This window comes from Eleutherodactylus coqui, chromosome 8 (genome assembly GCF_035609145.1).
Source record: "Eleutherodactylus coqui strain aEleCoq1 chromosome 8, aEleCoq1.hap1, whole genome shotgun sequence".
NCBI classification, from domain to species: domain Eukaryota; kingdom Metazoa; phylum Chordata; class Amphibia; order Anura; family Eleutherodactylidae; genus Eleutherodactylus; species Eleutherodactylus coqui.
The window spans coordinates 165,308,058-165,376,656 of record NC_089844.1 but is presented as its reverse complement, the minus strand read 5'-3'; the positions used below and the strand labels follow the sequence as shown (position 1 = coordinate 165,376,656).

General features: G+C 51.1%; 6 protein-coding genes across 8 annotated transcripts; 2 read left to right on the top strand and 4 right to left on the bottom strand.

Moving 5' to 3' along the window:
- Positions 1-3,239: 3,239 nt before the first annotated feature.
- On the bottom strand, positions 3,240-6,688 carry LOC136577122 (ADP-ribosylhydrolase ARH1-like). The gene is made up of 8 exons (XM_066576869.1): positions 6,634-6,688; positions 5,349-5,572; positions 5,171-5,269; positions 4,862-4,967; positions 4,688-4,767; positions 4,255-4,438; positions 3,614-3,828; positions 3,240-3,541 (listed from the first exon to the last, which is right to left on the bottom strand). The coding sequence occupies exons 1-8, from the start codon at positions 6,642-6,644 to the stop codon at positions 3,372-3,374; spliced, it is 1,089 nt and encodes a 362-aa protein (XP_066432966.1). The 5' UTR covers positions 6,645-6,688; the 3' UTR covers positions 3,240-3,371.
- Positions 6,689-10,154: 3,466 nt separating this feature from the next.
- Positions 10,155-19,585, bottom strand: LOC136577998 (hydroxyproline dehydrogenase-like). The gene is made up of 10 exons (XM_066577907.1): positions 19,367-19,585; positions 17,470-17,663; positions 14,315-14,435; positions 14,103-14,186; positions 13,846-13,926; positions 13,575-13,721; positions 13,271-13,437; positions 11,814-11,924; positions 10,542-10,630; positions 10,155-10,462 (listed from the first exon to the last, which is right to left on the bottom strand). Exons 1-10 carry the CDS (start codon positions 19,583-19,585, stop codon positions 10,293-10,295), a joined length of 1,383 nt encoding a protein of 460 aa, XP_066434004.1. The 3' UTR covers positions 10,155-10,292.
- Positions 19,586-31,800: 12,215 nt separating this feature from the next.
- CORO1A (coronin 1A) lies at positions 31,801-40,967 on the top strand. The gene is made up of 11 exons (XM_066576868.1): positions 31,801-31,906; positions 32,210-32,415; positions 35,293-35,415; positions 37,128-37,257; positions 37,331-37,512; positions 37,907-38,026; positions 39,300-39,404; positions 39,485-39,630; positions 39,706-39,763; positions 39,844-40,065; positions 40,222-40,967. Exons 2-11 carry the CDS (start codon positions 32,218-32,220, stop codon positions 40,324-40,326), a joined length of 1,389 nt encoding a protein of 462 aa, XP_066432965.1. The 5' UTR covers positions 31,801-31,906; positions 32,210-32,217; the 3' UTR covers positions 40,327-40,967.
- Positions 40,964-45,415, bottom strand: LOC136577123 (bolA-like protein 2). 2 transcript variants are annotated; one of them, XR_010786440.1, is made up of 4 exons: positions 45,271-45,415; positions 43,619-43,716; positions 41,434-41,841; positions 40,964-41,393 (listed from the first exon to the last, which is right to left on the bottom strand). XR_010786440.1 is itself a non-coding variant. In XM_066576870.1 (3 exons), the coding sequence occupies exons 1-3, from the start codon at positions 45,367-45,369 to the stop codon at positions 41,742-41,744; spliced, it is 297 nt and encodes a 98-aa protein (XP_066432967.1). In that variant the 5' UTR covers positions 45,370-45,415; the 3' UTR covers positions 40,964-41,741. The 2 variants fall into 2 exon arrangements, 1 of the variants encoding a protein (XP_066432967.1); XM_066576870.1 differs by having other exon boundaries at positions 40,964-41,841.
- A 328-nt stretch (positions 45,416-45,743) lies between these two features.
- LOC136577119 (structure-specific endonuclease subunit slx1-like) lies at positions 45,744-52,431 on the top strand. The gene is made up of 7 exons (XM_066576867.1): positions 45,744-45,803; positions 47,782-47,959; positions 49,212-49,263; positions 49,335-49,670; positions 50,052-50,179; positions 51,966-52,050; positions 52,126-52,431. The coding sequence occupies exons 2-7, from the start codon at positions 47,787-47,789 to the stop codon at positions 52,153-52,155; spliced, it is 804 nt and encodes a 267-aa protein (XP_066432964.1). The 5' UTR covers positions 45,744-45,803; positions 47,782-47,786; the 3' UTR covers positions 52,156-52,431.
- A 5,540-nt stretch (positions 52,432-57,971) lies between these two features.
- Positions 57,972-64,636, bottom strand: SGF29 (SAGA complex associated factor 29). 2 transcript variants are annotated; one of them, XM_066576866.1, is made up of 10 exons: positions 64,568-64,636; positions 63,942-64,035; positions 61,990-62,065; positions 61,365-61,437; positions 60,422-60,486; positions 60,129-60,258; positions 59,908-60,054; positions 59,799-59,834; positions 59,197-59,359; positions 57,972-58,231 (listed from the first exon to the last, which is right to left on the bottom strand). In XM_066576866.1, the coding sequence occupies exons 2-10, from the start codon at positions 64,014-64,016 to the stop codon at positions 58,115-58,117; spliced, it is 882 nt and encodes a 293-aa protein (XP_066432963.1). In that variant the 5' UTR covers positions 64,017-64,035; positions 64,568-64,636; the 3' UTR covers positions 57,972-58,114. The 2 variants fall into 2 exon arrangements, with proteins under 2 accessions (XP_066432963.1, XP_066432962.1); XM_066576865.1 differs by lacking the exon at positions 64,568-64,636 and adding an exon at positions 64,407-64,425.
- Between the last annotated feature and the right edge of the window lie 3,963 nt (positions 64,637-68,599).

The window sequence follows — 68,599 nt, the reverse complement described above, 5'->3', positions numbered from 1 at the left end:
CCCCAGCCATCCAGTTCAGCCTATTACCCCCCAAGGTTGATCCGGAGGAAGGAAAAATTCCTTCCCGACTCCAATCTGGCAATCAGAATAATCCCCGGATCCCCGACCCTCCTGGGGAATCCGTGATAGCATATGTAATATTGTATCACGCCAGAAAGGTGTCCAGGAACCTTTTGTACTCTTCTAGTGATTCCCCATTACCACGTCCTCAGGTAGAGAGTTCCATAGTCTCACTGCTCTTACAGTAAAGAACCCGCTTCTATGTTGATGTAGAAACCTTCTTTCCTCTAGACGTACGGAGCGCCCCCTTGTTACAGTCACAGTTCTGGGTATAAATAGATGGGAAAGATCTCTGTATTGACCCCTGATATATCTATACACAGTTATTAGGGCGCCCCCTTGTTACAGTCCTGAGTATAAATAGATGATGGAAGAGATCTCTGTATTGTCCCCTGATATATTATACATAGTTATTAGAGCGCCCCCTTGTTACAGTCCTGGGTATAAATAGATGATGGGAGAGATCTCTGTATTGTCCTCTGATATACTTATACATAGTTATTAACCCCTTAGTGACGGCCCTATCGTAAAACTACGTCCTGCTGTTGCAGGACGTGTATGGAGGGAAGTAGCGCCGCTATCTCCCTCCATACAGCGCGGGCGTCAGCTGTTTATTACAGCTGACACCCGCGTGCAATAGCCGCGCTTGGCCGTTCGCGGCTATTAACCCTTTAAATGCCGCTGTCAATTCTGACAGCGACATTTAAATCCCCCGAACGCTGTTTGGGGGTCCCGCACGCCCCCCCCCCCCCCCCGCGCTGAGATCGGGGGATCCGTGCAGGTGTCATGGCAGCCGGGGGCCTAATGAATGGCCCCAGGGCTGCCTTAGCAGACTGCCTATCAAGCTATCCACACAGGGTGGCTTGATAGACTGCCTGTAAAAAAGCAGTATGACGTAATGCTATAGCATTACGTCATACTACAGGAGCGATCAAAGCATCGCATGTTAAAGTCCCCCAGGGGGACTTCAAAGTAAAGTAAGAAAAGAGATCAATAAAGTTTTTTAAATTGTAAAAAAAAAAAGTTATAAAAGTTTAAATCACCCCCTTTTGCCATATCTATTATTAAAAAATCTAAATCATAAAATAAAAATATGTATTTGATATCGCCGCGTCCGTAAAAGTCCGATCTATTAAAGTAGCGCATTATTTTCCCGCACGGTGAACGTCGTCCGAAAAAAAAAAAATAAAGAATGCCAGAAATACACTTTTTTAGTTACCCTGTCTTCCAGAAAAAACGCAATAAAAAAAGCGATCAAAAAGTCGTATGTATTCCAAATTGATACTATGGAAACTACAGGACATCCCGCAAAAAATGAGCCCTTGCTCAACTACGTCGACGGAAAAATAAAAAAGTTATCGCGCGCACAAAATGACCGCAGAAAATAATTGAAAAAATTTAAATGTCTTTAAGAAAAAAATACAAGTACTACAGCAAAAAAAAACAAAACTATAAGTTTGGTATCATAGCAATCGTATTGACCCATAGAATAAAATTATCAGGTTATTTTTGTTGGTTTGTGCGCCGTAGAAACAGGACGCACCGAAAGATGGTGGAATGTCGTTTTTTTTTCCATTTCTCTCCGCTAAGAATTTTTAAAAAGTTTTTCAGTACATTATATGGTACAATAAATAGCACCATTGAAAAATACAACTGGTCCCGCAAAAAACAAGCCCTCATACAACGACGTCGATGGATAAATAAAGGAGCTACGATTTTTTAAAAGGGAGTAGGAAAAAACAAAAATGGAAAAAAGCAAAAAAGCTCAGTCACTAAGGGGTTAAAGCGCCCCATTGTTAAAGTCCTGGGTAGAAAATAAAATAAATCTTGGCATTTGTACAGCGCCAACTTATTCCGCAGCGCTTTCAGGTAATAATTACTTATTACCCCCCACCAAGTTGGGTTCTCATTTTACCGACCTCGGAAGGATGGAAGGCTGAGTCAACCTTGAGCCGGCTACCTGACGCATGCGGGAATCGAACTTGCAATATAATAGATGATGGGGGAGATCTCTGTATTGTCCCCTGATATATATATATACATAGTTATTAGGGCGCCCCCTTGTTACAGTCCTAGATATAATAGATGATGGGAGAGAGCTCTGTATTGTCCCCTGATATATCTATACATAGTTATTAGGGCGCCCTCTTGTTACAGTCCTGAGTATAAATAGATGATGGGAGAGATCTCTGTATTGTCCCCTGATATATTATACATAGTTATTAGAGCGCCCCTTGTTACAGTCCTGGGTATAAATAGATGATGGCAGAGATCTCTGTATTGTCCTCTGATATATTATACATAGTTATTAGAGCGCCCCCTTGTTACAGTCCTGGGTATAATAGATGATGGGGGAGATCTCTGTATTGTCCTCTGATATATTATACATAGTTATTAGGGCGCCCTCTTGTTACAGTCTGGAGTATAAATAGATGATAGGAGAGATCTCTGTATTGTCTCCTCATATATTTATATATAGTTACTGGAGCGCCCCCTTGTTACAGTCCTGGGTATAAACAGATGATATGAAAGATCTCTGCCTTGTCCCCTGATATATTTATACATAGTTATTAGAGCGCCCCCTTGTTACAGTCCTGGGTATAATAGATGATGGGAGAGATCTCTGTACTGACCCCTGATATATTTATACATAGTTATTAGAGCGCCCCCTTGTTACAGTCCTGGGTATAATAGATGATGGGAGAGATCACTGATATATTTATTAATGACCTTCTCGCAGGTACCCCACTAGTAACAGTGACCGGACACCGATATAGAAAGAGCTTTCCTGCAAGAGCGGTGAGACTATGGAACTCTTTGGGTTCTTCTTCATAATGCCTGAGGAAGGACCCTGCGTAGGTGTGAACGCTCCCTCTACCATCATGTACTATGATCATATCTACAAGATGACTTGGTTTCTCTCACACTTCACTCTACTAGCGCCACCGGACCAAACCTCTTTTCGGTCTTGCATACTATGTTACTATGTATTTGCTACTTTTCTGCCGCAGTTCATCCACATCCTCGGCCTCCCACCTTCTCTCCTCTCTTGTGTTCATTTCTTTACATAGTCTTGCATAATCTATATATACATATTCCATTACTTCCTGTCACATGACGTCATTCGCGCTTGTTCACAACCGGGAGATCAATCACAGAAATCACGTATTCGCAGCATCACAGATCTTCCTCGCGGTTCCAGTTTTATTTCCAGAAGGGGCGGAGCACTGACAACCAGAGGGAGGGGTCACTTCTCACCGGTATCGGCTATGTCCGTGGTCTCCGGCTGTAGAGGGGCTTGGGTTGTGTTATCAGAGACCTCCGGTGGTCTCCCCCCAGGCCAGCATGTGCAGGGAGGCCGCCACCACCTCCATCCTCCCCCGGTACTCCAGCTGACTGTGGTTTCCTTTGGGGACCCCTGTTAGTCCGTATAGCGCCCCCCAGCAGCAGCCGGCAATAACCCCTGTGGAGTCACTGTCACCTGTGTGGGGACAAACACTGTAAGTCGGGGGCGGCACTGTATATAAAGCGGGGGCCATCGTCCAATCCTCACCTCCATGGAACATGGAGCGGCTGCACAGCTCCTCCCAGGAGCCCCGGGCCCCCAGCAGAGCATCATAGGCGATCATAGGGGCATCGTGACCGCTCCTCCCCGGCCAGCCGTCTAGACTCCAGCGGCCGTACTCCACATCCCTCTCTGCGGGGCCATAAGGAGATGGGAAGACTGCCGGCCCGGCCCCCTGCAGAAGACCCCTCTGCGACAGGTACCTGAGGAGGAAGAGACCCCCACACTCAGCATTAAAGGGGCCTTAAAGCCGCAGAGTCACAAGACAACACAACACTATGGCTTCTATTTTGTGGTATGTTCCCAGTTGGATGCAGCCTGCAGTGTAAAGAATGGAGGCCGTCGTTCTGGTGGTTGTAGCCTCTCCCAGGGTCACATAAAGGAGACCATTACACTAGAGAGCGACGTATTTGTGCTTATTAAACCCCCATCATGTAATCTAGTGTATACAGACAGGAAACCTCCATGCTTTACACTGCAGGTGGCACTCAGGAACTGAAGAAGAGGCCAAATAGTGAGAAGGCTTCTAGTAATGACCTCTTATGTTATGTCTGCGCAGCCTCAGGGTTGGAGCCCCCTTTACATGAGATAAGGACCCTCCTCCGTGGCGGTCGTCACCCCCTCCTCACCTCTCCCAGGACTGCCGGAAATAATCCCACTCGTCTGCGTGCCGCTGCACATCGCTGTCCGTAGAGCGCAGATACTCCAGTGCCAGCGGGAGCGTCTCTAGCAGGATGGACCCCCACTGTTCTAGGGGGACCCTCTGAACGGACAGGGACGTGAAGAGAGCCGCGGCCAGAGAGCCCAGATACCCTGCGGAGGACGAGAGTCAATATAAGACCGGGGGAGTCATTAAACCTCTGCCGCCATTTCTTACTCAGGTCTAGGGAAGCTGGGTGACGATAGGACCACCACGACGGCTTCCGCAGGGCGTCACCCAGCTTTCCCATGGACCTCCATACTGAATCTGCCTAGTACTACAGGCGTCGGTGTTGGACAGCGGTAGATTTGCCATTCAGGGGTCTCGGAAAGATGGGTAGGTAAAGCATGGGGGACTCTGACCTGTCGGATGGTTGTGCGTCATTTTCCCGCTCTCCACGCTGACTGCGACCAGAAGAGACAGCTCAGACGGATGGGGGAACCTGCGGAGAGAGGTGGGATCATGTATCAGAGTGATTCCTATAGACCATCGGGGGGCGCACTGCGGACCCCCACTAATCCTAACCAGTGCCTCACCTCAGCCCTATACACATGGACCTCATCGCTGCTCCGCAGCCAGTCGCCGAGGGGTTAAAGGGGATCTTATAGCCGCCAGGTTCCCCGGGGCGCAGCTGGGAGGTTCCTGAAGAGAAAGGGAAACAGTTATATACTCCAGTCACACCCAGAGCTGCACCCACAGCGGGAGCCCCACCAGCTCACTGCCACATCTCCCACAATGCAGCGCAGCAGGTCACGCTCTGAACAACACTGAACCAGCAGCAACTGCTTCAGAGCTGACAGTGAGCAGAACTGTGAGTGCAGCTCTGGGTGTGAGTGGAGTCTTACCCAGAATGCTGGTGGGCCCCGGCTTCCTTCCTTCCATGTCGGTCATGGCGGACACATATCTGGCCGCCAGCTCCTGGTACAGCTCCTCGCTCAGCTTCCCTGCAGGTGGAGAACAAGGACATATCAAGCAGGGCTCAGACAGGTGGCTGCGGCCCCTGTGGCCCCCAGCAGGACCCACCTGTTGCCAGGCTCTCGCCCGTGGCCAGGTGGAGCACGGTGTCGTCACTGACCGGCCAGTCTGGGAGGGACACGGCGATGTTCTGGAGGCCCCCCAGCTCCTGCAGCTCCCTGTGAATCTGCGGCCCGGACTTACAGTATTCCCACAGCTGCTTCCTGTAGCCCAGAGCGTCTCCGGCACCGCTCAGCAACATGGCGGCTACGTACAGGTCACGTGACGGCGGCCTGAGACAGACAACGGTTAATACAGACATAAGCCCCGCCCCCTTGACTATCCCTGGTCACCTCCATTAAAGGACGGCTATGATCAGTGACTCCAGCTCAGCTGCAATGTCCGCTATAGTCTGACATCCACCTGCTCATAGGCTGCTGATCTGTCCCTCCACCATGCTTTACACTGCAGCTCTGCTTGTGCGGCCCTTTACCCACACAGGACCTCTATTCCATGCAGTGTCTTCATATAACCAGCAGAGGGCGCTGCTGAAAGATTTTTCTATCTTTGCAGATCAGTTAATTAAACCGCCAATTCCAGGGTTCAGACTCATCGTGGAAAACCTGGAAATGTCATAGAATTTTTGTCTTGGTAAGAGTCTAATCGGGGCTTTTTTCACCCGTCTCACTGAGATGACTTGTCCTTGTATTTAAGTTAATTGTCTGCAGTTCATCCGCTACAGATGGGGGGCGGCCGGGGGATGGGGGGCAGAATCTGAGAGCGGATCGTCAACATGTTCCAAGCTGTTTTCTATCTGAGAGTCTGTTAAACGTTTGGCGACTCTCCTAATGTGATTGTGTAGTGGGCGGAGTCTGATGTTTAGGTGACTGCCGGCAGAACAGGAGGGCACCTAGACATCACAGATTGAAGTGTCCCTTGTAAACCTCTGTTTAGAGTGTATAAACCATATACATCATACACAGTATATACACCGTCATCCCGCTAAAAGCTAAAAAAAAATAATCAGCGAACCCTTTGATTGCCCGTATTTGGAGTTCATTGAAAACCAAGATTTGGAAAAGTCATGGAAAACTTTTTTGAAAACCTGCATGATCTGCGAAATCCCTTAAAGGGGAAATGCACCGACTAGTTCTACAATAAGGGGGTGCGGCCGGCTGATGCGCCCCTTCATATAGAGGTAAGTGTCTCAGCACTGGAGGTAGGTGACATAAAGTAGTAATCATGGAGGGTTCTGCACTTCCCATCACTCATTGCAATGCTACAGCCTGAAGTGGCTGATAACAGGGAGCAGTAGATAGGAGGTCTGATGCGCTGCAGCAGCTCAGTCTCTTACTTGCTCTCCATGATGCCTCTCGGTGTGGAGCAGGAGCTGCGCAGAAGGTTCTTCCCAGAATCCCATCTGTCTACCCCAGAACCCCCCCTCAAGTCTTGGGTGTCATGTGACCCGGGTCCAGTCTGAAGTAACCCCTTCCCTGCCAGGGGTTAGTGTCCCTGCGCTCAGCACATTCCGTGCCTATATGCGGGCGCAGTCTGGGCACTCGGCCACCACAGAGGTCAAAGTTCAGACGGCTGCTTATTAACTCACATATAATTAACCCTGTAGTAGCCAGAATGTACAATAATGTCACCCAGCTTTTCATACGCCCTGAATGGTAAAGCTCTCTGCTATACAAATCTGCCTTCCAGGGGCCGAGAAAGGCTGAGTGGCGACCTCTATAGGAGGTTATAGGCCGTAATGGTTGCCACCCAGCTTTCCCAGGAACAGATATAGCTAAGAAGTAGCAAGGACACGACTGGAGGACGGATATTTACCCATCAGTCACTGTGAGGCTTCATGATAAATATCACACTGCACCCCCTGCTGGTTCAGGATGTATTCTGCAGTGCTGCATTGTGGGAAATGTAGTGTATCTGGGGCACTGCACATAAGGAAATATACAGAGCCTTCGCTCCCTGCTGGTTCAGTGTCTGCAGAGCACCAACTGCGGTGCTGCCTTGTGGGAGATGTAGTGTATCTGGGGCACTGCACATAAGGAAATATATGTAACCTGCACCCCCTGCTGGTTGAGTGTCTGCAGAGTACATACTGCTGTGCTGCATTGTGGGAGATGTAGTGTATCTGGGGCACTGCACATAAGGAAGTATATAGAGCCTGCACCCCCTGCTGGTTCAGTGTCTGCAGAGTGCATACTGCTGTGCTGTATTGTAGATGTAGTGATACAAGGCACAGTGTAAAAAATAGATTACACAGAAACCGCTGCTTCAGGTCTGCACTGCACAATGAAACAAACTCAACAGACCTGCAGCCCCTTCTGGTTCAGTATGTACAGTGACTACATGTGGCTTTGTACATAGAAAAAATAGGCTACACCGGCCCTGCTGCCTTCTGCTTCTCCAGACTCTGTGCGGCATTGTGGGAGATGTAATGTTGCAACCACTGCGTAGGACCTGTATTCCCTGCTGGTTCAGTGTCTGTACAGAGCATACTCTGATGCAGTGATTACATGAAGAAAAATTAGACATCATATACACTACTGCCCCAATCAAAGAGTATACCATGCTGTGGTGCATTGTGGGAGATGTAGTGTTATATGGAGGCACTACACAATAAAACAACCTATGCAGCCCCTGCTGGTTCAGAATCTGTATGGTACATACTCTGCAGTGCTGAATTGTGGGAGTTGGGCTCTGCACTCCCTGCTGGTCTAGTCTGTACAGAGCATACTCTGCTGCACTGCATAAAGGGAAATGTAGTGACTATATGGGGCAATGGACAGAGCATTAATAGACTACACAGGCCCTGCTGCCCCTGCTTCTTCAGACTCCGTATAAAGCATATTCACCTGTGCTGCATTGTGGGAAATGTAGTGCTGTATGGGGCACTGCACAATAAAAACAACTATATATACCATGCACCCCCCTGCAGAGGCGTAATATAAAGCTTTTGGGCCCTAACTACAATGCTTTAGTCATAGTACTGGGCTCCCTATATGGAGAAGACAGGCCTTATGGCCCCCCCTAAGGCTCCTGGGCCCGGGTGCAACCGCATCCACTGCATCCCCTATAGTTACACCCCTGCCCTGCTGGTTCAGGGTCTGTAAAGAGCATACTTTTATGCCATGCACTAAAGGGCCTTTTACATGGGATTCCTGCGATCCAGCGAGAATCTGACCCATTGCTGCTCAGTATAAATGCCTGCAGCGACTGAACGGCGAATGAGAATGCGTTCGCTTCGTATCGGTCTGTGAATCTTGGCTCGATATCGTGCAATGTTCCTGCGGATTCGAGGCGTCTTTGTGTCCTTAATGCCTCCCATCACTTCAGGGTAGTAGAAAGGCGCGCCGGAGGGCCGGCAAGTGTTTTTAATGGCAACCTCGCATCGCACCTGCACCTTGAACACCATGCAAAGTTTGTGCCGGCCTCATTGAAAGTAATGGGCGAGGCGTTCTGAGGGGACCACCAAACATGGGACATGCCGCCATTCGTTTCCTGTACTGCGATGTGATGCAGGAAAAAAACGCTCATGTATATTCGTGCAACATTCGTGAGTCACAAAACGCACAAATGTTGCGCGATTTTCTCAGCCATATGAAAGTGGCCTAAGGGAGATGTAGTGATTGAACAGAGCATTGTACAGAGAAAAGATGGACCACCCAGGATCCGTTACCCCCTGCTGCTCCAGAGTCTGTATAGAGTATACCCTGCTGTGCTGCATTGTGGGAGATGTAGTGTTGGGCACTGCACAATAAATCAAAGTAGACCGGCTTGCACCCCCTGCATGTTCAGTCTCTACAGAGCATACTCTGCTGCAATGCATTATGGGAGATGTAGTGACTACATGGAGTATAGTACAGAGCATAAATAAACTCCTCAGCCCCTGCTGGTTCAGTGTCAGTACAGAGCATACTCTGCTGTGCTGTATTGTGAGAAATGCAGACAATACATGAGGCATTGTACATCGGAGCTCTGGCTGCTCCTGCTGGTTCAGGGTCTCTACAGAGCATACTCTGCTGTGCTGTAGTGTGGGAGATATAAGGAATACATGGGGCATTGTATTTCAGAGCTCTTGCTCCCCTGCTGGTTCGGTGTCTGTACAAAGCATACTCTGCTGTGCTGCATTGTGGGAGATATAGGGCATACATGGACATTGTACATCAGAGCTCTTGCTGCCCCACTGGTTCAGGGTCTCTACAGAGCATACTCTGCTGTGCTGCATTGTGGAAGATATAGGGAACACATGGGTCATTGTACATCAGAGCTCTTGCTGTCCCTGCTGGTTCACTGTCTGTACAAAGCATACTCTGCTGTTCAGCATTGTGGGAGATATAGGAAATACATGGACATTGTACATCAGAGCTCTTGCGGCCCCTGCTGGTTCAGAGTTTGTACAAAGCATACTCTGCTGTGCTGCATTGTGGGAGGTGTAGGGAATACATGGACATTGTACATCAGAGCTCTTGCTGCTCCTGCTGGTTCAGGGTCTCTACAGAGCATACTCTGCTGTGCTGCATTGTGGGAGATATAGGGAATACATGGGGCATTGTACATCAGAGCTCTTGCTGGTTCAATGTCAGTACAGAATATACTCTGCTGTGCATTCTGGGAAATGTAGGGAATACATGGGGCATTATAAATCAGAGCTTTTGCTGCCCCTGCTGGATCAGTGTCTGTGAATCATGTGGTTTTGGGGTCTCCGGGCCTATGAGGTGGATTTGGGGGTGACTTCTATAGCCTTTTATCAGGGGATTTTCAGGGATTTTTCGCACAAGTCGTAGAGCCTCCCTTATTACCCTCCTAATGAGCAGCAGGAGGCGCAGGATGCGTACGTGGAAGTAGATAAGTAAGTGCCCCCGGGCATCTTTATTGTGACAGCATTGGCACAGTTTAGGTGAGGTTGTCAGGTTGTTGGGTTGTCGGGTTCGATCTCCACCATAGAGTCTTATGATTTCGCCCCACGATCTGAGAACACGGTCGGACGTCTCGTTGGCGGTCTCAGCTGCGGCCCAGCAGGCGTCGGCTCAGCTCTCGGCGCAGGAGGTCTCTCTCCTTCCGGATTCCTTGGAGGACGCTCTGGTTCTCCTGCGCCCGTCTCACCAGATACGGGAGGACGGAATCCACAGAGCCGTACGGAATGGATTTGTAGACCAAGTACCCGGCCTGACCTGAGGGGGAAGAGACAAAATCACGCACAGAGGGTGGAAGTCTGCTCCGGGGAAAGCTGGGTGCCCTCCAAGGACCTACCGAGAGTCAGCGAGACGTGATCACACATGCCAAGAAGCTGCCCGAAGCACACAGCGCCGCTGCTCCTGTCTACACCGAGCTCCGCTATCCTGGAGGAACATCAAGATGATGAGCCATGTATCTAATCCCATCATGTGTGATACACCCTATTGAGCTGTGTATCTAATCCCATCATGTGTGATATACCCTGTTAAGCGGTGTATCTAATCCCATCATGTGTGATACACCCTACTGAGCTGTGTATCTAATCCCATCATGTGCGATACACCCTGCTGAGCTGTGTATCTAATTACATCGTGTGATACTGTCTGCTGGGCAGTGTATCTAATCTCATCATGTGTGACACACCCTGCTGAGCTATGTATCTAATCCCATCATGTGTCATACACCTTACTAAACTGTGTATCTAATCGCATCATGTGCGATACACCCTGCTGAGCTGTGTATCTAATCCCATCATGTATGATACAGCCTGCTGGGCAGTGTATCTAATCTCATCATGTGTGACACACCCTGCTGAGCTGTGTATCTAATCCCATCATGTGCGATACATACTGCTGAGCCATGTATCTAATCACATCATGTTTGATACACACTGCTGAGCTATGTATCTAATCACATCATGTTTGATACACCCTGCTGAGCTATGTATCTAATCTCATCATGTGTGATACATCCTGCTGAGCTATGTATCTAATCCCATCATGTTTGATACAACTGCTGAGCTGTGTATCTAATCCTATCATGTGTGATACAGCCTGCTGAGCTGTGTATCTAATCTCATCATGTGCGATACACCCTGTTGAGCTATGTATCTAATCTCATCATGTGTGATACACCCTGCTGAGCTTTGTATCTAATCCCATCATGTGCGATATACCCTGCTGAGCTATGGATCTAATCCCATCATGTTTGATACAACTGCTGAGCTGTGTATCTAATCCTATCATGTGTGATACAGCCTGCTGAGCTGTGTATCTAATCTCATCATGTGCGATACACCCTGTTGAGCTTTGTATCTAATCCCATCATGTGCGATATACCCTGCTGAGCTATGTATCTAATCTCATCATGTTTGATACAACTGCTGAGCTGTGTATCTAATTCCATCATGTGTGATACACCCTCCTGAGCTGCCATATTTGATCCTATCATATGAGATACTGTATGCTAAGCTTTATATGTAATCCTATTATGTGTGATTACACCCAGCTGAGCTAATGTATCTAATCCTACCGTGTGATACTTCCTGCTGAGACGCGGTACACTCACCTACGAACAGCATGAAGCACGGACTCCTCGTTGTGACTCGCTATGATGAGGTTATATCGCTGATCTCCTTGTCCAATCAGATCGAGCAGCTTGTCCAGGGAGCGCTGGTAACTGGGGGGAGGTCAGAGGTCATTAACATTTGCGCTGTGGTGTCACTTTCGGGGGTTTCTGTGACCCCTTTAATATGAAGACTACGGACAATAATTGGCTATTGTAGTGTTACAATGTATCAGTGCAGACAATCCTGATATTCACTGATACATTGTAACACACCCTCGTGAGCAGCACTAGGACCAACACAAGGTGAGCGGTCGGACATACACAGATGATGGCCGGGGAGGTCTTATGTGAGGAAACGTTCTGAACATTTTTCATTCCTCACTATTTCAGGAATGGGCCCCTCCCCCTCGCCTTGCTTTCGTCCCCTTTTTTTCCCCTCGCCTTGCTTTCTTCCCCTCTTTCCCCCTGGCCTTTCGTTGGGCCCCTCTCTCCCCCTCGCCTTGCGTTGGGCCCCCTCTCTCCCCCTCGCCTTGCGTTGGGCCCCCTCTCTCCCCCTCGCCTTGCGTTGGGCCCCTCTGACTCCCTCGTCTTCCTTTCATCCCCTCTTTCCTCCTCGCCATGCGTTGGGCCCCTCTCTCCCCCTCGCCATGCGTTGGGCCCCTCTCTCCCCCTCGCCTTGCGTTGGGGCCCCTCTCTCCCCCTCGCCTTGCGTTGGGGCCCCTCTCTCCCCCTCGCCTTGCGTTGGGGCCCCTCTCTCCCCCTCGCCTTGCGTTGCGGCCCCTCTCTCCCCCTCCTAATGTGTTGGGCCCCTCTCTCCCCCCTCCTAATGCGTTGGGCCCCTCTGATTCCCTCGTCTTGCTTTCATCCCCTCTTTCCCCCCTCGCCATGCATTGGGCCCCTCTCTCCCTCTCGCCATGCGTTGGGCCCCTCTCTCCCTCTCGCCATGCGTTGGGCCCCTCTCTCCCTCTCGCCATGCGTTGGGCCCCTCTCTCCCCCTCGCCATGCGTTGGACCCGTCTCTCCCCCTCACCATGCGTTGGGGCCCCTCTCTCCCCCTCGCCTTGCGTTGGGGCCCCTCTCTCCCCCTCGCCTTGCGTTGGTCCTCGCTCCCAGCCTTCAACTTGTATTGCTTCCCACTCTCACCCTGTGTTCATCCTCGCTCCTGCCCCTCGCCTTGTGCTGCTCCCTGCTCTCAGCTTGTGTTCATCCTCGCTCCCGCCCCTCATCTTCTGTTGGCCCCCCGCTGCCGCCCCTCATCTTCTGTTGGCCCCCCGCTCCCGCTCCTCACCTTGTGCTGCTCCCTGCTCTCACCTTGTGTTCCTCCTCGCTCCCACCCCTCACCTGCTGTTGGCCCCCCGCTCCCGCCCCTCATCTTCTGTTGGCCCCCCCGCTGCCGCCCCTAATCCTCTGTTGGCCTCCCGCTCCCGCCCCTCACCTTGTGCTGCTCCCTGCTCTCACCTTGTGTTGGTCGCTGTCCAGTCGGGCTGTATGGGGTCACTATAGCCCTTCTCTTTGGCCAGCTTCCGCTCCTTGTCCATATACGCCCCACGGACCAACTTCACCCCAAAACAAAGTCCCAGCCTCTGCGCGGTGTCCAGGTCCTCGGTCAGGTTCTTGTAGGAATCCTCCACGAGGAAAGAAAAAAAATGGTGACCACTGATGTGATCACTGCTGCACTGCATATAATGCCCCATCCAAGATGGCGGAGACCACAGGAAGACACCTAGACGCGACCATACATGATAGCTGGCGGCCAACTTACCTTCAAGTAGCACTGGTAGATGTTCCAGATCCAGGGCTCGTCCGTGTTGCACTGAGCCATCATGGCCATGGTAACCAGGCTGAGCGCGGGGTTCATGTACGTGTACTCAGCGTCCACCAGGACACGGACGCCATTCGCTTTAGCGTGCTGGAGAGAGAAGAGAGGCGTCTACCATCTAGCAGAGAGAACATCCTGTCACCCCGCAGGTCTGTGGTCACCCCGCACCGATAACCCCCGTTATATCCGCACGTCACACATTCACCGCCCTCACCTTCCCAACGCGGCTGAGCCGGCGCACGGACGTCTGGAGATGCTGATTCTGCTGATCTGACAGAAAGGGAAGAGCTGAACCCTGTAAGAGTGGAAGGACGGCGACTGTTAGCTCCTGGGCCCAGGAAATAAGGACATTAGAGCCACAGGCTGCGCCATAGAGTGTTCACAGAAAACTGCGCTAAAGTGCCGCCATATGACCATAATGTGTGAATACACCCATAGAGGACCCCCTGGAGACAGCTGCACCCCTCCTACCTGCCCCTCCATGATGGAGACCATCCTCTGAGGACTGAGCTGCGCCCGCTGCGTCGGGTCGGACAGACACGTGGACAGAATCTTCTGATGACGTCAACGGAAAGAGAAAACGGATTGACCAATGTGAGAACAGTTCCGGAGTAGTCTGCGCCCCTCCCCCCTGATATGGCGCCCCCTGTATTATGGGCGCAGGTATCACGTCTCGCACTCACGCACAGATCAGCGCTCATCATGGCGGTGATTTTCAGCTGCATCATCGGACGGTCGCCTCCAGCCGCGGAGAGATCCACACATTTCATCATGACCTCCTCGTTCTGCTCGTACCAGCGCTCCCTGCACACGAAGCCAGAAAACATGGCGGTCAGACGCTACAGAGCCATACGGGGGCGGGGCATACAGGGAGCGGACCCTTATTAGAGACCCCCATCTAGTAGTATGTTGGACCTCCTCCATCCTTCACAACTGCAGCAGTTCATCGTGGCGACCATCCTGCGTTACCAGAGGACCCCGATGTGCCACCAAAACCTTCCCCGCACCGTTACCGGTATACTCTCCACACCGTTACATGAAGCCCCCTACGGTTGGCAGTGAGACCCCCGCTAGTCCAGCACCGATGACCGGACCTCGTTAGAAGTCACTCAGATCGCTGGATTTTTCCATCTAATGTGGATTCGCACTAAAACTGGTCACGTGATTTTATGCCGCACTCCGGGGTCACGGGGAGAATTACCATACAGGGAGGCACCAATAGTGAGAGGCCCGGGGGCTCTATGGGGCCCCTTAGTGTATGTGGGCAGCAGGGATGTTATATGATTGGGTGTAGTAACACTTAGGCCGGGTTCACACGGGGCGGAATTGCCGCGAGAATTTCCGTGCGGACAGTCCACACAGCAATTCTGCCAACGGTTCCTAATCCCAGGATTACCCAGCATGCTGCGGCCGATCTGTTGCAGCCAAGCTGCACGAAACTGACGTGCGGCGCGGAATTAAATTCCGCAGCATGTCGATTCTTTTGTTGTTTCTGCAGCGGCCTCTCTATGGGGAGAGAAAGCTGCAGCAGAATCTTGACGGCAAAACTGCTCCAAAACCTAAAGCTAAAGGCCGCGGGTTTTGAAGCTGCGCTTATCTCGCGTTTTTTCAGTGCCGTCATTCCGCAGGATTTCCGTCCTGTGTGACCCTAGCCTTATAGCTTATAGATGGCGCTAATGTCAACAACTGTTTCTAATTCACTAGCAATGACAGCTGTAACATCTGTTGGCAGTCGGAAGTTGGAACAATACCTCTGCAGCGCCACCTATTGGAAGGCAGCAGTCCTGCAAGTCAGTGTTAGCTGTCTGTGGATGGGTTTTGGCTTAAGGCCCATTTACACCAACCGATGATCGCTTTAAAAAAAACAACCGCTAATCGGCGACTGTTTTAGCGATAATCGGTGCGTCTAAATGTGCGCCCATCGTGCGCTTTTCAGGGCACTGCTAGCTGATAGTTAAATTCAGTGCAACCTAAAAATTATCCTTCAGCCTTATCAGTAGTTCTCCACGGGGAGTGCTAATAGCATTGTTTCCCCATGGAGAACAAAGGATCTGAGCACAGATAAGAGCCCTCCAGCTATTAACTGCTTTCAGCTAAGGCTTCATTTACACACTTAAAGGGGTTGTCCCGCGGCAGCAAGTGGGGGTATACACTTCCGTATGGCCATATTAATGCACTTTGTAATGTACATCATGCATTAAATATGAGCCATACAGAAGTTATTCACTTACCTGCTCCGTTGCTAGCGTCCTCGTCTCCATGGTTCCGTCTAATTTCGCTGCCGGCTTGCTTTTTTAGACGCGCTTGCGCAGTCCGGTCTTCTGCTCTGAGCACGAGCCGCTTCAGTGTGCTCGCCGCTACAGCTCTTTTGCGCATGCGCAGACGAGCTGTCAGTGCTCGGGAGCGCGCTGGAGCGGCCATTCTGTACCATCCTCTCTTAGAGGAAGGTGCAGAAACTTGAGCCGCCCAGCAGTGCCTAGAAGCCGCCCAGCCATGCCGAGAAGCCGCCCAGCCGTGCCGAGAAGCCGCCCAGCCGTGCCGAGAAGCCGCCCAGGTAGGTGATGGGTCGGGGGTGATGTGTGACTAACTGGCCTGTGCCCCAGAGCCTAGCGCTGTGCCCCAGAGCCTACATCTGTAGCGAGGGGACTGCCGCTGGGCCCCGGCGCCTACCGCTGTGGCCCCGGAGCCTTCGTCTGTTGTCAGGGGACTGCCGCGGGGGAGCCGGGGCCTAGCGCGGGGGAGCCGGGGCCTAGCGCCGGTTACCTGCTGCCTGGCGGTGGGTGACTGTGGCCCAAGAGCGTGTGCCGTGGTCGGCCGCGTTCAATCCCGAGGCCCGGTCGGTGGCTGTGAGGTCCAGTCGGCGGCCGCGGTGGGTCTGGTCGGCGGCTGCGGGGGGTCTGGTCGGCGGCTGCGGGGGGTCTGGTTGTCAGGGAGACACAGCTGATAGCGTCTCGGGAGCGCGCACGTCGGGCTACAGCAAGCGCGGTGCACCATGGGAGAAACCCGCGGTGCACCTTGGGAAAAGAACCGGCGGCCATCTTTGGGAAACGTTTTATAAGTTGCTGAAACACAAGAACTGTGAGTACAAACCGGCTTTAAAACCCATTTACACGTGTGCATAGTAATGTATGCTTAAGATGGGGGACTGGGCAACAAAAAAATTCCACCCTTGCCTCGAGACAACCCCTTTAATTGCTATTAAGTAGCTGAGTAGCTACTTAATAGTTTATGCAAAATGATCTCTCAAAGCTGTCACTCAAACTGTCATTTGAGCTATCTTTGCGCGATCATCGGCTGGTGTAAATGGGCCTTTACACGGTATTGTTCCATCTTCTCATTTGTAAATTTCTCAGGGGAGCATGGATGGCCTTATAAGTCCCCTCATTTACCTTCTTGGTGCTCTTCCTAAGTAGTAACTATACCCTTCCTGACCCACATCTGTTGGCGGCAGTCGGTATTGCAGCTTAGTATAGTTTTTAGAATTGCATTACATTATGAGTATTATATGTGTCGGCCTCACTGAAACTCTTGGGCCTCAATGCAGAATCCGTAATAGACCCCACCTTCCAATGCGCCATTTATAATCCTGGGGTCTTGATATGTAGCTGACATTTGGGCACCCCTTGACACCAGGGTCCATACAGAACAGATACCCCCACCCCCCTAGCTGTAGAATATACATTACATTGCCACCTCCACTAGTCAGTGACCAGTCAGCCATCATCACTGTCCACTACAAAGAACAATATAACCATCCTGAAAACTACAACAGCTCCCCCTACTGGTCAAGTTATTACAAAGACTAGCAGAACACTGTCATCATCAGGTCCCAGCTCACCTGCTTTTGCCTTCTCCCAAGTCCTCCTCGATGGGCACAGCTAACATGGGCCGAATGCCCAGCCGTGCCAACCGGTCCATACAATCCTGGATCTCAGGGAGGGTCTCGCCAGCGACAAACTGCCCGTACACCGAACCCCTCATGCCCCATTCAAAGAGTCTGCGGCCCAGGAGCCTGCGAGAGACGGAGAGCAGCTGTGGGGAGAGAGGAGGATTACACACAACCATGAGCTTCAGAGAGTCCGGGGTCCAAAGAGGGTCCGACCCTGTGCCGTCTGTCCAGGGGGAACACTGTGAACACTGATCATAGCCGTTAACCCTGTAAATGACGCACTTAAATCCTACGATCAGTTCTGCGGGATCCTGAACGACCCCCAAGCAAGGAGCCCGCGAGATACCATTGGGTTACCATGTCTGCCTGTCAGATCGCAGTATAAAGTAATGATATGGTCATACATTGTGCTGCGGAGCGATCTGACAATTACAAATCCGCGTCTCCTGTGGGAACTAAAAACAGGGGGAAAAAATCAGTTTAAGAAAGTTTTATAAATTATTAGAAAAAAATAAAAGTTAATAAAAGTTTTAAAAAAGTATTTTCCCGTATTAATAGTGAAAAAATGTAAACAAAAAAACCCAAAACATACTTGGTTTCGCCGCGTCCGTAAAAGTCCGATCTTTCGGTCCCCTCACACTCATATTCTCCACCATTTATCTGAACTATATCTTATTCTTTATTACTCTCTGCCGTCGCCCCTAGCATGTATCGTGTGCCCCCGGCAGGCACTGAGGAAGGGCGGCGCCAACCTTGAAACGCGAATACACGCCGGCTATAATTAATGATAGAGAAGTTTTGACGATATACAACCTCATACATTATATTACACCTGGGGGCCGCGTGTTATACCCCCGAAAAACATGTTTTATTTTCTTCCCTGGTCTATATGTACCAAACCTTCACCCATTCGGGTATATGGTTACTTGGGGTGAGCGGCACCTTCCATATTTAGAGTTATTAGAGTTGCTCCACCACTTGTTTTCTCCTATTCTACATTGTGGTCCCAGTAACAATAATTTTCCCCAATAGGGGCCAAGTAGTAATATTGTCCCCCATAGTGGCCCCAGTTGTAATAGTGACCCCTGTTAGTAGTTCCAGTAGTAATAGGGTCCCCCATAGTGGCCACAGTAGTAATAATGACCCCCAGACAGGCAGCAACCCAACAAGCATTTTACTCACTTGCTTTGTAATTCTAGTTTGATGACCCCTGACCTCTGCCCCCCATTCTCTGCACTTTGTAAAGGCCTGCATCTGCATGCGGGAACGCAGCCCATGGAAGAGGTCAGAGGTCACACTCTGATTACAGTAGTGGCGGACCCTGCTGCCTTTGAACCAGAACTACAGAGCAAGTGCATTAAATGCTTGTCAGCTTGCCGTCCGCTGGCTCACAGTGCAAATTATTTTTTACAGCCAAGCAGGAACCTGCCGCCCTTCTGAGATCCTGCAGACGGCCTCCCGAGGCAGCAGTGTCAGCTGGCCTCATGTAGGGGCACCCCTGTCGAGGATAGCCCAGTCTGCATGCTATTGTAACAAGTCCCCAGCAGTGTATGCAGGATTGGGGCAGGACAGATTTGGTACAATGTATCAGTCTGAACAGTCCTGCTAGTTTGTTCCATTTGCCGGCACTGATACATTGTATCAGCCTGCAGTCCAGGATGTTTAGCTCACAGAGCATTGTCCAGTCTGGGTAAGATGTAACAAACCCTCAGCTGTGAGAAGTAGGAGGTCAGGTTGGGTTCTCATCCTCTGGATGTAGAGAAGATCTTCCCTTCTGGTATCGGTCATGAATACCGGCGCTCCCATTGACCACATGGTGAATCGCGGTACTTTGGCGTTTCCTCACCTTCTCGGAGTTCCTCACCAGCCGGGGCACGGAGCAGAGCCTGAAGATGAGGAGCCCCCGCACCACCTCCCATCCGCTCTTCAGCCTGAAGGCCTTTCCATCAGAGAAGCTGAGCGCCGCCTGTGACCCGTGAGCGAACGCCCTACAGGACAGAGACCGAGTCCAGGCTCCGGCCGAGAGAGAAGACCCAGAACGAAGCCAACGGGGGAAGCTCCACATGTTCAACGCAGGTTCTCCAACACTTGAGCGACAGCAGCGAGCGAAAGTACAAGGGGGGTGGTCAGCGACCAATGACAGCGGACATGGGACGGCGGCAGCTGTGTACATAGGTGTCTGACCGACATCCAACAAAATCAATACACTGAAGGCCGGGGGAGGAAGGGGTTAATCTACAGCCTATGTATAGGCCACATGCATGAAAAGTGCAACGCTCTGCAGGGATGTCACACTCATCCAGTGTCCATTAACTTCCTATCACTTATTAACTCTTCGCAGCGCTGAGCTCCACGGCCGGGGTTAACGGTTCACCAGGCGCTGATTAGTCAGTAAAAGACCAAACGCTCCACAAACCGCCAGTCACAACATATCCAGGAGGGGCGCAATGACATCGTAATAAGTCACCGATGTCCTGGGATGACAGTCCTGAAGGTCCACTGCAATGTCCACCATCTACCACCAGGGGCAACACAGCACTCTATAACCCCATCATACATGGTGAGTGTGACGCCATCCACAGGACGCTCCCTGAGAACCTGCACATCTGTTTGGGGTCCTCACCTGGGGACTTATCAGACGGCAGCTGGAACTTCCCACCTGATAACCAGTCGCTGACCGCCTCCCTGTACATATCACACACTATAGGGGGCACATACTTTTTACTCCAGGTTTTATGTGGTGTAACTCCCCTGCAGACCCAGAAATAATTGGGGAGGAGGTGTCCCAACTGAGGGACCCCCACAGTGATCAGCTGTGCCCAGGTCCGTTCAGTGGAATACATTCGGGGACCTATTATATCGCTACATGCAAACATTATGGTACTTGTGGTTCACAAGTTTCCAGCTGATGCATTTCCATACGTGTCATTGGTCAGGCGGGTCTCCGTTAATGTATACAAAGAATAGGCTAAGTGGGCATTAGTGGACTCCAGGTCACCCGATATGTGAGGATCCCAATATTGGCGTTTATGGCATATCTTGTAAAGGGCAAGCTCACACATAGCGACCATATAACCTGCGCCAACATACAGTCTTATCGTAATACTGAGCCTTAATAGTTTATTTTTGTCAATTTAAAAAATGCAAAGTGACTGAACAAAAGAGAAATGTAAATCCCATCAGTATTTGGTGTGACCGTCCTTCACCTTCACAGCAGCATCGGTTCTTCTAGATACACTTGCACACGGTTTTTGAAGGAACTCTGCAGTTGTTCCAGACATCTTGGAGAACTAAATGCAGGTCTTCTGTGGATGTCGGCTCGCTCCAATGCTTCTGTCTGTTCATGTAATCCCGGAAAGTCTGGATAATGAGATCAGGGCTCTAAGCACTTCCAGGACTCCTTGTTCTTCCTAACACAAAGGATAGCTTGTAATGACATTGGCTGGATGTTTGCGGTGGTCCTCCTGCTGCAGTATATATTTGGAGCCAATCAGATGCCTCCCTGATGTTATTGCATAATGGATAAGTATCTGCCTCTTCTTCACAGTATTGAGAACATGGATAATCCTGACCAAATACCCAACTCCATTCATTGAAATGCAGCCCCAAACTTGTAAGGGCTCTCCACCATGCTTCACTACTGCCTACAGACACTCATTCTTGTACTGCTCTCCACCATGCTTCACTACTGCCTGCAGACACTCATTCTTGTACTGCTCTCCACCATGCTTCACTGCTGCCTGCAGGCCCTCATTATTGTACCGCTCTCCACCATGCTTCACTGCTGCCTACAGACACTCATTATTGCACCGCTCTCCACCATGCTTCACTGCTGCCTGCAGACACTCATTATTGTACCGCTCTTCACCATGCTTCACTGCTGCCTGCAGACTCTTATTATTATATCGCTCTCCATCATGCTTCACTGCTGCCTGTAGACACATATTATTATACCACTCTCCATCATGCTTCACTGCTGCCTGCAGACACTTATTAATATACCACTCTCCAACCTACTTTACTGCTGCCTACAGACACTCATTATTGTACCGCTCTCCACCATGCTTCACCACTGCTTGCAGACACTCATTATTGTACCGCTCTCCACCATGCTTCACCGCTGCCTGCAGACACTCATTATTGTACCACTTCACCATGCTTCACCGCTGCCTGCAGACACCCATTTTTGTACCGCTCAGCACCATGCTTCACTGCTGCCTGCAGACACCCATTATTGTATTACTCTCCACCATGCTTCACTGCTGCCTGCAGACACCCATTATTGTATTGCTCTCCCCCATGCTCACTGCTGCCTGCAGACATCCATTATTGTATTGCTCTCCACCATGCTTCACTGCTGCCTGCAGACACTCATTATTGTACTGCTCTCCACCATGCTTCACTGCTGCCTGCAGACACTTAATATTATACCGCTCTCCACCCTGCTTCACTGCTGCCTGCAGACACCCATTATTGTACTGCTCCCCACCATGCTTCACTGTTGCCTGCAGACACTCATTATTGTACCTCTGTCCACCATGCTTCGCTGCTGCCTGCAGACACATTATTGTACCACTTTACACCATGCTTCACTGCTGCCTGCAGACACTTAATATTATACCGCTCTCCACCATGCTTCATTGATACCTGAGTCGCTTGGCTTTGCTTCTATATTGAAAGTGGCTTTTTGCTGCAGTTCTTTCATGAAGACCACTCCAGGCCAGACTTTTACAACCAGTAGATGGGTTTACCTGGGTCCCACTGGTTTCGGCCAGCTTTGAGCTGATGGCACTGCTGGACAGCTTCCAATTTTGGAGGGAAGTAAGCCGGGTGTGTCTCTCATCTGCTGCGCTATTTCCTCAGCCACCCGCTTCGTCTACAGTCCTCAGCTTTACCTGTTTCTCTGTGCTTCTTCAAAACGTCTTGAACAGCACGCCCTGAAACCCCAGTCAGCTGTGAAATCTTTGCCTGGGAGAAACCTTGCTATTGTAGTATAACTTAGGCCACTTTTACAGTTCCGTTAGGGTCAGTTCAGGGTTTCCGTCTCTCCACTCTCACACCTGTGTTAGGGTCAGTTCAGGGTTTCCGTCTCTCTATTCTCACACGTGCGTTAGGGTCAGTTCAGGGTTTCCGTCTCTCTGCTCTCAAACCTGCGTTAGTCAGTTCAGGGTTTCCGTCTCTCTATTCTCACACCTGCGTTAGGGTCAGTTCAGGGTTTCCGTCTCTCTATTCTCACACCTGCGTTAGGGTCTGTTGAGGGTTTCCGTCTCTCTATTCTCACACCTGCGTTAGGGTCTGTTGAGGGTTTCCGTCTCTCTATTCTCACACCTGCGTTAGGGTCAGTTGAGGGTTTCCGTCTCTCTATTCTCACACCTGCGTTAGGGTCAGTTGAGGGTTTCCGTCTCTCTATTCTCACACCTGCGTTAGGGTCAGTTCAGGGTTTCCGTCTCTCTGCTCTCAAACCTGCGTTAGTCAGTTCAGGGTTTCCGTCTCTCTATTCTCACACCTGCGTTAGGGTCAGTTCAGGGTTTCCGTCTCTCTATTCTCACACCTGCGTTAGGGTCAGTTGAGGGTTTCCGTCTCTCTATTCTCACACCTGCGTTAGGGTCAGTTGAGGGTTTCCGTCTCTCTATTCTCACACCTGCGTTAGGGTCAGTTCAGGGTTTCCGTCTCTCTGCTCTCAAACCTGCGTTAGTCAGTTCAGGGTTTCCGTCTCTCTATTCTCACACCTGCGTTAGGGTCAGTTCAGGGTTTCCGTCTCTCTATTCTCACACCTGCGTTAGGGTCAGTTGAGGGTTTCCGTCTCTCTATTCTCACACCTGCGTTAGGGTCTGTTGAGGGTTTCCGTCTCTCTATTCTCACACCTGCGTTAGGGTCAGTTGAGGGTTTCCGTCTCTCTATTCTCACACCTGCGTTAGGGTCAGTTGAGGGTTTCCGTCTCTCTATTCTCACACCTGCGTTAGGGTCAGTTCAGGGTTTCCGTCTCTCTGCTCTCAAACCTGCGTTAGTCAGTTCAGGGTTTCCGTCTCTCTATTCTCACACCTGCGTTAGGGTCAGTTCAGGGTTTCCGTCTCTCTATTCTCACACCTGCGTTAGGGTCAGTTCAGGGTTTCCGTCTCTCTATTCTCACACCTGCGTTAGGGTCAGTTGAGGGTTTCCGTCTCTCTATTCTCACACCTGCGTTAGGGTCAGTTCAGGGTTTCCGTCTCTCTGCTCTCAAACCTGCGTTAGTCAGTTCAGGGTTTCCGTCTCTCTATTCTCACACCTGCGTTAGGGTCAGTTCAGGGTTTCCGTCTCTCTATTCTCACACCTGCGTTAGGGTCAGTTGAGGGTTTCCGTCTCTCTATTCTCACACCTGCGTTAGGGTCAGTTGAGGGTTTCCGTCTCTCTATTCTCACACCTGCGTTAGGGTCAGTTCAGGGTTTCCGTCTCTCTGCTCTCAAACCTGCGTTAGTCAGTTCAGGGTTTCCGTCTCTCTATTCTCACACCTGCGTTAGGGTCAGTTCAGGGTTTCCGTCTCTCTATTCTCACACCTGCGTTAGGGTCTGTTGAGGGTTTCCGTCTCTCTATTCTCACACCTGCGTTAGGGTCAGTTGAGGGTTTCCGTCTCTCTATTCTCACACCTGCGTTAGGGTCAGTTGAGGGTTTCCGTCTCTCTATTCTCACACCTGCGTTAGGGTCAGGTGAGGGTTTCCATCTCTCTATTCTCACACCTGCGTTAGGGTCAGTTGAGGGTTTCCGTCTCTCTATTCTCACACCTGCGTTAGGGTCAGTTGAGGGTTTCCGTCTCTCTATTCTCACACCTGCGTTAGGGTCATTTGAGGGTTTCCGTCTCTCTATTCTCACACCTGCGTTAGGATCAGTTCAGGGTTTCCGTCTCTCTATTCTCACACCTGCGTTAGGGTCTGTTGAGGGTTTCCGTCTCTCTATTCTCACACCTGCGTTAGGGTCAGTTGAGGGTTTCCGTCTCTCTATTCTCACACCTGCGTTAGGGTCAGTTTGGGGTTTCCCTCTCTCCACTTTGTTTTTGGAGGAGAGAAACTGATATAAAGCTGGAAAAAAAGGATCCAGCATTTTAGAGCGTTTTTTAAATTCACACCATCATTGTGATGGTTGATGAGGTAAGCTAAAACGCACTAAAACGTGCAAAAAAGGACAGGTGGTACTTGAAAATCACGGAAAAAAATACCACAGGTGTTTCAAACACAGGTCTGCAAGACCCCATTAAAACCAATAGGAGCGTTGTACCTCGGTTAGTGCAACATTTGAAGGCCACGCTAATCGCGGTAAAAAGCACATGTGTGAGAGCGGCCTCAGGGTCCTAGAACCCTTTTGTCCTTGCTGTAACACCGCCATCTCTTCCGGCAATGACCGCCTGCTGGTCTTGTGCTTCTATTCAGCAGCCAATCTGAACAAGCAGAACTGCAGTGTAAAGAATGGTAGGCGGAGCAACTGCTTGAGCCTCTCTGAAAGGGGTGGAGCCCAGACTACTTCAGACCCCAACAGACAATGCAGGTAAGGTGTTGGTGTGTTTCTGCAGCATCCTGCGGTCTTCAGTCGCGCCATTTTCCAACTTGAGGACTGTATTAATAACATAGAAAACCTTCCTCATGACTGCAGCTAAAACGGATACGACGATATTGTATCTGACAGCGATGATAACAGCTGGAGTCATCTAGTTATAAAGTAATGTAGAGGACATGCTGTATCTACTGACTACCAGCAGATGGCGCCCTGCAGCATCTCATGCTGCACTCAGCTAATTATATGGATGATAGGGAAATAATTAAAGGGTTCTCCAGGACTGTTACTACTGATGACCCTCCTCTGGATAGGCCATCAGCATAGCTGATCAGTGAGGGTCCGCCTCTCAGGATCCCTGCCGATCAGCTGATACGGAGGCCCACTGTCAGTCCTGGAAGCAGATAGTGCTGTCAACATTGTAGTGGCCCTGTTTGCTACTGTAGGAGTGGCTCCCATTGAATTCAGTGGAAGCTATGCCTGCAGTACCAAACTGAGCCACTGCAATACGGACAGCACTATCTGGCAGGGAGCATTATAAGAGGAGCAGCTCATATCAGTCACATATGATGTAAATGTCAATGGAAGTTATATCACAACTAGAGCATTAGAAAATGAGCAACTGATATCAGTCACATATATGAGAAAATGTCTCTGAAACTTATATCAGTACTGGAGCGTTATAAGAGGAGTGGATGATATCAATCACATACAGTAAATTATATAAATGTCTTTGGAAGTACAGTACTAGAGCAGCTGATATCAGTCACATATGATGTTAATATCTTCAGAGATTATAACCGTACCGGAAAGTTATAAGAGGACCAGCTGATATCACATATATAATATATGTGTCTCTGGAGATTATATTAGTACTGGAGAGTTAGAGGAACAGCTGATATCACATATATGATGTATATGTCTCTGGAGATTATATCAGTACTGGAGCGTTATAAGAGGAGCAGCTGATATCAGTCACATATAATGTAAATGTCTGGAGGTTATATCAGTGTTGGAGTGTTATAAGTGTAGCAGCTGATGTTTTGTAAGACATGACTCTTCAGCTGGTCATATATGTTACGTAAGTGTCTCTGGATGTTATATTAGTACTAGAGCGTTATAAGAGGCGCAGCTGATATCAGTCACATGTATGAGAAAATGTCTTTGAAGATTATATCAGTACTGGAGTGTTATAAGAGGAGCAGCTGATATCAGTTATGTATTATATAAATGTCTCTGGAGATTTTATCAGTGCTGGAGCTGCTGATATCACTCACATATGATGTAAGGGCTAATTCCCACGAACAGATTTTCACCGCGGTTCCCGTGACATAAATCCGTGGCGGAATTCCGCTGCTATGAGGTTCTATTGAACCTAATAGCTCAATGCTCTCATGCGTGATTCTGCCACGGATTTCCGCTGCGGAAAAAAATCGCAGCATGTTCTAATTCATTGCGTTTTCCACCGTGGGAGGTCTCCAATAATATAGCATTAATGGAGACCTCGGGATTTCCGCGGCAGATTTACGCAATTGCGTTTTTAAACGCAGTACTCCCATAGTGGAAATCCACGGGTGTATCCTGATCCGTCTGTGGGCATGAGGCCTAAATGTCTCTGGAGATTATATCAGTACTGTAGCGTTATAAGTGGAGTGGCTGATATCAATCACATACATGATGTATATGTCTGCAGGATATATCAGTACTGGAGTGTTATAAGTGGAGCAGCTGATATCAGTCACATATAATATAAATTTCTCTGAAAGATATATCTGTACTGGAGCATTTCAAGATTAGCAGCTGATATCAGTCATATATATTATGTTAATGTCTCTGGAAGTTTTATCAGTAATGGAGCGTTATAAAAGGAGCTGTAGTGCATTTGTCCTGTGCCTATGTGTTGTCAAGGTCTTTAAGGCTGCATTCCCACGAACGTATATTGGCTCGGTTTTCACGCCGAGCCGATATACGGTGTCCTCATCTGCAGGGGGGGAGGATGGAAGAGCCAGGAGCAGGAACTGAGCTCCTGCCCCCTCTCTGCCTCCTCTCCGCCCCTCTGCACTATTTGCAATGAAAGGAGGTGGGACAGAGGCGGGGCTAAGGGCCGTGAATTAGCCCCGCTCCCATCCCGCCTCTCCCCATTGCAAATAGTGCAGAGGGGCGGAGAGGAGGCAGAGAGGGGGCGGGAGCTCAGTTCCTGCTCCTGGCTCTTCCATCCTCCCCCCCCCCCCCCCCCCTGCAGATGAGGACGACGTATATCGGCTCGGCATGAAAACTGAGCGATTCACATGAACGTATATCAGCTGGGTTTTCACGCCGAGCCGATATACGGCGTCTCTCTCTGTATGGGGGGGGGGGGGGGGGGGAGGGGGATGGAAGAGCCAGGAGCAGGAATTGAGCTCCCGCCCCCTCTCTGCCTTCTCTCCACCCCTCTGCACTATTTGCAATGGGGAGAGGTGGGCAGGGGTGGGGCTAATTCGGCCCACTTAGCCCCGCCCCCTTTAATTGCAAATAGTGCAGAGGGGTGGAGAGGAGGCAGAGAGGGGGCGGGAGCTCAGTTCCTGCTCCTGGCTCTTTCATCCCCCCCCCCCCTGCAGATGAGGACGACGTATATCAGCTCGGCGTGAAAACAGAGCCGATATACGTTAGTGTGAATGCATTTTTAGGGCGCCCACCCACTAGCGTTTTTTTACTGCGAAATTCGCAGCGTTTTTTTTTTCTGCAGGGGTCTTTGGGCTATGGGACATGCAAAGCTAAAAATCGCGATCGCGCAAAATCGCGATTTTGCGCGATCGCGATTTTTACATTACAAGTCCCATAGACCCCCTGCAGAAAAAAAAAAACCTGCAAATTTCGCAGTGAAAAAAAATGCCAGTGGGTGGGCGCCCTTATGTTGTATGAATATGGTGTGCATTGCATATCTGCAGCACTGAATGTGTTAACTGTCTGGTATGTGAGATGTCTGGAAAATGTATCTTGTTGTTTGTCACGTGATCATGCTATGTATATGTGTTTGCAACATATCTGCAAGTCAATTGGAGTCCCATTCTGGTCTTGCAAGAGTGAGGAGCATTAGAGGATTTGCAAGTGAGCCACACAGACACCTTTTGTTCTGTGTGGGCCGGAATGGAAGAGGCTGAAAGGTATCCTCAGCCTCCCCTGGGTCTGCTTTACCCAGGAGATGCCAGGGGTATCCTTGACCACTGAGGAGAAGAGAGTGTAACTGCCATTGCAGTGTGAAGTTCCTGCCTGCCAAATGTGAGTGCCGACCTGTAGAGAGCTGGTGTGAGTGAAGGAGTTGTTACTAGGAACAGAACCCTGCAGATAACTAGGACTGTAGCCTCTTCTGATATCCTGCGATTTCCTCCCTGTCGCACCACCTTGTGATTTTGCACCATTTTCCTGCTGGCGTGAGTTTATGTCCTTTTGTTGGACTGTCAATAGTTTCCATTCCTGGCTTTGCTCCTTAAAGTTTCCCTGTGTGTGTGGGCCACTTATTTCATCATCTGGATTCACAGCGGAGGAAGGAACGGTGGCGCCACCCGTGACAGGACTGTTTAAGGTAAACCACGTATTGAGTTACCCCCGTGAAAGTCCCCCCCAGCGACACCTTGGACGGGTCCTGTGCTACACTCAGGGTGGGAGATGGTAGAGCCCTGTGACAAGGCCCAATTATACCCCGCTGTGTCCTCACCTGTGGGCCTGCTCCTCGGACACTGTAGAGCAGCTGATATCAGTCACATATATAATGTAAATGTGTCTGGAGGTTATATAAGTGCCTGAATGTTATAAGAGGAGCAGCTGATATCAGTCACATATATGATGTAAATGTCACTAGAGGTTAGATTAGTACTGGAGTGTTATAAGAGGAACAGCTGATATCATATATATAATGTAAAGGTCTCTGGAGGTTTATCAGTACTGGAGCGTTATAAGAGTATTAGCTGATATCAGTCACATATATGATGTAAATGTCTCTGTAGGTTATATCAGTACTGGAGCGTTATAAGAGGAGCGGCTGATACCACAAATATAATGCAAATGTCTCTTGAGGTTAGATCAGTAGTGGAGTGTTATAAGAGGAACAACTGATATCACATATATGATGTAAATGTCTCTGGAGGTTATATCAGTACTGGAATCTTATAAGAGGAATACCTGATATCAGTCATATATGATGTAAATGTCTCTGGAGTTTATACCAGTGCTGGAGCGTTATAAGAGGAGCAGCTGATATCAGTCATATATGATGTAAATGTCTCTGTAGATTATACCAGTGCTGGAGCGTTATAAGAGGAGCTGCTGATATCACATATATGATGTAAGTGTCTCTGGAGATTATACCAGTGCTGGAGTGCTATAAGAGGCGCAGCTGATATCAGTCACATATATGTTTGGAGGATATATCAGTGCTGGAGCGTTATAAGTGTAGCAGCTGATGTGTTTTTTAAGTTGTGACTCTTCAGCTGTTGTGAAACTCCGACTTCTAGGATGCTAGTCCATGTTGGTAGTTGTAGTCTCAGAGGAGTGAGCATGGGGCAATCAGATGGGAGGATACCGCAGGCTGCCGAGCTGCAGGAAGTGGTTGTGGATGAAGCAATGAGCCGGTTACATCACAGGCCAGGTAGGAGGCTGAGATGTAGCATACTGCCAGGAGGAGCTGTAATAGTACCATGGCGGCAGCAGTGTGCCAATAGACAGCCAACAGAATGTATTGCTTTAGGCCTCATGTCCATGGCACATGCAGACTCCAAGTGCGGAATCCCCCCCGTGCCCGCAGCCATGGACATCTTACCTGTCCGGATGCAGTGCGGGTCTTCTCCCTCCCTCCCGGCCGGATCTTCTTTGTTCTGCACGGCGGATGCGTTGAACCGCAATGGAAGCCGTCCATGCAGGAATCCACAGAAAATGGAGCATGCTGCGATTTTTACCGCGGCTGCGATCAGCAAGTCTGGGAAAAGGACATCCACATGTATTTAATTACCTGCAGATGCCCAATGATTGTCTGTGGGCTGATTGAACTGTGGATTGCAAGTGCGGGTGATTCCGCAATTCAATTCAATTATGCCCGTGGACACGAGGCCTTCTAATGACCCCTGATAACGTAATATGCCGACCCCCTCTAGCCCCCAGAGCAATGAGCCACAGGTTACCAGTTCACACCAGTGTGACCACATACTGGGAACATCATTACTTATAATACACCGCAGCTGCTGCATAACCTCCTTGAGCTTCATGTCAATCAGTACAAATACATACTGACCTGAAGCGGTCTGCTTCTCAAAGAGGTGCTGCAGCAGCAGAGGCCAAAGATATAATACACACAACGGTGTAACATGGAGAGCCAAAAGTCACAACCTGAAACCACTAACTGGAGCCCCCAACTATCACCAGATAGCAAAACCTATACCTGACCACTGGGCTTGGCTGACCCCTCCAGACCCCATCTGTCTCCTCCTCCAGACCCCTCTGTCCTACTCCCACCTCGTCTATCTCCTCCAAACCCCTCTCTGTCCTCCACCAGACCCATCTTTCCTATCACCTCCTCATCTGTCTCCTCCAGAACTCTGTCATTCTTCAGACCCCTCTGTCATTCCACCAGACCCCCTCGTTCCTATCACCACCTTGTCTGTCTCCTCCAGACCCCACTGTCTCCTCCACTAGACCCCTCTGTCCTACTCTCACCTCGTCTATCTCCTCCAAACTCCTCTTTCTCCTCCACCAGACCCATCTTTCCTATCACCTCCTCATCTATCTCCTCTAGAACTCAGTCTCCTCCTCCGGACCCCCCTTCTTTCTTTTCCTCCGGACCCCCCTTGTTTCTTTTCCTCCGGACCCCCCTTTCTCCTTCTCCGCACCACTGTCCCTCAACCAGACCCATCTATCCTATCACCACCTCGTCTGTCTCCTCCAGACCTCTCTGCAATTCGTCCGACCCCTCTGTCTCCTGCACCAGACCCCTCTGTCTCATGCAGCGGACCCTTGTGCCTCCTCCCTCCGGACCCCCCTTTCTCCTTCTTCAGACCTCTCTGTCTCATGCACTGGACCCTTTTGCCTCCTCCCTCCGGACCTCTCTTCCTCCTCCCTCCAGACCCTCATTTCAACTCCCTCCAGCCCCCCCTTTCTCCTTCATACCCCTCTGCCTCCTCCTTCCGGACTCCTCTGCCTCCTCCCTTCAGACCCCTATGTACTACTCCCATCTCATCTGTCTTCTCCAGATCCCTCTGTCCCTACACCAGACCCCTCTGACCCCCGTGACATCCCCAGGGGTAGTGTAGGTCCCCGAGTACAAAAGGACTGGGCATGATGAAATCCAACAGCCTGATCCTTCTGTTGCCAGATACCCGATGTTGGGAACACCCCCATACACATTAGATGTCCGTCCGCTACTATCATAATCATCAGATTCAGCTGACCTCCATCTAATGTGTTCCCCCCTCTAGTGTCCTGTCTCTCATGCCATGGCGGTGGGTTTAGTGTCTGCCATCACCACCCTGTAAATACCGGGTACAAGCCCTGGTACAGTGACTGGCACGTCTATGGGTTCACATTGTATGGTGCCATCATCCACTCAGCATATCTCTCTGGTGGTCTATAAGTCCTCCATAACCCCTTTTTGTCAGTTTCCTGCATTGTATGATATTGGTACAATCCATCTTATTAACCCTTTATTACTGTACGCCCAGGACTCTTCATTAACCATGTCCTGCCCTTCCCTGCCGAGAAGGAAGACAAGACACCCCCTCCGCTTCCTGCCCTCCTCCTCCCTTCTTGCAGAATATGCTTCTAAAAAGCAGAAGTTTGATGCAGACTCCAGGCAGCTGACACCAAGCATCAGTCTCCTCCGGACCCTCTGCACACCCAGGTAAGGGGCAGCGACGCACGTCCTATGGCACTCTGCAAGATACCAGCTTACCAGTGGGCACAGAGAGGGGAGACGAACCCCTGACAGGTCCCATATGGGATGCAATAAGCTTCTGAGTCATTTCAGGTCCTGGTTGCAGCTTTGAGGATGCTAATATTGCTGACCACTACGTCCTTTACACAGCCTCCTCCTGACACCAGGACCTAAACCATTACTCTTCTTACTGTGGTCTATATTATATTTGTGCCCCCCTTCTATATCAGCCGCCCCTCCTCATCAATCATTATTCTCCCCGTTTGGCAGGCCTCATCATGAGCAGGAAGGTCGTCCGCACCAGTAAGTTCCGCCATGTCTTCGGGCAGCCGGTGAAGGCCGACCAATGCTACGACGACATCCGCGTATCTCAGAATACATGGGACAGCAACTTCTGCGCCGTCAATCCCAAATTCTTGGCCATCGTGGTGGAGGCGAGTGGCGGAGGCGCCTTCATGGTCTTGCCCCTATCCAAGGTGGGTTACTCCAGATGAACGGCTGGGCGCATTCATTTTACAGAAGTGCCTGCAGAGCTGTAAGCGTTGGCTGCGGTCAGGATGTTGTGGTTTTGTCAAAGGAAGTGGAGAGAGCTGATGCAGGTGAAAAGGCTGCAGGACGGCATTATAGACATATATGTACATAGATCTGCTAACTCCGCCCACTTCACACGTAGAAACTGCCAGTTACACGCGTGGCGGGGCAAAAGCCTGGCATCAATACGGAGCTGCCCATTCAACTTCGCGCCATGTCTGATGGGACCAGCATCCATGCTGTAGGTGGCGCCATGATATATGATGTCATCCCACTATCTCGTTATAGTCATTGCGCTAAATTCGGTGTTGACGCCAAGTACAGATCTGGCACCAGGAGCTTTCAGGAACCCGCAGTCTGAGGCGAGGTGCGCATTTGTATTAAAAAAAAGCTATGTCTGCAGAAAAACGGCCATTTTTTTCATAAGTGTACAATTCCGTGGCCTCCATATTTGGTCCGTGTGTCCGTTTTTTTCCCCTTTTTTTTGTGTCATCTGTTTTCAAATCCACAAAAAAACCGGAAACGAGCTAGTTTTTTTTTTTTCTTCTTCATCTGAGTGCTGTCCGTTTTTCTCTCTCCCCGTTGACTTGAACGGCCAAGTCTCATCTAGCGCGTGTTATATGTGTGATATGAGCCGTATGATGTCTGGTTTTTTTAATGGACCAGAAAAACGCTGGTGTGCCGGAGCCTTATAGCGGTGACATCAGCATTACGTAAATGGCGGCGACATATTTTTTAATGTGCGCCATTATTCCCATCCATTAGCTGCCATAATGAGGGTATATATTTGATGTTACAGATCTGAAGAAATGGCGCAGATATATGTATTATTATGAATGGTGTACATATTATCGGATGCAACGGTGCTGCGGGCAGATACCTGAGCCTGGTAGTGCAGATGGCGCTAGCGCTGGCAGGAGCGGGGGGTCACACACACAGGGGCTGAGCAGAGATGGCAGCACACAATGGCCTCTGTGTGTCCCCGTGACATGCCGCCGCTATGTGTGAGGGGGGATGTGATTTCCTCAGGGGGGAAATCGTCTTATGACCATCATAAAAGTGAGGAGCGGCGCAGAGGATGACGATTTAACTCCTTAAGGCACTAACATGACAAAGCCTTACAGGGGGCCACGGAGAAGTACCCTGACACCGCACGGTTATAAAAAAGCTGTCTGACAGAAAATCTGCCCTTGTTGCCCCTAGCAACCAATCACAGCGCAGCTTTCATGTCTTATACAGCTAAGGTAGCATGAAAGCTGCGCTGTGATTGGTTGTTATATATTATACCGCTGAGGTAACATTAAAGCTGCGCTGTGATTGGTTGCTATATATTATACTACTAAGGTAACATGAAAGTTGCGTTGTGATTGGTTGATGTTTCTTATACTGCTGAAGTAACATTAAAGCTGCGCTGTGATTGGTTGCTATATATTATACTACTGAGGTAACATGAAAGCTGCGTAGTGATTGGTTGATGTTTCTTATACTGCTGAGGTAAGATGAAAGCTGCGCTGTGATTGGTTGCTGTGGGGAACAAAAACAGACATTCTTTTAGTCAGCTTTCACAAGAGTGCGGTATCGCGCTACTTTTCGGTGGCCATGTTTTTCTGTGGACAACCCCTTTAAGGTGCAGATAACCAGCAGCAGAATTATGTGTCAGTAGCTGAAGGAGTTAAACCATGGACAACCCCTTTAAGGCGTGTGGCGATATAATTGTTGTTGAGGAGCATGTGGGAGGGGTAGTTGGTTGATCCAACCCTGGTTGTCGGACACATGATGTAGCTATGGGTTGTCGCAGGGTGAGGCTAGATTCACACGGACCTATTTGCACGTTTATCTGCACGTGCAAAATTTACGCACGCAGTACGCAGACTAGAACTCATTGATTTCAATTGGTTTGTTCACATCGCACAATTTCCTCTGCACTTCATTTGCGCAAAAACTGCTGCACGCTCTATTTTCGACGCACTAAAAATCCCCATAGAAGTCAAATGCGCGCAATACGCAAAGAGATGCGCGATACGCTACGTAATTCCGAACACATTTGGAACTCATTAGACTAATCAGCCTTTTAAATCGAGGCAAAATTTGTTTGTCGCACGCAAGTGAACGTGATCTGCGGGCGCAAAAAGTACAGTGAAATACGCCAATGTGCGCAAAAACGCATTGTTCATTCCGCAAAATCCGTATGCTCGTGTGCGCAAATACGCGAAGCGGCCTGAATGTATGTGATGCCTGTGGGGTGGCGGGAACAGTGTCTGCTGTGATAGGGGAAGTGCTGGGGACGCGACGCTCAGATTTGACCTTATTTGGTCCTGTAGGTCGATTGCCGCGACACCTTCCTTGTACAAACCACAGAGATGGGAGGGGCGGGCGTGAAACACCAGCGGCGCTGCAGAGCGTCTAACCGCAGCTCATCGCACAGCTGATAACACAGTATAACCTATGGCACATCACGTGAGGGACGCGGTCAGCGCAGATATTTGCACGTAGACGCGGTTTCCTCTTTACCCACGGAGGAGCGCTCTCCTGCGCCCAGTAATCTGCTGCGTGGGGGAAGGGGAGTGACAGCATATCTGACTTATCACACTGGGTGTCACTTTTTTAAGCCCATTCAGCTACTGTCAAACGGAGCTGTAATCACAGTTCTGCCAGCTACAGGGCCTCAGATCTCACTGCTGCCCCCTTGTGTCTGTATACAGTATGTCTGCTGTGGTGTATTGTAGGAGATGTAGTGTTTCCAGCAGGCGTTGTCCAGAATTAGCGTGGTCAGGAGTGAGCGATGCTCTGCAGCGTCTTCCTCATGTGTCATCTCTTCACAGACAGGACGGTTGGACAAGTCGCAGCCGGTGGTCTGTGGGCACACGGCTCCTGTGCTGGACATTGACTGGTGCCCCCACAACGACAACGTCATCGCCAGCGGCTCCGAGGACTGCTCTGTCATGGTAAGACTGGCGGGAAGAGAGATCATACAGGGATGGACTGATAGAGGGGGGGGGGGGGCTTGGATGAGAAAGGGTCACATAGCCCCAACCACCCATCACCCCCAAGGTGGCGACTGACCCCTTAAAGGGATCTGTAATCTGCGTGTCCTGGGTAAAGCCTTAGCAGTTGTGAAGACCCTTATAGCCATAGGCACAGGTGATACACAGCATCTTCAGGCCAAAACTCCTTTTTCTGCCTGATATGTACACTCCTTTTCACAACCAATCGCCACCTAGAAGAAGTGTATATGTATGTATGTGTATATATATATACATACTCATTGTCAGTGGCCGTCGTCAGTGCCCAAACTAAACCTGGATTCAACCTGAAGACAATCCGGTTCCCATCCGTAGCGTCCAGTGTCGTAGTTCACAACATTACTACAAACGGAGCCGACGGTTGGTGTCAGAGGCCCGACATGTAATGGGGGCCGTGAGACCAAATGTCCTTCAGCCAAGAGCCTGGGAATGGTTTCAACACAGGAGTGTAACGATGTCCCCCCTGTCTCTGGATGGCGGACAACGAAACAGTTGGAGCTGCTGGTGCTTGTCGGATGATCAGATGCTCCTCTCTACTGGTGGTCTGTAGGGGGCGTCCTGAGCCCGGTCACCTTGTGTGCCCTCACACATCCACTGGTCCCAACACCCCCTAACAGTCTGGTCAGATGCTACTCTCTACTGGTGGTCTGTAGGGGGCGTCCTGAGCCCGGTCACCTTGTGTGCCCTCACACATCCACTGGTCCCAACACCCCCTAACAGTCTGGAGAGAACGGCCGGGGGGGCGGAAAATTCATTGCTATGGCCATCCAGCCACTCACATCCCAATAATGCGCCCCCCTCTGGTAACAGTATGAGATGTCTTCTCTGTGTCGTAGAGACGTCTAGTGGCCAACAAGCTCTACAGAAGTGGAAGAGGAGGTCACTACATACAAGGAGCCTCCGAGAGCCTCTTATAGGCCAAGGGGGGAACCACTTGTAGGACCTCCGGTGACAGGACCGTCCATCTAATCACCACAACTCTCATCATTACAGATCTGCCTGAGATGGAATTGCAGAACGGGTTATATGGCAAAAAGACAATGTCTTCTGGGGGGGGGTTTCTCACAATGAGTGTACTACCCTGTTTCTACGAAAATAAGCCCTGCTTACACTACATAGAAAAACAATACATTACCCAGCAGGCTCGGTCCAGGTCCCTCCGCTGCTCTCTAGTGGTTCAGCGCGGTTCTTGCAGTCCTCAGCCGCTCATACAACATCACGTCCTGGTTACGGGATTCATAAATCTCACCTCCAGGAAGCGATGGCTGTGATTGGCTAAGCAGCAATCAAGGAACCAATCAATGCAGTGCTGGATAAACCAATCACAGCCATCAATTGGTTTATCCAGAGATGCACTGAAGCGGTCAAAGAACCAATCATGAGTGGCCGAGAACTGCAGGAAGCGTGTCGAGCTGTGGAGAGCAGCGGGAGGGACCCGTGTCGGCTAGGTAAGTGTAATAAGACATCCCCTGAAAATAAGACCCAATGCCTCTTTTGTGGCAAAAATTAATATAAGACGGGGTCTTTTTGGGTGGGAAACACGGTATGACTGACTTCATCTTTGCGGGTGGGATACTCCGTGTACCGCTGTGTATGTTTGCGTCAGCTACTCACGTCTCCACTGTTTATACCAGGTGTGGGAGATTCCAGACGGCGGTCTGACCCGCTCCCTCAGTGAGCCCATTGTCACCCTGGAAGGTCACACAAAGAGGGTGGGCATCGTACTGTGGCACCCGACGGCGCAGAACATCCTGCTGAGTGCAGGTAAGAAGCGGGCACAGGACGAGCCGTGTGATATACCGCAGCGTTCTGTACTCTGACTGTCTCCTGTCCGCAGGCTGCGATAACCTCATCCTGATCTGGGATGTGGGCTGCGGACAGTCCGTCATCTCCATCGACGAGACCCACACCGACCTCATATACAGCGTCGCCTGGAACAGGAACGGCTCCATGATCTGCACCACCTGCAAGGACAAGAAGATCCGGATCATCGAGCCCAGAACTGGCGCCATTGTAGCGGTGAGTGTGCAGAGCATCGCACCCAATCCTGACTTCAGCCCGAGTCTAAGGGCCTTATCACACCGGCGGATTGTCAGTTCAGATATTTTACAGACTGAATACAGACCCATTGAATTAAATTGGTGTAGTAAAAAAAGATGGCAGCGTGCCTAATATGGACCAAAATAGGACATGCAGCGATTCTTTCGGCCCACGTTAAAAACGCATTTCTGAATACACCAATTTAATTCAAAGTTTCCATCTGCTGTCCTGCGTTCAAAACTACTGACTGGGTACGGACAAAAAATACGCCCATGTGAATGGGCCCTTAGAATGACACCAGCAGGGGGCAGCAGAACACACCACTGTGCAATGCCCCAGAGGTTACAACCAGGTCTATATTCTCTTCCTGCAGGAGAAGGAGAAGCCCCACGAGGGCAGCCGGCCGGTGCGCGGCATCTTTGTGTCCGATGATAAGATATTGACCACTGGGTTCAGCCGGATGAGTGAGCGACAAGTCGCCTTATGGGATACGGTGAGTCCATCGAACGTTCTGCTAGCCGCTGACCATCATAGCTTCCACAGGGGAAAGGAGGCAAGAACTGGAGGATGGTGTCTATGAACTATTGATACCCAACAGAAATGAAAACCAGCTCCTCTGCAGACGCTCCCACACAGGGACCGGCTGCAAGCCACGACTGATGCTCAGGAAATCGGAGAAAGTCCGGCGTTGGATAAAAACTCTTTCCTGAAAACTCCAGACAGACATGAAGGAGCAAGAAGGTCTATGATGAAGGGCAGCCTGCCTGCCTGAAACGTGTAAGACGGCACACGCTCCCTGCTCCTCCATGTCTGTCTGGATTGTTCAATAAAGAGTTTTTATCGTATGTGGGACCTACTGCGTTATCCAGTTAACACCTAACAGGTTTAAAACCTGGCCGGGGTCTGAGGTGTATATATTTATATAGACATACCCTCTTGACACATCTAACACACGCCGACCTCTGTCTGTGTACAATAATTCCTTCTTGTTTCCATACTCATGAATTTTTTGGGTTTTTTTCCCATTCGCACGCCTTTTTTGTTTCCTATTCATACTCGTGTTTTTATGCTTTTTTTGGTTGTTTTTTCATGGACCAGGCACTTCTTTTTTTTCCTTTGTTTTCCATTCAGTTATTTTTAATCCTTTTTTATTCGGGCGTATCCGTTTATTGCTTCCCGTTCACACATGGTTTTTCATTCAGATTTTGGCGGTTTTTGTTGCTTTCGATTCACTTTTTTATACTTCTTCATTTAGACTTAATATTGAGATTCAACTGTACAACACGTGTCTGCGTGTGTCAGAGTCCATGTGTGGTTCTTGTTCCTCCCGATACTCCCCGGGTTTATGACAACCTATCGGCCATAATGGAGCATGTGGTTCTGCCTCACAGACATAAGGGGGCACTTGTGTGCTATTATATACCAGAGTAGCACTTTGGAAGTTAGACTGAGGACCACGTTCTCCTGGTTGTCTTCTACTCCTGAACTAGTGGAGCGTCTGTCAGGATGGAAAACAAGTTATGTTGCTGGAAGATTTCTACAACTTAAGACCCCAAAGGTCCTGTGCAGGGACCTTTCTCTCAGGAACTGTTTTCTTGACTCCTGAAGGTCTTATGTGAATGCTGCCACCTAGTGGTGCCCGGCCGGACTACACGATGATAGCAATGACCTGAATGACCATAGATCTGCAGAGCATCTCTAGCATTGCCGTGATAGCTTGAGTTTCTCGGACCCCCAGCTCACTTCCGTTTTCTTCCCCTCTACAGAAGGCCTTTGACTCTCCGCTCACCCTGCAGGAGCTGGACACGAGCAGCGGCGTCCTCATACCTTTCTTTGACCCTGATACATATATCTTCTACCTGTGTGGGAAGGTAGGGGCTGGCGTTTTATATCACAGCGTGTAGTTTTGGGATACAGTCAGTAACGTGGGTCTTTCTACGTCCCAACATAGGGGGACAGCAGCATCCGCTACTTTGAGGTGACGGACGAGTCTCCGTATATCCATTACCTATCCGTGCACAGCACTAAAGACTCTCAGCGGGGGATGGGCTACATGCCAAAGCGCGGGCTGGAGGTGAACAAATGCGAGATCGCCAGGTAAGTGCCCTGGAGGAGTGGCACCCTATGCGTCAGAGAGGGCAGTGCCCTTATGTGGTCTGTATTCCGTTTCAGATTTTACAAGCTGCACGAGAGGAAATGTGAGCCGATCGCCATGACGGTGCCCAGGAAGGTAAGATGGCTGGTATCAGGTGGATGGCGTGGGCATAGGGGTGTGACTGATCTTCTGACTATCACTCCTCTCCTCCACAGTCTGACCTTTTCCAGGAGGATCTGTACCCTGACACCATCGGCCCGGACCCGGCCCTCACGGCGGAGGAATGGCTCTCCGGCAAAAACGCTGAGCCGCTACTCATCTCCCTGAAGGACGGATACGTCCCCAGCAAGGGCCGAGAACTGAAGGTCAACAAGAACGTCCTGAACGTACGACTACCGAAACGCAGCCAGTCGTCCGATGGGGGCGGGGCATGTGCGGTAAGAGGCTTCACCAGCTAGAACGGGCAATTATTGCTTGCTGTCAGTGAACGGTAATAGTCTAGTTTCGGTCCGGCTCACAGAGCTGAGTAGTGACCACGGTGACACGTAATAATCTGCCATCCATTATAACACACCTGTCCTTCCGCCCCACAGGACTCCGCGCTGCAGCAGCTCACAGAGGAGATAAAGCAGCTCAAGGCGACCGTCGCGGAGCAGGAGAAACGGATCGCCCATCTGGAGGGGAAAGTGGCCAATTAGAGGCGGCTCTGAGCCCCCACAACAGGAGGGAGGCGTCTGGTATTAAAGGGGTACGCCGGTCATTGGATCCGCCCTGGATAATCCCCCAGTGACATCATAGGAATACCCCTTTAACCCCTTGTCATTCCCTCCTCTCCAATGAAACCCAGGAAGACTTCTAAATGAACAGACTTGTACAGTGCAGGGGGCGGAGCTAATGAAACTTCCAGTCGTGACCCCTCCCACCATCTTCTGTTCATCTTGAAGGGGCGGAGCCAGGTGTAAATACTACTGATACTTGAACTGCCCCCGCAAATAAGAAAACCCCAGCAACTGTAACTCCTGGAGTCGCCATCTTCTGTCCGGTCGTTAAGTTCTGTTAACAGACTCCCAGGAAAGCTGGGTGACCACCAACACCCCATTACAGGTTGGCACGCAGCTTCCCTGGGGTCCTGTAAGGAAGCACCGCCAGCTCATTCAGCAAAATTGGAGAGGTTAGTGTAAAAGCCGAACCTCTGGGGGGCTGGAAGGACTCCATATTGGCTGTCACCCAGCGCTCCCAGAGGCTGACGGAAGACATCGACTCTCCGCCTTGGATTTTTTTTTAATTGTAATCTTTATTATTGTCTGAATGCCAGAGAATAAACAGCCAACTGTCTGCAGCCATGTACTTTATTGGTAGGGTCCTAGAGCGCCCCTGTAACAAGTGGCCAACAATGGCGCTGCCGTACATCAAAGATTGCAAATACTTCAAAGTTCCACTTTCAAAAGTAGACTGTAAAATACCAGCTGGCTGCAGCCACCACTAGGGGGAGCTTGCCGTATACAGATCTATGCAGCCACCAGCAGGGGGCGCTCGCTGTATGCAAGCACCACTAAGGGGAGCTCACCGTATTAAAAAAATCTATGCAGCCACCACTAGGTGGAGCTCAGTGGTCACAGATTCATAGAATTCCTATGGTATAACAGTACAGTGTGAGCTCCCCCTAGTGGTAGCTGTACATACCTGTATATATTAAAATGGGTATTCTGGGCTTTTTGCTGTATGGATTTCCCCTTTAAACTCCCCTAGTGGTGGCTCTGCACACCTGTATGCAGGGAGCTCCCCCCAGTGGTGGCTCTGCACACCTGTATGCAGGGAGCTCCCCCCAGTGGTGGACATATAAATCTATATACTGTGAGCTCCCCATTTGTGGCAGCAGGCAATCAAATATCATGTAACTATGTCTGTGCCCAGAATCTGGAGTTCCCCCATGACATGACCCCTCTGCAACATCTGAGCACCCACAGGGCGAGCAGACGTCACAGTCCTCAGCGCATCAATTATTAGATCAAACTTAACCCTCCCAGTGCTGGTGACTCATCCCGAGCCCCAGAATGTCCACAGAGACCGTCCCGACGCTCCAGCCTGCACGACACTCCTCGGAGCGGGGGCTTCACTTCTGCTTCTCTTGCTCCCACTGTGCCGGCGTCAGGGTTTTCTGTTCAAAGGCGTGAATGGTCTTCAGTTCTTCTGCCAAGCAGCTGTTCACGAGCCTGCAGGTGGCGACAGAGAGTCACAAACTGTGAGGAGACCTAGTGGGCAGCTGCAACCATATCATCAGCAGCAGAGCATGCTGGGAGTAGAACCTTGGAAATACTGAGCCTGCATGCTGTGACATGTCATACAGAGGCCTGCAGAGCATGCTGGGAGTTGTAGTTCACATATAATCATCCTTTAGGCCGCCTGCAGACGGCCGGGTCGGATCCGACAGCGAGAATTCTCGCTGCGGAACCGGCCCCGAGTGCATGCAGAGAGCAGTGCGTACTCACCCGCAGCTCCAGATCTTTCATCGGCCGGCGGCTGGGCAGACCGGAGCCGGTGGAATGACGTTTCTGGGCGAGGCTCTGCGAGCCCCGCACAGAAAGAGACCGTGCCATGGTTTGTTTGCCGCGCGACATTTTGCGCGGACAAACTGCGGCCGTCTGCATAGGATTGCGTTTGCTAATGGAATCCTATGGCAGCTTCCAAGGGCGGAAACTCCGCGGGAAATCCCAGCGCGGAATTTCCACCCGTCTGCAGGCGGCCTTAGAGAACTTCTAGAAAACAGAGCTCTCCACCACATCATCCAGAGCAACACAACCAGACCTCCATACTACAGGGCAACTATCCATCATGTGACTGCACAGTGCTGGGGGTGAGGCAAATCACCAGAGCAAGGACGGAATGCTGGGGGATCTCTGCTGCTTCCTCAGAGCAGAATAGTGAGTGCAGCTCTGGAGTATAATACAGGATGTAACTCAGGATCAGTACAGGATAAGTAATGTATGTACACAGTGACTCCACCAGCAGAGTAGTGAGTGCAGCTCTGCAGTATAATACAGGATGTAACTCGGGATCAGTACAGGATAAGTAATGTATGTACACGGTGACTCCACCAGCAGAATAGTGAGTGCAGCTCTGGGGTATAATACAGGATGTAACTCAGGATCAGTACAGGATAAGTAATGTATGTACACAGTGACTCCACCAGCAGAATAGTGAGTGCAGCTCTGGGGTATAATACAGGATGTAACTCAGGATCAGTACAGGATAAGAAATGTATATACACAGTGACTCCACCAGCAGAATAGTGAGTGCAGCTCTGGAGTATAATACAGCACGTAACTCAGGATAAGTAATGTATGTACACAGTGACTCCACCAGCAGAATAGTGAGCGCAGCTCTGGAGTATAATACAGCATGTAACTCAGGATAAGTAATGTATGTACACAGTGACTCCACCAGCAGAATAGGGAGTGCAGCTCTGGAGTATAATACAGGATGTAACTCAGGATCAGTACAGGATAAGTAATGTATCTACACAGTGACTCCACCAGCAGAATAGTGAGTACAGCTCTGGAGTATAATACAGGATTTAACTCAGGATCAGTACAGGATAAGTAATGTGTGTACACAGTGACTCCACCAGCAGAATAGTGAGTGCAGCTCTGGAGTATAATACAGGATGTAACTCAGGATCAGTACAGGATAAGTAATGTATGTACACAGTGACTCCACCAGCAGAATAGGGAGTGGAGCTCTGGGGTATAATACAGGATGTAACTCAGGAGCAGTACAGGATAAGTAATGTATATACACCGTGACTCCACCAGCAGAATAGTGAGTACAGCTCTGGAGTATAATACTGGATGTAACTCAGGGGCAGTACAGGATAAGTAATGTATGTACACAGTGAGTCCACCAGCAGAATAGTGAGTACAGCTCTGGAGGATAATACAGGATGTAACTCAGGATCAGTACAGGATGCAGCACTGTGTATGCAGCCCTCACCGGTGTCGCTGTAGCAGAGCTTTTCCTTCGAACTCCGGAGAGACGACGATCACCCTGAAGCTGGTGGAGCAGTGATTGGGGGACGTGTCTTCTACCTCCTGAAGGACATAAAGAGGAGCGAGAGGTCAGTGATGTCATCAGAGAGCAGCAAAAAACACCTGGAGCACTACAAGCACCAGCAGTCACAGGAAAATATTATAAGCTGGAATTGTTTGCTTTCTGGGAGATGATGGCATCCCCCCAGAACAAGGCTCTCCTCCTCCCAGCAGTCACCGAGCCCCTTCCCCCAGCGGTCCCCGAGCTCCTCCCGCCGCACCCCTTCCCCCAGCGGTCCCCGAGCTCCTCCCGCCGCACCCCTTCCCCCAGCGGTCCCCGAGCTCCTCCCGCCGCACCCCTTCCCCCAGCGGTCCCCGAGCTCCTCCCGCCGCACCCCTTCCCCCAGCGGTCCCCGAGCTCCTCCCGCCGCACCCCTTCCCCCAGCGGTCCCCGAGCTCCTCCCGCCGCACCCCTTCCCCCAGCGGTCCCCGAGCTCCTCCCGCCGCACCCCTTCCCCCAGCGGTCCCCGAGCTCCTCCCGCCGCACCCCTTCCCCCAGCGGTCCCCGAGCTCCTCCCGCCGCACCCCATCCCCCAGCGGTCCCCGAGCTCCTCCCGCCGCACCCCTTCCCCCAGCGGTCCCCGAGCTCCTCCCGCCGCACCCCTTCCCCCAGCGGTCCCCGAGCTCCTCCCGCCGCACCCCTTCCCCCAGCGGTCCCCGAGCTCCTCCCGCCGCACCCCTTCCCCCAGCGGTCCCCGAGCTCCTCCCGCCGCACCCCTTCCCCCAGCGGTCCCCGAGCTCCTCCCGCCGCACCCCTTCCCCCAGCGGTCCCCGAGCTCCTCCCGCCGCACCCCTTCCCCCAGCGGTCCCCGAGCTCCTCCCGCCGCACCCCTTCCCCCAGCGGTCCCCGAGCTCCTCCCGCCGCACCCCTTCCCCCAGCGGTCCCCGAGCTCCTCCCGCCGCACCCCTTCCCCCAGCGGTCCCCGAGCTCCTCCCGCCGCACCCCTTCCCCCAGCGGTCCCCGAGCTCCTCCCGCCGCACCCCTTCCCCCAGCGGTCCCCGAGCTCCTCCCGCCGCACCCCTTCCCCCAGCGGTCCCCGAGCTCCTCCCGCCGCACCCCTTCCCCCAGCGGTCCCCGAGCTCCTCCCGCCGCACCCCTTCCCCCAGCGGTCCCCGAGCTCCTCCCGCCGCACCCCTTCCCCCAGCGGTCCCCGAGCTCCTCCCGCCGCACCCCTTCCCCCAGCGGTCCCCGAGCTCCTCCCGCCGCACCCCTTCCCCCAGCGGTCCCCGAGCTCCTCCCGCCGCACCCCTTCCCCCAGCGGTCCCCGAGCTCCTCCCGCCGCACCCCTTCCCCCAGCGGTCCCCGAGCTCCTCCCGCCGCACCCCTTCCCCCAGTGGTCACTGAGCTCCTCCCGCTGCACCAATAGCTGACAACTACAGAAAGACTACAAGGACGGATCCCCACGGGCTATAAGAAGGGGGCCCTGTCACGTGACAGGAGACCCCGGATATAACAGACCACAGCACAAATATGACAGAACTGGGGCTGGTAATGCCTGCTGAGACCTGTAGTCCCCACAGTGATACAGTCACATGACCCCCGGTGTCGCCCCTCACCACGTGCTCCGCCCGCAGCTCTCGCCTCAGTTTTTCCTTTAGGGTCTCCGCGCTGATCGCCCCGTCTCCAGCCATGATACACCCGCCGGTACTGCGCATGCGTACACACTACCGCATCCCCCCGCGCTTCTCATTGGTCCGGCAGCCTCCAGGAAACTCCTACGCTAGTGACAGACAGGAATATCATCCAATGAGGCTTGAGCAAAGCACGGAAAGAGGCGGAGATAAATACAAATGCAGCCAATCACAATCTGCATGTCTGTAAGCCCCCGACAATCCTGCCCTGAGCCGTCCCTAACACTGCCTGATCTCGGATTGGATGGTTTTATGTTCGCTTGAGGAGTTCTTGAAGAGTTTATGGATACGACGACAAGGAGCACGGTGATGAATGTCACTTTACCGGCTCGCATCCTTCACATTATGGTTGTCAATGTTTTTATTAAATACATGAAACAGAAGTCTTTTAAGACGACCTTGTTGCTTTGTAAGGCCCCGGAAGTGACGTCAGACAGCAGGAGCGCGGAGCATTGTGGGTGAGCGAGTCCTGTTATTGTAGGAACTTATTGCACATTTCTGTATCTAATAATAATGTTATATCTGCAGAGCGTGAGACGCTATGATATTACACCAAACACTGACCCCCTGTATTACAGCCACCATCTAGTTATTATATATCACGCTACACACTGACCCCCTGTATTACAGCTACCATCTAGTTTTATATATATATATATATATATATATATATATATATATATATATATATATTACACCAAACACCAACACCCCCTGTATTACAGCCACCATCTAGTTATTATATATCACGCTACACACTGACCCCCCCCCCCCCTGTATTACAGCTACCATCTAGTTATATATATATATATATTACACCAAACACTGACCCCCTTTATTACAGCTACCATCTATATATATATATATATATATATAATTACCCTACGCACTGACCGCCCCTTTAGTACGGCACCATCTAGTTATATATATATAGATATCGGCCCCTGCGGACAGGAAGCTTCTTGTAGTTGCTGCAGATTAGATGGAGGTGCTGACATGTTCTGAGCAGCTGACAGGAAGGGGTCATCAATACATGCTGCTTGTGCCAAATATAATGTGGATTCACAGTGAAACTGATCCGCAGAAGCTTGTCACATGATTTTATGCCGCACTCCGGGGTCTCCATACAGTGTAGCACCAATCTTGAAGGGGCTGCGGCTCTAATAAAGAGGCAGTCAGTGTATATACAGGACAGAAGTGGCGCTGTGCAGTGTATATATACATGTTACACACTATACATCACGCGGGCTGCCATCATCCGGCCCCCTGACTGCCCGGTTTCTGGCCTCTCTGAGGGGCCCCCCTGACTGCCCGGTTTCTGGCCTCTCTGAGGGGGCCCCCCTGACTGCCCGGTTTCTGGCCTCTCTGAGGGGGCCCCCCTGACTGCCCGGTTTCTGGCCTCTCTGAGGGGGCCCCCCTGACTGCCCGGTTTCTGGCCTCTCTGAGGGGGCCCCCCTGACTGCCCGGTTTCTGGCCTCTCTGAGGGGGCCCCCCTGACTGCCCGGTTTCTGGCCTCTCTGAGGGGGCCCCCCTGACTGCCCGGTTTCTGGCCTCTCTGAGGGGGCCCCCCTGACTGCCCGGTTTCTGGCCTCTCTGAGGGGGCCCCCCTGACTGCCCGGTTTCTGGCCTCTCTGAGGGGCCCCCCTGACTGCCCGGTTTCTGGCCTCTCTGAGGGGCCCCCCTGACTGCCCGGTTTCTGGCCTCTCTGAGGGGCCCCCCTGACTGCCCGGTTTCTGGCCTCTCTGAGGGGGCCCCCCCTGACTGCCCGGTTTCTGGCCTCTCTGAGGGGGCCCCCCCTGACTGCCCGGTTTCTGGCCTCTCTGAGGGGGCCCCCCCTGACTGCCCGGTTTCTGGCCTCTCTGAGGGGGCCCCCCCTGACTGCCCGGTTTCTGGCCTCTCTGAGGGGCCCCCCTGACTGCCCGGTTTCTGGCCTCTCTGAGGGGGCCCCCCCTGACTGCCCGGTTTCTGGCCTCTCTGAGGGGGCCCCCCCTGACTGCCCGGTTTCTGGCCTCTCTGAGGGGGCCCCCCCTGACTGCCCGGTTTCTGGCCTCTCTGAGGGGGCCCCCCCTGACTGCCCGGTTTCTGGCCTCTCTGAGGGGGCCCCCCTGACTGCCCGGTTTCTGGCCTCTCTGAGGGGCCCCCCTGACTGCCCGGTTTCTGGCCTCTCTGAGGGGCCCCCCTGACTGCCCGGTTTCTGGCCTCTCTGAGGGGCCCCCCTGACTGCCCGGTTTCTGGCCTCTCTGAGGGGGCCCCCCCTGACTGCCCGGTTTCTGGCCTCTCTGAGGGGGCCCCCCTGACTGCCCGGTTTCTGGCCTCTCTGAGGGGCCCCCCTGACTGCCCGGTTTCTGGCCTCTCTGAGGGGCCCCCCCCTGACTGCCCGGTTTCTGGCCTCTCTGAGGGGCCCCCCTGACTGCCCGTTTCTGGTCTCTCCGGCAGGCAGGATGGTCGTGGAGGTGGAAGGATTTTACGGGGTTTATCTTCTGTTCTGCACCAACCCAAAATATAAAGGTCGCATCTACATCGGCTTCACGGTGAACCCGGAGAGACGGATCCAGCAGCACAATGGAGGCAAACACAAGGGCGGAGCCTGGAAGACGAGCGGGAGGGGTCCCTGGTAACGGATCACACAGCATACTGCCACCATTAGCAACATCAGTGCTTGCTGTCAGTGAATTGGAATATTCCTGCTTACATTCATTGGCTGCAGACCCATCATGAACTAACATGTCACACAGCAGAGGGTTTGTTACAATATCCAGTCCAGATCGTCCTCTGTGATTAGTAGAATCAACTTCTCCCCTGTCCTGTTTGTTACAATGTAGCAGTGCCGGTGGCATGTAGTAGTGTGGAGTCATCAGAGGATCATCTAGACTGATACATTGTAACAAACCCTTAAGGGCTCCCTCACACATGAGCACGGCCATTTAAATCACGGCGCTCTGGCACACTCACAGGCAGCGCTCCTGCCTCCGAAAGCAGCTTTAGCATCCCCCCCTCATTGATGAAGTGCGCTAAACGCACAAAGTAGAACAGAGAGCGCTTGAAAATTGTGGCGCTGGAAAGCGTCATCCAGCGCCGTGATGGAGCGCGTGTCCGAGAGGCTCCATTGAAAACCATGCGAGTCTCTACCGTTTAGTACTGCGCTGAAAAACCCGGCTGTGTGGGAGGGGCCTAAGGGCCATATATACCAGACAATTATCAAATGAACCAAAATTAGCGATAATCGTCCCGCGTAAATGCAAAAAAACTCGTTATCGCCAGCTTTCAGTCAACACAAAAAACCTTGCTGGATTGCGGGATCTTCGCTGCGTGTAAACGCTCCATGATCGGCTTTGAGCGAGAAGCCCGCAGTCCAGCGGTGACGTCTGTCGGTGTAAACACTCTACACCTCGGCGCTGATCTCGGCGCTGATGTAGTCATTTAGACGACTCTCATCCCCATCTAAATGAGACTTTGTTCACATGAACAAGAAATTAGCGCACGTTTTTTGCGTTCCTATGGGAACTTGAAAACAATTGCGTGGCGTGCGAGTGCCGCGTGATGCAAGATTTAATTTTTCCCCCCATTGAAGTCTATAGGAAACAACTTCACAGAAGCGGTGCGATTTTTAATCAAACGCATCACATCGCCATGAAATTTGCGCAATAACGGGACGCGTTTCTTAGCCATCCGTTGCGCTCGCCCCTTGACTGTAGCCTTATGGTGAGGAGCGTTAGGGCGTATTTTCATCAGACAGGAATGTTTCCGTTCACTGACAGGATTCTTGATAATGGGAGGACATGAAGCACAAAGTCCATTAGACCCCCGTCTAGCGATGCGTTGGGGTCCCGGCTCCGCATATACTGTAACTTCCCTTGTCCTTGCAGGGACATGGTGCTGATCGTCCATGGATTCCCCAATGACATCGTGGCCTTACGGGTAAGAAACCACTTCACTGTGCAGAACTGTGAGTGCAGCTCTGGGTGTGACCAGGTCTTCTGTCTCCTCAGTTTGAGTGGGCCTGGCAGCACCCGCACGTCTCCCGCCGGCTCACCCACGTGCCACGGAAGACAAAGAAACAATCCAGCTTCGACTTCCACCTCATGGTCCTCTACCACATGCTGCGGGCGGCCCCCTGGAAGCGCTTACCCCTCACCCTGCGCTGGCTGCGACAGGAGTACCAGCGAGAGCTGCCGCCCCTTCTCCAGCCGCCGCTGCACATGCCACTGGCATACGGGCAAGTGAGGGCCAAGCCGATTGCCAAGACGCAAGGGGAGAAAGGAGAGGGAGGCGTCCAGACGCAGAGCGCCCCCCAGCGGTGCAGAGTCTGCTATGACAAGCTGCAGGTGGGTGTCCAGGCGTGGCGTGGTAGAAGCGTGTTTTCACACATTGGTCGTGCCGCGGGACAGCTTACGCCCGTACACGATTTACCTCTGTGGAGCTGGCCTGTCGCTGCATATGGCAGTGATATTGCGCTGTGTATGACCGCGTACCTCACACGTTATCATGCGCAGTCTTCCTGTTTTGTTTTTATTTTTAATTTCCTGCGCTGTCACTTTGCTCCGGCGCATATATACGCTGCACATATGTAATGTAACTGCGTATGGGCAGCGTTGATTATGCCTCTCGTGCGTAATACGTGGCAAAATAGAACATGCAGCGTTGGTTGATGCCCCAGAGATACCCCACACTGATGAGGTAATAACATCCTCTTCTTCCCTGTACAGAGTACGGATGACGCCCTTCACTGCTTCCACCCCGGATGCTCCCTGACCGCCCATATCTTATGCCTGGCCAATCTCTTCCTCCGAAACGAGCCGGAACACCTTATTCCAGTGGAGGGTCTGTGCCCTAGGTAAGCTGTGCCCGGCGCCCTAGTAATGCCTACAATGTAGAGGGTCTGTGCCCCAGGTAAGCTGTGCCCGGAGCCCTAGTAATGCCTACAATGTAGAGGGTCTGTGCCCTAGGTAAGCTGTGCCCGGCGCCCTAGTAATGCCTACAATGTTGAAGGTCTGTGCCCCAGATGAGCCGTGCTCGTCACCCTAGTAATCCCAACAGTGTGGAGGGTCTGTGCCCCAGGTGAGCCGTGCTCGTCACCCTAGTAATCCCAACAGTGTGGAGGGTCTGTGCCCCAGGTAAGCTGTGCCCGTCACCATAGTAATGCCTACAATGTTGATGTCTCTGTGCCCCAGGTGAGCCGTGCCCGTCACCATAGTAATGCCTACAATGTTGAAGGTCTGTGCCCCAGGTGAGCCGTGCCCGTCACCATAGTAATGCCCAGGGTCTGATGCCGCTGCCACTTCTCCTGCGTTACATTTTATCTCACCTCTGACTTTCACTGCTCTCACCTAAGGGTTCGTTACAATTGTCTGTAGTCTAGCTAATCCTCTGGACCTCGGACTGACACACTGTAACAAATCTTCCCCTGTGAGATATAGAGGTTCAGAACCTCAGCCTCTGACTGTAAAGTGTCCCCGTTCACTGCTGGCATCTTGGAAAAGATGAAATCCAAATTTTATTAGAAAGTTGCAGAACTTCTCTCTGTGCAAGGACTGAAGCGGTCGTCTCCCCGCAGTCGCGGTCGTCTCCCCGCAGTCGCGGTCGTCTCCCCGCAGTCGCGGTCGTCTCCCCGCAGTCGCGGTCGTCTCCCCGCAGTCGCGGTCGGCACGCAACACGAGCGTCTGAACTCGGCCGTTTCTGCTGTTTCATTAAATTTGTCACCCTTGTAAATCAGCCCTTAAAGGGGTTTTCTCTACAAGATAAGGAATAAATGTCTGATTGCTGGGAGCTTTAGCGATCCTGAGACCGACGTACCCTTGTCTGAGGAGCGCTCGGTCACCCGGGGCAGCGGGCGCACCAGTCTGAGGAGCGCTCGGTCACCCGGGGCATCGGGCGCCCGGGGCATCGGGCGCACCGGTCTGAGGAGCGCTCGGTCACCCGGGGCGTCGGGCGCACCGGTCTGAGGAGCGCTCGGTCACCCGGGGCGTCGGGCGCACCAGTCTGAGGAGCGCTCGGTCACCCGGGGCGTCGGGCGCACCAGTCTGAGGAGCGCTCGGTCACCCGGGGCGTCGGGCGCACCAGTCTGAGGAGCGCTCGGTCACCCGGGGCGTCGGGCGCACCAGTCTGAGGAGCGCTCGGTCACCCGGGGGCAGCGGGCGCACCAGCCTGAGGAGCGCTCGGTCACCCGGGGGCAGCGGGCGCACCAGCCTGAGGAGCGCTCGGTCACCCGGGGGCAGCGGGCGCACTAGCCTGAGGAGCGCTCGGTCACCCGGGGGCAGCGGGCGCACCAGCCTGAGGAGCGCTCGGTCACCCGGGGGCAGCGGGCGCACCAGCCTGAGGAGCGCTCGGTCACCCGGGGGCATCGGGCGCACCAGCCTGAGGAGCGCTCGGTCACCCGGGGCATCGGGCGCACCAGCCTGAGGAGCGCTCGGTCACACAGGGCATCGGGCGCACCAGCCTGAGGAGCGCTCGGTCACACGGGGCATCGGGCGCACCAGCCTGAGGAGCACTCGGTCCCTGATCCCCCTTCCTGCAGATACAAATCCCTTTAAGGCCTCAGCCTCCTGTATGCCCCTGCGGTTCTCGGTCCAGGTCTGAGCGCTGCAGCCGCCTCTTCACCTCCTGTTTCCTCTAACTTGCAGCTGCGGGAATTCTGTGCTTTGGGGAGACCTGATCCGCTATAAGAAGGGGTGCTACGGAGGCCTGGAGGAGCTCTCCCAGACGCAGGTGGAGTAGACCTCCGATGATCTATCTTATTGTTATGAACGGAGGCTGAATATGAAGTCTTGTGGTTTCCTGCAGGCTCACTGGGTGGACGATCTGCACAGCTGACCCCCACGCGGATGGAGACCACCACAGAAGACATGTACACTGTAACGAGGGCAAAACTATTGGAATCGCCCACAGAGGACCGGCGCCACCACCGTGTATGGGATAGAAAACAGCCATCTGTAACCTACAGCCGGGGGCATGCTGGGAGTTGTAGTTTCACCACAGCTGGAGCTCATAGTGAATAGCAGAGGGATCAGCAGGTTTTTATGTATTTTTTTTATTGTGATTTATTTATAGAATAAATGATAATATGGAAAGAAAAATGGAAGCTTCTAGAAGATCAGCGCCCAGTAGTAGTAAGAGACGGGACGGGCGCTGCGCCCGGGTTAGTGCTGGAAAACCTTAGAGGGTTGGCTGAGTATTATTTTATTTTTTTTCAACCAACTGCTGGTTAGAAGTGTCGGTGCTCACCCGCCTGTACCTGTTGCATCTGGGTACAAGCTGCCGCAGCGCCCCCCTCGGGCAATGCGATGTTACATATTGGCAGCGACTGACTGCCACTTGTAAACAGCGCCAGCGGGCAGGACAGGAGAGGATGTATTCTTATTATTTTGGCCAAGCACCTATTGGTTAAAAAAATAATTTTAAAACCTCAAACATTGTCTAAACCTGGGAAGCTGCAGTGGGCCGGGTGACGCCTGTAAAGAGGAGGTGCATTTACACACAAAGATGATCGATCAAAATATGGCTTTTGCATAAACTACTACTTGGTACTAATGCCTATTAGTACCAATTATTAGTGTGTGAGCTGCCGGCAGCTGTTTTCAGAGAACGGACCACCCGCTGTTTTCTGGATACATTCCCTTTGTTCTGCCAGCGTGTCTGACAGCTGATACAATGTAATCAGCTGTTATCCGCGCTCCCCGAGCAGAACACAGAGTGCGGTCCTGCTTATCAGCTGTTCTGCTATAGGATGGATTTCATGCCAAACTGAAAATCATTATTTAGCAGAAAAGTGGAAGATGGGCACATTTACACGCAACGATTATCGCTCAAAAGATGGCTTATGAGTGATAACCATGTCTAAATGGGCTTATACGTTTGGTGTGTCGAATTTTAACCCCTTAGTGACGGAGCTTTTTTGCTTTTTTCCATTTTTGTTTTTTCCTACTCCCTTTTAAAAAAATCGTAGCTCCTTTATTTATCCATCGACGTCGCTGTATGAGGGCTTGTTTTTTGCGGGACAAGTTGTATTTTTCAATGGCACTATTTATTGTACCATATAATGTACTGAAAAACTTTTTAAAAATTCTTAGCGGAGAGAAATGGAAAAAAAAAAAACGACATTCCACCATCTTTCGGTGCGTCCTGTTTCTACGACGCACAAACTGCAACAAAAACGACCTGATATTTTTATTCTATGGGTCGGTACGATTACTGCGATACCAAACTTATACAGTATTGTTTTTGCTGTAGTACTTGTATTTTTTTTTATTAAGATATTAATTTTTTTCAATTATTTTCTGCGGTCATTTTGTGCGCGCGATAACTATTTTATTTTTTTGTCGACGTAGTTGAGCGAGGGCTCATTTTTTGCGGGATGTCCTGTAGTTTCTGATAGTATCAATTTGGAATACATACGACTTTTTAATCGCTTTTTATTGCGTTTTTTCTGGGAGACAGGGTAACTGAAAAAGTGTATTTCTGCCGTTCTTTTTTTTTTTTTTTCGGATGATGTTCACCGTGCGGGAAAAATAATGCGCTACTTTGATAGTTCGGACTTTTACGGACGCGGCGATACCAAACATGTATTTTTATTTTATGATTTAGATTTTTTAATAATAGATATGGCAAAAGGGGGTGATTTAAACTTTTATAACTTTTTTTTTTTTTTTTTTTTAACAATTAAAAAAACTTTTATTTTTTTTACATTACTCTGAAGTACCCCTGGGGGACTTTAAGATGGGATGCTTTGATCGCTCCTGCAGTATGACATAATGCTACAGCATTACGTCATACTGCTTTTTTTACAGGCAGTCTTTCAAGCCACCCTGTGTGGATGGCTTGATAGGCAGTCTGCTAAGGCAGCCCTGGGGCCTTTCATTAGGCCCCCGCCTGCCATGACACCTGCACGGCTCCCCCGATCTCACCGCGGGGGGGGGCCGTGCGGGACCCCCGAACAGCGTTCGGGGGATTTAAATGCCGCTGTCAGAACTGACAGCGGCATTTAAAGGGTTAATAGCCGCGACCGGCCGCGTGCAGCTATTGCCCGCGGGTGTCAGCTGTAATAAACAGCTGACGCCCACGCTGTATGGAGGGAGATCGCGGCGCTACCTCCCTCCATACACGTCCTGCAAAAGCAGGACGTAGTTTTACGATAGGGCCGTCACTAAGGGGTTAACAGCTGATCCCTCCTGCAGCGGAGCGCCCTCTCGCCATGTAAACCACACCAATGGAGGACGGTTCTGAGGGCTGGACAGAATAACTGTAGGCTGACAACTCCTGAAGGTGGATGGACATAATTAGACTACAGTCACACGGGCGAAAATCTCATGAGACGCATGAATATGAACTCCACACCTGCCTCTAAATACTGCAGATTTGGACTTGGTTTTAGGCCTCTTTCACACAAATATATGCGGTTTTATGCTCGGCCAATCACCAATGAAAATCGCATGAAAGACTGCGATCAAGTTCCAATCTTTAGTGTTTTCTCGTCCACGCACATAGGCAGCTGCAGCGTAAAAGAAATACGCTGCAGTGTGGAAATTTCTCGGTCAGCAGAAATCCTGGAAATGACTGCTAATGCTTGGTCTTCTCTTCCCAGCGCTGGATGCAGCTAAATTCCCTCCCTCTCCCTTTTTTCAGCTCCCATAGAAGTCTATGAGAGCCTCCAGCGTATCTCGGGGAAAGATAGGCCAAGACTGATCTTTTCACAAGCTGTATAAAACCGGTCGCTATTTTTTGGTTACCAATGTGCTATTTTTGCACCTGCGCAAAAATCGCTCATCTGAATGAATATATTGTACATTGGAATCCAATGCTTCAGACGGTTGGGATTTTTTGATGCAGCTGCATTAGCCACATAGATACGATCCTTAAGGCCTTAACTGCGGAAAGCTGCATTATTTAATCCTTGTACTGCAAGGGTTGACTCATTCAGCGTCGGTGGACATGCTGCAGCTTTAGGCCGTTTGCACACAAAATCACCCGTTGCAAGACGCACAAATCTCTAGCAAATATATTTTTTGAATTGGGTCATACACATGTGTCGTCCCCCCCCAATCCCTTCACTCTACTGGCGACACAGTACCAAACCTTTTTTCGTTGAGCGCTAAGAGGTATATAAGCTGCACCCCCGAGACTCTGGCACCATGTGTATCTGGTAGCAAATGGGTACAGCACATTGCCATGCCCCATTTCTCCCATTCCCTGAAATGGACAGGAATATGACAGTTTTTCCATGCAGTCCATGAATCTGGAAAACAGCCTATCTGTATAGGCTATAATGGGGTCTAGTGTTGTCTTTGGAATTACATGGCCCCAAATAAATGATCTGGAGGAGGGAATTGATGGGAAACTGATCAAATTTGCCGATGACACAAAGCTAGGAGGGATAGCTAACACTAGGGAAGAGAGAGAGAGCATTCAAAAAGATCTAGAGAAGCCTGAACAGTGGGCGGCGACTAACAGAATGGTATTTAACGAGGAGAAATGCAAAGTCCTACATCTGGGCAAGAAAAAAAAAAGCACATACAGAATGGGAGGAATTGGCCTAAGCAGCAGCACATGTGAAAAAGACTTGGGTATACTAATAGATCATAGACTGAACATGAGTCAACAATGTGATGCAGCAGCAAAAAAGGCAAACACAATTCTGGGATGTATTAAGAGAAGCATAGAGTCTAGATCACGTGAGGGGAATTATCTTCTACTCTTCCTTAGTCAGACCTCATCTGGAATACTGTGTCCAGTTCTGGGCACCCAACTTTAAAAAAGACATAGACAAACTGGAGCAAGTTCAGAGAAGAGTTACCAAGATGGTGAGCGGTCTGCAAATCATGTCCTATGAGGAACGGTTAAAGGATCTGGGAATGTTTATCTTGCAGAAGAGAAGGCAGAGAGCCTTAATAGCGGTCTACAAATCTCTGCAGTGTGACAGCCCTCCAGAGGGGTCAGCCCTATTCTCATTAACACAAGGAAAGACTAGAAGCAATGGGATGAAACTGAAAGGGAGGAGACACAGATTAGAGATTAGACAGTGAGGGGGATCAATGAGTGGAACAGGTTACCACGAGAGGTGGCGAGTTCTCCTTCAATGGAAGTGTGCAAACAAAGGCTGGACAAATATCTGTCTGGGATGACTTAGTGATCCTGCACTGAGCAGGGGGTTAGACCGATGACCCTGGAGGTAGCTTCCAATTCTTTCATTCTATGAAATAGGCAAGTGTGCCAAAAGCCAAAAAGAGAGCCAATTAGATCTCCAGTCATGTCAGTTTTTAGTAACTAGCTGTATTCCCCACAATATAACCATTCTGAGCTGCTTGTTATTCCCAATTGGAGTAAAGGCCCATTTACACGGGACGATAATCGCTGAAATGAATGCATCTAAGTGATAATCCTGCAGTATAAATGCAGGAACATCTCTCACCATTCTGTCAGTCTAAACACTCTGCACAAGCGCCAATGACCTTAGTGGTGCCGTCAGCACTCGCTCAGTTGTTTATCTGACTCCCGTGTAAAAGGGACATCATTTGATAATGGGGAGCGGGATTACTGCACAGGGAACAAGCAGTGCTGGCAGGGATACAGCCAGGTGAGTATCAAATTGAATAATGTCCAGTAGCCGGTGCTGGAGAAGGATGCAGAACAGCAGGAGAGCTACAGCGATGACTTCACATCTGATGGAACTCTCATTCTAGTCAGTCCTATGGAAATACAGAACTGTACGTCCCCGAGTGATAGGAGGACATCCGGGCGGGCCGTAGTGTAGCATGGGGCAGAGCGACTCATCTGATCGCCCCATAGTATCATTAACAACCCTGTAGGGTATAAAGCTAAAGGTGCAAATCTAATGTCTCCCATCTGCTACTGCACCACTCCACACCGCTACAGAGATGAACATTTACAGACTGGACCGAAGGAGTAACTTGACATGTCAGAGTAATAGGTCAGAGGTTTTGCACATAGGGTCTAAGTGCTGATCTGCCCACGGCTCTCTGCAATGAAGGGGCTGCAGCACCCACCCGAGCTCTGTGCCCCTTCAACTATCATTTTTCCATGTTGGCAGCTGAAAACAAACTTTAAGATGTCTGTAGAAGTCTATGCATCAGTCTACAGCTGCTGAGACCAGGCGCAATGACAGCCGAAGGGGCAGGTAAGCGCTGCAGTACCTTCATGCAAGCAGCAGGGGGCGCAGCACTCATCAAAACATCGTCCTCACAGCTCAAAACGTGTTCTTTTTCTAATAACTTTTTAATTCTATTTTCCCAAAAAGTAAATGGTTGGACGTTCCCGGCTGCCTATTTATAAATCCATTTCTAGGAGGAATAAAGAAGCAGCATGGCTGTAAGGAAATCATCCCCCACCAAAGAGTTAAGAGCAAGCACAGGTTCTCTACAACCCATCTAACATTGGCTGCCTGTGGCCACCACTAGATCTATAAATCAGTATGCAGGGAGCTCCCTCTAGTGGTGACTGTAGGTGATCAGGATGGGACTATAACTATATGCAGTGACTCTGAGGTTGAATGACTGGCTGACCAGGGCAGTAAGTGTTATTGTGAATATAGGGTGGACACACACAGTGCAGGCAGACCACAGCTAGCAACGGGCACACAGCGGTAGGCATGGTCTGGCACAGAAATACCCACTAGGTAAAAGGAAATCCACTTTTAATTTCCCTATTTAACAAATGTTTGAAAAGATTTAAAAGCAAAAAAACTAAAATAAAAATCCCCCCCCCCCCCCCCCCAGCGGACAGTGAAGTGTCACTTTCTCTGCAGGTCTTGGTGATGTCTTCACTTTTTCTTTGGCTCCTTGCAGGCCACCACATATCTTTGGGCTACGTTGAGTGGGGGAGAGTAGCCATCAGCGTAGGACGTGTCTTCAAACAGCACCGAGTAATCATCCTGGGGCTGAGAGTACAAGGAAAGTGTTCACTGCTACAATGCTGGAGCCTCGCCTGCACCCCGACCCCACAGTGTCCTCATCTCTGGGAGCCTAGATGGGAAATAACTTACAGCCGAGATCAGGCTCATCTCATTCTCTCACCGGGTATCCAACAGACCCCAACCCCCGCCCTTAAAGCCCATTTACATGTAACCATTATCGCTCAGATAAACGAAAGTGCGCAATAATCGTTAGTCTAAACGGGAGCCAAAGTGCATCATCGCCGCTCGCTCACTTTCCGTTACGTCTAAACGGTCCCCCCTCCGTGTTGTACATAGGAATGTGAGGCGCTGAGCAGGAAGCGAGCAGTTATCTGCCTGTATGAACGTTCTATGTGAGCGCATACAACTAGCGGTGATGTAACTCGCTAGGGCTAGGAATCAGCCCCTGGAAAAGGGGAATTAGTCCTAAAGGGGTTTTCCAGGGAGAATGCTATTGATCAGTTATCCACAGGATAGGTCATCAATAGTTGATTGGCTGGGGCCCACTGCTCAGGAGCCTGACCAATCAGCCGAGCGGGAGCATGCTGTCAGAGCCGCAAATACAGAGGTTTGAGTGGAAGCCTTGGCGCCAACCTCCCATGTAGTGGCCGGCGCTTGCAACTGCGGGCACGGCTCTCGTTGATTTCAATAAGGACCATGCCTGCAGTTACAAGCGTCGGCCGCTACATAGATTGGCATGGAGACCTCCTCCGCTCCGACTTCTGTGTATTTGCAGCACTGACAGCATTTGCCGCTCACCTGATCAGTTGGGGGCCCAAGCGGCGGACCCCAGGCGATCAAATATTGCTGATCTATCCTGGAGGAGGTTGTCAGTAGTAGGCTCCCTGGAAAACATCTTTAAAATCTCCCGTTTCCTCCCCTCCTTCAGTCCTTCCTGGCAGTCCCTACTTTGGATCCCTCATTTTGAGCCATCTATGACTTGTACTTACCCGTTGTGGTGGGGTGTGGATAAGGGCTCGGTAGAAGCACGTGGTCTGGGGGTACAGAGCAAGCACTAGTTGGTCTTTCTGGAACAGCGCCTCCGGGTCAGTTTCTGGGTTGGCCTTCCACTGCGGCAGCGGGATGATCCTCCGGCGACTGAGGGTGTGCCGTCTGACGGATGTACAACAGTAAGCGTGAGGTCATTTCCAGCCCGGCGGTATGGGTGCTGACATACCAAGTGCTGAAAATCAGCACCAGAGAGGCCGGGCTGCTTACCTTTTACTCTAATCACATCCAGAGCTGCATTCCTGTTAACTCTTAGATTAGCTCTATGACCTGGCATCTCGCTGCGGCCACTTCCGCGTTTGCACCAGTCCCGTTCACCAGTGCTGCGTTGTGTATACAGGCTCCATATAAAAGGCCTGAAGCAGAAACTACATCTCCCACAAAACAATGCAGCAGAGGGCAGTGCATTATAGAAGTTATTAGGAGTTTGTCAGCACCGTGGTGACAGATTGTGACTGCAGCTCTGGATGGGACTAGAGTACATGATAATAACCACCCACACCCCAGTTCTTACTTTTCTTCCTCCGGGTCGTGTAATACTTACTCCTTGCCCTCCTCATCAATGTCATCCACCTCATACCTAGAAGAGAGAGGGTGTTAACTAACGCCCATCCATACAACAATGCCACTTATCACTAGTACATCCAACCTACTTGTTGGCAGCATGACTGTAGCTGACCACCTCGGCCAGGATCCACTGCTCGTCTCCATCCACAGCCTTCACACGAGCTGCCACCTTGTCTCCGGGTTTGGCTACATAGTCACTGGAAGCGGGTATGGCGCCACACAGAGGTGGGGGCCTGGACAGGAGGGGGAACAAACGTCACAAACAGACAGCGGCTCATACTCCCCGAGACCGGGAGCTTACACTCACTTCTCCCCAGGCTTTCCGATCCACAGTGGCAGGGTCATGGCGGACTGCTGGAGGAGGGTCATCAGCACCCCGCGCCTCATGGTCTTCCTGGGTGGCTCCGAGTCATGGTACAGGCCAGCAATCTTGGCAGCTGCAGAGAAGAGGAATCAGCCTACAGCAGCTGCACCATCACAGCGCCAGCAAGCAGATGGACATGGCTTGGTGCAGCTTCAGCAGTGACTGGAGCAGAGCGGATGTAATGTTACATGGTGACAGCAATGAATGGAGGCTTCTCAGCGGCAGCCAGGACTCACCGATGCGTCTCTCCTCCAACAAGGACTTGATCTCAGCAATTTTATCCAGGGATCTGCGCAGAATGCTGGGAGGAAAAGAAAGCAGCAAGATCACAGGGGCCGGCGCACACCGCTGCAAAACTCCATTTATAAGTCTATCAACGTAGCTTTCTGGTCCCGGGACCGAAGGGGGCGTCCTAGATGGTCCCATACATGTTCTATTGGCGATAAATCTGGTGACCGGGCAGCCACAGAAGTGTGATAATGTTGTGGGGGCTCCTGTGACCCCCTTGTGTGTGCGGCCGAGCATTATCCTGCTGGAAGCGACCATGAGAGGAACACATGTGGCTGCAGGATGTCCTGAACATATCGCTGAGCTGCCATTGTCCCTCATACCACTACTAGGGGGACTGACTGTCATATGCGATGGCCCCCCAGAACATCACACCAGCAGGGGGCAGTGTGCCACTCCACAGCAAAGGCAGGATTGAGGCGCTCACTCCTAGGTCTCCAGACACGAACACTAAACCTGGATTCATCACTGGAGACAACCCGGTTCCACTCCATAGCGTCCTGTTTTGTTGTTTGCAGCTAACGGGTATCAAAGACCGTACATGTAATGGGCATATAGACACGCCTACATTTCTTCCAGGAACAGCACCACATCCGTCGTCAGGTTGTGTCTGGTATTGCAGCTCAGCGCCTCACCTAATTCACTTTAGAGGAGCAGTTGTGCAGTACTAAACGCATGGACAGGTGAGGCGCTGTCCTACACAAACCCTTTACAAAAAACCAAAAAAAAAAAACTTGGTTCCCCTGTAAGTTCTGTTCTCATTACAGAACAGCTGTCACTCCAGGGGACCCGGCCGGCTCATCACAGCCGTCCACCAAGGATCCCCCACAATCAGAACATGGAGGAGCAGTTACATAGCAAGTACCCTACTGTGTGATCCCCAGCACTTACTTGCATTCTGCCTCTGCATCAGCCTTGGCCGTCGTGTAGAGGCCACGCAGCTTGGTGCGGTAATACGGGGAGACTGAGGAGACAGAAAGCAGGAACTAGGTTACACCATTCATTAAAGGGGCTATCAGAAAAGACTAGCCCCAATGAAGGCCCGATCCGCGGTGCCGCCACCTTTATTTCCTGCCCCGCTTTGCCATCCGATCATGTAGTATGGACCTTTCACTGTTGGCAACATCTCAGGCGACCAGCTGACTGGCAGGTGCCAGCATCGCTGGACCCAGATAGGATCAAGGTAAATATGCCCCTCTTAATGAAATCTCTGTTAAGCTGGAGATCTGTACCCATCAGGGAGCAGGACAGTAGCTGCGTCAGATATGCCCTTTCCCCACAAGGTCCCAATAGCCTGCAGTTAGGAAGCACTTAGGAGTGGAGCTGCTATATAAAGGGGCATTTAGTCTATACAATGGCCACCAGCATACAGTGATCTGCAGTATCAGCTGTTGGGAAACTACAACTCCCATCATGTCCTGGTACCCAACTTGGCTCACAGTAACTACAAGGGAACGTGAATGTCGCCCCCTTCCTACATAACGCCAGCACCCCGGGGATCGGCTCCGCCACTCACTCTTGTTCTCAGTCTGCATCCGCTCGTGTGTCTTCTGGATGTTCACCAGGTTGTGCTCGCTCCTCGATCGCTCCTCCTGCAAGGTGAATCACAGCGGCAGGTGAAGGGATGCAGCCTAACGGTTTCACGTTGCGGTCACCGCCTGGTTGGGCAATGCAGCGGACTGATGAATTAAAGGTACTTTTACAGACAGCAATCAGCATTCAGTAAGGTTGTGATGACTGTCCATTAGTTGTCGCTCATAGAGGGTCCGCGAAAAGCCGTCTAAATCCAGATGACTAGAACTTCTCACCAGACGATCTCTGATTAAGGGGGGACTATTTTTTTGGTTAACTGAACAGAACTAGCAACTTATCGCTCGTCACCCTGTCGGCAGCCATGTTTACACTTAATGACCATCATCTGAATATGGTGCTTTGAGCGATTAGTCAGCTGATAGTCGTTCCGTGTAAAGGGAACTTAAAGGGCCATTCCAAGCTTTTCGAACCAATTACCTATCCTCTGGACAGGTCATCAGTAGTTGATGGACGAGGTCCAATGCCCAGGAACGCCCATGTCCATCAGCTGATTATCTGTCCTGACTAGAGATGAGCGAGTATACTCGCTAAAGGCAATTGCTCGAGCGAGCATTGCCTTTAGCGAGTATCTCCCCGCTCAAAACGAAAGGTTCGGGTGCCGGCGCGGAAGAGCGGTGAGTAAGCGGCAGTCAGCAGGAGAGAGCGAAGGGGGAGAGAGATCTCCCCTCCGCCCCGCTCTCCCCCGCAGCTCCGTGCCCACCACTGGCACCCGAACCTTCCGTCTCGAGCGGGCAGGTACTCGCTAAAGGCAATGCTCGCTCGAGCAATTGCCTTTAGCGAGTCTACTCGCTCATCTCTAGTCCTGACCATACGGGCGGCTTCACACGTAAGTGTATTTACAGGCGCATCGGCGCTGCATATTTGCAGGATGGACATTGCGTTTTTGCACGCCTCGTCGCGTATTTTATGGTATTTTTTGCTCCCACTGACTTTGATGGGCAATTCATGGGCACACGTAATACGCAGCGCAAATTAGTTCGTGTGACTAAGCCATAAGGGGAGCAGGAGACGTGCGGCGCTCCTACTTCCTGCCGTCGCCCCTGATGACAACGTCCAGCCCGCGGCACGGACAGGTCAGACGATCAGTGAACCCATCCAGCAACTACTGGGATAGAGTATAAATCCCAAATACTCCGAACCCCCGTTAATGCTGTGTGTCGTCGGGGCCCTTTTACACGGCAGGACTTGTCAGAGAGGGGGGGGGGGGGGGGTAGGATCGCTCTGGCCGCCGGCTCCACTCACACCATAATCAGTCATTCAGTTTTTTTGCGCGCATCAACTGAATGACAAAATGAGAAGCAAACAAATTCTCGTTCGTCATTCAGTCGGGGCGTGCCTTTACACCGAACGATTTATTGGCCCGTGTACAAGTGGCCTTAGATAATATGTCTGGCCATTAGCAAAGCACAGCTGGTGGAGTCGTCTGTCCGCCGCACAGACCTGCGATACTAAGCAAAAAGACATAAAGCGTGCGCAGTTTTTAACAATAACGTGTTTTTTTTGCAGCATCTAAACCCGCCAAATGTGACCGCAGCTTACGGCTTCTTACACGCTGCTGAGCGCGAGATCGCAGGCGTGAATGTACGATTTTCCCACGGACGTGAGGCGATACATCACTGAAGCTGCGATAGTCTTGTGCGAGTTTCCCGCACAAGAGCGGATTAGAAGCGTTTTCCATTGACTGTAACAGGAAGCCGCACATCGCACGGCCGGCGGGGCAATAACAGCCAATCAGAATCAATGGCCGATGCCTTTTCAGGAACACACAGAGTTAGAGCCCGCCGCCATTTTTTCCTGCGCCACATGACTCATTTATATAAATCTCGCAGTGCGCACATCTTGAGCGACTTTCTGGGCGGCGCGCCGCCTCCTCACCTGCGTCTGCTTGATGAGTTGGTGCAGCTCGTTGAGGAGCTCCGATATCCTCGTGTCCGCGGACACCAGCGCCATTTTAGGGTCCCGGATCGTCCTTGGGAACAGCGAAACGGAAAAGTTAGTTTTAAGATTTTAGCAGAATTATTCACGTAATCAAAAACCGGACAACGCGGCGCAGAGCGAGAACACGGAGGACATCCACCCACAGCATGATGGGAGTTGTAGTCCGGCAGCTGCCACTGACTCCCAGGCATGCTGACACTTGTAGTCCCACCAGCTCCTACAAACACACTTCAGTGGCCGCCACTCCGGCCTTCCTGGACCTCCAGATGCCTGGTGACTCCTACACAGCTGCCATATTGGGGCTCACACAGGTAAATGCTCAGTAAGCACACAATAATCACGACATTACTAAGCAGATAAGCAACATAACAGAGGCTATGACGCATATATCGCGATACATACACCACCATAGCCGAGGAGGAGGCCCACAGCGCGTCCTCTGCACAAACTCAGGGCGCGACATAACACTGTCCTTACTATATAGCCCCGAGGGAGGAGTCTATATCACAACAGACGCCTGCGCAGGAGGTAATCCTGTCGCGACACTGCAGAGCAGAACTCACCGGGCAGCAAACGAGGCCTCTCGCCGAGAGGCACCAACAGCACAGGGACTTGGGTCGCAGGTTGATGACGTCACCGTAACCTAGGAGACAGCGGCGGGAGCTCACGGGCACGGCTGCTGGCGGCCGCTTACTGCGCATGCGTGGAGTTTTATGTCTGTTTATTCTCATTTTTAGGATTTTTTCCCCAGTTTTCTGTCACATTACACATTTTTGTGGTGCCAGAGCCGTGGCTGCTCCTTCAGGTCTACAACAAACTGCCTGACTTGTGACTGAGCTGTATGGCGACTGCGCGTTTACGTATGGCTGTGCAGTGCTGCGACATCACGCTGCCATTGAGGTCAACCAAGTACCAGTGTGACATCACTGCTGCAAAACGTCCAGTGAGGTTAGGTTCTTGGTGACTGCACGGTGGTGGCAACCTGCGACAACCCCTGAACGCCATTGTATCAATAGCAGCGTGATGTCACAGCGATCCATAAGTGTGCGGCCACCATTGTGGTCAACGTCACCAAGCAACATAGTGTACAAGGCGTAATAAAGACCCTGTCCATCCAGTACAGCCTATTAAACCCCAATGTAGATCCAGAAGAAGGCAAAAATCACCAATGAGGTAGAAGCCAATTATCCTCATTTTAGGGAAAATTCCTTGCCAACTCCAATCTGGCAATCTGAATAATCCCCGGATCACCGACCCTCCGGGGGAATCAGTAATATTATTACCTCCAGGCCCCTCTTATACTCTTTTAGTGATTCCCCATCACCACGTCCTCAGGCAGAGAGTTCCACAGTCTCACTGCTCTTACAGTAAAGAACCCCTTCTGTGTTATGTGGAAACCTTCTTTCATCTAGATGTAGAGGGCGCCCCCTAGTTACAGTCACAGTCCTTGGTATAAATAGATGATGGGAGAGATCTGTGTACTGACCCATGATGGTCACTATTACTACTGGGGCAAATATAGGGGACACTATTACTACTGGGGCCACTGTGGGGGGTCACTATTACTACTGGGGCCACTGTGAGGGGCCAATATAAGGGACACAATTACTATTTGAGCCACTGTGGTGTATACTATTACTACTGGGGCAAAAATAGGGGATACTATTACTACTAAGGGCTACTGTGGAGGGTCACTATTACTACTGGGGCCAATATAGGGGACACTATTACTGCTGGAGCCAATATAGCTGACACTATTACTACTTGAGCCACTGTGGGGGTTACTATTATTGGGGCAAAAATAGGGAAGCCTTACTACTGAGGCCACTGTGGGGGTCACTATTACTACTGGGGCAAATACAGGGGGCACTATTACTATTGAGGCCACTGTGGGGGGGGGGGGATCACTATTACTACTGGGGCAAATATAGGGGACACTATTACTACTGGGATAAATATAGCAGTCACTATTACTACTGGGGCCGAAAGAAGGGACACAATTACTATTTGAGCCACTGTGGCGTATACTATTACTACTGGGGCAAAAATAGGGGATACTATTACTACTGAGGGCTTCCGTGGGGGTCACTATTACTGCTGGAGGCAATATAGCAGACACTATTACTGCTGGAGCGACTGTGGGGGTTACTATTACTGGGACACAAATAGAGGAGCCTTACTACTGAGGTCACTGTGGGGGCCACTATTACTACTGGAGCTACTGCGGGGGTTACTATTACTGGGGCAAATATAGGGGACACTATCACTACTGGGGTAAATATAGCAGTCACTATTACTACTGGGGCTGAAAAAGGGGTCACTATTACTACTGGGGCCAATATAAAGGACACAATTACTATTTGAGTCACTGTGGCATATACTATTACTACTGAGGCCAATATAGGCGACACTATTACTACTAAAGCCACTGTGTGTGTGTGTGTGGGGGGGGGGGGGTACTATTACTGGGGCAAAAATAGGGGAGCCTTATTACTGAGGCCACTGTGGGGGTCAGTATTACTAGTGGGGCCAATATTACTACTGAGGCCAATGTGGGGGTCACTATTACTACTGGGGCCCATATAGGGGCCACTATTACAACTGGGGCCACTGTGCAAGTCGCTATTACTACTGAGGCTAATATAGTGCACACAATTACTACTGGGGCAAATATAGGGGACACTAATACTACTGAGACCACTGTTATGGGTCACTATTACTACTGGGGCCAATATGGAGGGCACTATTAATACTGAGGCCAATGTGCAGGTCACTATTACTACTGGGGCCACTGTGGAGGTCACTATTAGTGGTGCAAAAATAGGGGACACTTACTACTGAGGCCACTGTGGGGGACACTATTACTGCTTGGGCCAATATAGGGGTCACTATTACTACTGGGGCCAATATGGGGGGACACCATTACTACTGAGGCCCCAGTGGGGTCACTATTACTACTGGGGCCAATATAGCGGACACTTACTGAAGCCAATGGAAGTCATCTTAAAAACAGACATTTAAAAGAAAAATCTGTACTGCCCATGTCCGATAGTGAGGCGCCGGAGGCAACCGCAATACAGATATTGAAAGGTACGCATGGGCCGGATTCTGTTGCGGGCTCCCGCAGGTGGAATTCAACCCTTTTGTGTGCCGTCGGCCTTAGTGTATGTTTACACGTGATGAAAACGACATAGGTAAAATCATAGGTTGTGATAAGCCCCGCCCATGACCACACCCCTCTGTCCCGCTTTGACCCAGGGAAGCTGTGGTCACCTTATCTACCAGCTTGTGTAATAGGGCCCTCAGGCAGCCTTATTAAAGAATCCGCATTCCACAAGCCTGTTGTACAGCCTGTTATCGGCACGGCCGTCCACAAGATCAGCATGCAATTTAGAATAGAGAATCATCCGACGCAGAAGCGAACACTATTTCATTGGCTGATTGTTGCTCGCTGGTCCCCCGTACGTGTGTGTATGCGAACAGCGGTGCTATAGGTAGGAATGATATAGTAAGGACTCTCATGTGTGAATGTCGCCCACGGATTACGCATGTATTTTACACGCAACAAATACACGTGTTTGCTCCATATGTTGGGTTCCCACTGCCCATATTGTTGCGCATGACCCATGTAATTCAGCGCCCGCGTAATACGCGGTAATCATACGTCCGTGTGAGCCTGACCTAAACCGGAATAATTCTGCACGGTGCGGGCTCGCACAGCAATAGGACACGCCGCGATGTTTACCTGCGAGTTTTCACGCGGTCAAATCACGACTGTCTGCATAGTCCTATGGCGGGGGGCACGGGCGGAAATTCTGCGGGAAACCCTGCCTTGGAGTTTCCACCCGTGTGCCAGGGGCCTATAACTATTTACAACAAGGTTTTATTTCCTGTCCCAATATTTATGGACCGAAAATCAGAAAAAATGGTAGGTGTGACTGCAGCGTTACGCTGAGGTTACGCCAATGTTGGGTTTCCTTTCTGTCCTCACCGAGTAGGACAACTGAATCCCTGCCTATATGGATCCGTCTATGATGAAACTAAACCGCGCCGAGCGGACCCCACGGACTAGAACAGGGGGTCCGACCTCTGCTGTCTAGCGTTATCCCGGATGGTTGGCGCAGCGTGCCGCTCTAGAGCCTCCCGGGTGTTCCTCCCGGAGGCTCCAATCAGAACCGCTGGTGCGGACATGAACGTGGCCTCACCAGCGCCACTACTAGGACAGAGATGTGTACTGCTGGTATGATCCTCCACTGATACACTGTAACAAACCTTCAGCTGTGAGAGGTTTCCCATTCGTCTACCAATATTCCCATTCACTGATCATAGACAAACATGGTGACGGACTACTAGAAGGCTCATCCAGGATACGTGTATCCCGCGCTCTCGTGGCAGTCATGTGCTGACAGGTGTGATGGCCGCAGGGCACGTTTTGTTTACACTCAGAGTCTCGTGCCGCAGTGCCAGCGAGGTGAATAACCTGCTCCGCCCACAGGTGACTCAGGGCGCCGATAATCTGGCGTGTACGTGTTCTTAAGGACAAGGACGAAGCGATAACATCCCGAATGTTCTCGTCTACAGAGCTGGCAGTCCAA

Excerpts from the sequence above, each read along its gene's own strand:
- LOC136577122 (XM_066576869.1), bottom strand. Across the intron at positions 4,439-4,687 it reads GACGCACAACCATCCGACAG|GGTATCTGGGCTCTCTGGCC; the intron begins GTCAGAGTCCCC and ends CGTCCTCCGCAG. Across the intron at positions 3,829-4,254 it reads TTCCGGCAGTCCTGGGAGAG|GTACCTGTCGCAGAGGGGTC; the intron begins GTGAGGAGGGGG and ends CTTCCTCCTCAG.
- LOC136577998 (XM_066577907.1), bottom strand. The coding sequence starts at position 19,585 with ATGTGGAGCTTCCCCCGTTGGCTTCGTTCTGGGTCTTCTCTCTCGGCC. Across the intron at positions 13,927-14,102 it reads TCTCCATCATGGAGGGGCAG|GGTTCAGCTCTTCCCTTTCT; the intron begins GTAGGAGGGGTG and ends CCACTCTTACAG. Across the intron at positions 13,438-13,574 it reads TCTACCAGTGCTACTTGAAG|GATTCCTACAAGAACCTGAC; the intron begins GTAAGTTGGCCG and ends TTCCTCGTGGAG.
- CORO1A (XM_066576868.1), top strand. The coding sequence starts at position 32,218 with ATGAGCAGGAAGGTCGTCCGCACCAGTAAGTTCCGCCATGTCTTCGGG. Across the intron at positions 35,416-37,127 it reads CCGAGGACTGCTCTGTCATG|GTGTGGGAGATTCCAGACGG; the intron begins GTAAGACTGGCG and ends TGTTTATACCAG. Across the intron at positions 40,066-40,221 it reads ATGGGGGCGGGGCATGTGCG|GACTCCGCGCTGCAGCAGCT; the intron begins GTAAGAGGCTTC and ends TCCGCCCCACAG.
- LOC136577123 (XM_066576870.1), bottom strand. The coding sequence starts at position 45,369 with ATGCGCAGTACCGGCGGGTGTATCATGGCTGGAGACGGGGCGATCAGC. Across the intron at positions 43,717-45,270 it reads AGCTGCGGGCGGAGCACGTG|GAGGTAGAAGACACGTCCCC; the intron begins GTGAGGGGCGAC and ends TATGTCCTTCAG. Across the intron at positions 41,842-43,618 it reads GCTCTGCTACAGCGACACCG|GCTCGTGAACAGCTGCTTGG; the intron begins GTGAGGGCTGCA and ends CGCCACCTGCAG.
- LOC136577119 (XM_066576867.1), top strand. The coding sequence starts at position 47,787 with ATGGTCGTGGAGGTGGAAGGATTTTACGGGGTTTATCTTCTGTTCTGC. Across the intron at positions 47,960-49,211 it reads ACGAGCGGGAGGGGTCCCTG|GGACATGGTGCTGATCGTCC; the intron begins GTAACGGATCAC and ends TTGTCCTTGCAG. Across the intron at positions 49,671-50,051 it reads TCTGCTATGACAAGCTGCAG|AGTACGGATGACGCCCTTCA; the intron begins GTGGGTGTCCAG and ends TTCCCTGTACAG.
- SGF29 (XM_066576865.1), bottom strand. Across the intron at positions 62,066-63,941 it reads AACTCATCAAGCAGACGCAG|GAGGAGCGATCGAGGAGCGA; the intron begins GTGAGGAGGCGG and ends TTCACCTTGCAG. Across the intron at positions 58,232-59,196 it reads TCCACACCCCACCACAACGG|CCCCAGGATGATTACTCGGT; the intron begins GTAAGTACAAGT and ends TTGTACTCTCAG.